The sequence below is a fragment of the Anser cygnoides genome, chromosome 10, assembly GCF_040182565.1.
Source record: "Anser cygnoides isolate HZ-2024a breed goose chromosome 10, Taihu_goose_T2T_genome, whole genome shotgun sequence".
In the NCBI taxonomy this organism is placed as follows: domain Eukaryota; kingdom Metazoa; phylum Chordata; class Aves; order Anseriformes; family Anatidae; genus Anser; species Anser cygnoides.
In genome coordinates this window covers 22,165,406-22,226,353 of record NC_089882.1, presented here as the reverse complement: position 1 = coordinate 22,226,353, position 60,948 = coordinate 22,165,406, and the positions used below count along the sequence as shown (strand labels likewise).

General features: G+C 43.5%; 1 protein-coding gene across 1 annotated transcript; it reads left to right on the top strand.

Moving 5' to 3' along the window:
• Positions 1-9,090: 9,090 nt before the first annotated feature.
• WNT7A (Wnt family member 7A) lies at positions 9,091-45,893 on the top strand. Its single transcript, XM_067003247.1, has 4 exons — positions 9,091-9,984; positions 10,855-11,081; positions 21,714-21,985; positions 41,953-45,893. The coding sequence occupies exons 1-4, from the start codon at positions 9,914-9,916 to the stop codon at positions 42,430-42,432; spliced, it is 1,050 nt and encodes a 349-aa protein (XP_066859348.1). The 5' UTR covers positions 9,091-9,913; the 3' UTR covers positions 42,433-45,893.
• Positions 45,894-60,948: the final 15,055 nt, after the last annotated feature.

The following is a 60,948-nucleotide window of genomic DNA, read 5'->3' as shown; positions in this document are numbered from 1 at the left end:
CTACTTGCCAGCAGCTGCCTACCATACTGACCAACATGGTTCCTTTTTTACTCCTTTATCTTCCACACTCATCTTCTACTCGATAATGTTTTTTTGGGATGAAATCCATGTTCCGCATTTGTAGATGACACTGCAGAATGCCATCCTATTGAATAGATAGGTATAAACCTATCAGGAAGTCCTGACTTGTGAAGTGTTGCAATCTCATCCTATCACATATCCTTTATCAAACACGTAAACCCTCCTAAGGTCATTTCAGTCTGCAACCCCTGCTTAGTGCAAGCACAATGCTGACACCTTGCAAATGGCCCTTACTCTCTGGTCCATGTGAAAGTCATTTCGCAAGAGCATATACTGCTGAGCTGCCTGTGGAGTTTATATGCACTTACACGCCCTGGCCATGTTTCCCAGAATGCTTCCCAGAAACATGTCAGTGAAAGTTGGTGCCCTTTCCAGGCCTTCACTTGATGAGCAGCACAGCAAACACCCTCACTGACAAGAGCACACACTTGAACCAGACCAACGAGAACACAGGTGGAAAGCTATTTTAACCTTAACTCGTGGATCAGGTTATGTCTGGAAGTCATTTCCAGCTCAGAGAGCAGACACCAAGTAGTTGGTTATTCTCTGTGACTATATGGAGGCATCAGATCGGCACATGAAGCTTATCAGAAAAGCTAACAATTTTGGTAGATTGACACTAGAACTACTAATTCAAGCTGATGAGTGTCCTCACCTGGCTGTTAGAGAGACAACCCCACCTCTGGCTCTGGTCTCAGACAGCAACATCTCTGTGGCAGCATAGGAGTACAAGGCAGCATTGCTATGCAACCCTCTAAGTGCACAAAGAAGCATTAGCTTCCTGTGCCATGGCTGTTCATCTGGCTTAAGGCAGCAAGCTTGGCTGAAACCAGTGAAGGCAGAACTACTAAAACCCAGCCAGACAGTTCCAATGAGTCCCTAAGTCTCATGGCCTAAGAACTGATTCATCTCTGTGTTACATCTTCTCAACTGTATCAAACACAAAGACTCAATCAGTTGTCTTTGCTATCATTAGACACTCAACAGTTTACAACTACATATTTTATACCTTTAATTTTTTTACTCCACAGTTACTGCTTGGGAACAACTGCAAGACTGAGTGGACCATTGTGAAAGCATTAGCAGGCCTCTGCTCCACAGATGTGCTTGAAGTGTCTGTGCAAGCAACATTTCCAGAGCATGACCTAGCCTATTCAAGCATCTTCCATGAACATGCTTTTAGACAGATCAGTTAATCTTGTTTACATAATTTAGAGTAAATGTTGAATGCAAACCTATTTTGCCTTGCAGTTTGACATAAACTTCTGTGCATAGGTAGATAGAAAGAAGTTCCTGACTTTGCAGGAAGACAGGAAATTATTAGTAAAAGCCCCAATAGCCACAATACAATTCCCTTTCTTAGGATCCACAGAATCCCCCTGAAGTTCTCCTATTAACAAAGACTGTTTGAACAAGTTGGCTGAAAATAAATAAGTAAATCTAGTTCAGTACTCTTCCTTTTTTTTTTTTAAAAAAAACCTGCAGTGCTATTTTAAGAACAGTTTTATGGTTACAGTCTAGGCAATGGCTAAAACGGAAGGGAGAAAAGTTACAATATATTTCATAAAGTTTATGTGCCTTGCTCATAACTGTCTCTCACACCATGATATCACCATGCCCTCCCACATTTCTAGTGACATCTTGACATCAGCCTTGTAAAAAACCATTTCAAACCTTTGAATGGAGGGGGAAAGGGAACTTCCTTTTGGAGGAGACAGGTTTTCAGTTCCATTATTTTAATTACAGCTATAATTTTAGTAATATTAGACTCATTGCTAGCAGTGATAGCTTCAAGATTTCTTCTTCTGATTGTCAAATTTACAGATGCATCCAAGGTCAGCCTTCATCAGAACAAAAAGTAGACCTGTGTCTTTCTGTGCCTTCCTCCCCATCATTCCATTTTCTCCACCCTTTCTCTCCTTCCTGCCATGAACATGAGTTTGCTTCCCCTGATCTCCACATGATTTCCTCATGCTATTTGTTACCCCTTCCCATACACAATTTTTGTGACTCCGCCCTGTGCACATTCAGGGAATAGACAACACCCTTGTTGTCCACGCTGCTGCTCTCCACCCAGCCACACGTGCTATCTGCTTTGCACATCACTGTGCACACAGGCACTCTGTCCAACAAAAAGCCTGCCTTACTTTTGCAGTGACTGGCATCAGGTACAGCTCCATCTCACCCGTCTCCTCAGCTCGTTGCCCCAGCACTATGAACAGTTGTCAGAGCTCAGCATATTCTGTTGCAAATCACTAGCATCCAGCAGGTTTTGGTACCTGAAGATATACTAGCAGGACTCACATATTCAGCACTGGCTGGCCACGGCTAACCAAGATACGTGTTTGACATCCAGTTTTAAAACACATCTCTTATCCCTCCATGTGTGCTATTGCTACTCCACCTCTCTGTAGACTTGGTATTTCCAAAGCTGTCAAGTTCTCCTCTTCCTTAGCATCATCTGTAGCTCTCTGGAGGACTGTCACATTTGCTGGATCAGATCCATGGTGCTTAAGACCTTCCTTTGGCAACAGATAATCTGCTCTGCCAGTTCATCATTTCACCTCAGTGTCCATTAATAAATATAGAAAGGAAATGTAATTTTTTCCTTAAAAAAAAGACAAAAGTAGTATCTGCTTAAGTGCACATTCTGACAAACAGGGAGTATTATTTTTTTCAAATACAACATATGCCCCACTACGTTTGATATGAGGGTAGAATCAGGAAAATCTCCTAGAGAAACTATGCAGGAAAGAAAAAAGTAACAACAAAGATGCCTGGATGAGTAGCATCCCTCTGAACAAGTAGCCATGTTTATACCTGTCAGGGGACAAGAGATCAAAAGAGAAAAAATGAGCTGTTGTAGAACTGGAGGTGCCCACGTGGTGGTGGTGCAACTGGCACCCAGTGGCACTTTCACATCACTTGACCACAGGACATACAGACCAGGGGGATTCATGTACTTAGCTCAAAGCAACTGGCAGGATATGTCTGCTTCTAACAATCCTGCTAATGCCATTAAGGATTACTGTCTGAGAGAGCAGCTTACTTCATGTGCATTAATCATTAGCTCCTTCTCTGGTATGTGCAACAACTGCAGGGTCCAAACTCCAAACTGTCAAGATGGTCCCAGGAAGCTGCAGCCCGTGGCCACGTGCAGCCTGAAGACAGATCTGTTGTGGGACGCAGCCCCCATCAGGACTGAGGTGTGCACACGCACCTGGAGGGGCAGAGGAAGCCCCTCAAGGTGCAGCAACAGAGTTACCCAGTCCTTGAGACAGCACAGTGAGAAAGCAAACAAACAAAAGAACAACTTTGAGAAAGTTTCAAAACAGTGGATAAACAGCCCCTGAATTCTACTTTTTATTTATTTATTTTTTATTAAACACTCAACAAGGTGAGGATCACATCTTTACCTAGGGAAACATCCTTGACTAAGACCCAAAACCTGAAGACAACTTTCTCCCCAAACATAGCCAGGTGCAAGTCAGCAGTTCAAGCTTAGAGCAGCTTCATCAAGGTATTAGTTTGCCTTTAATGTAAAGTATTCTTTTCTGCATACTTGTATTCAAGAGTTCAAGCAAACCTAAGCTCTGAGAAAACCTGGGCTTACAGACCTTAGTTTTAGAGCTCCTTCAGCCACATCCAGCTCTAAAAACCAGCAGACACCGCAGAGACTACAGCAATAAGTGCTTGCACACAGACACAGCTCTACACTGTCACCATAAAAAAAGTGCATCTTCCAAGCTGGCAGACACTTAAAACACAGAAACATAAACACTGCAATGTTTTCCTTACCCCTCAAAACTTCCAGCAGTTTTTAACAAACTAGCTCCTGCCAGCTCCAGCTCTTATAAAGCTCTGAGCCCGTCAGTTACTATCTGTGGAAGCTGCAGGTAATTAGCTCCCAGGTACACCTGCCCACCCGAACCACTTCTGCCTGCTGGCTCGCGTTAACCCCTGAGGCCACCACCAGCCTGGTTCCACCTGGAGCCCCCCGCCCATGGGTCTGGGGATTGGGGTTTCCCTCTCACAGGTTGCAAACCCCCTCCAGATTCCCCAGCGCCCGGTCCTGAGCTCGCCAGACCCAGCTTTGCATCACCAAGCCCATCACGGGGTGACCGATCGCAGGGCACGTGTTGCCCCTGTGTTGCCACGAGCGCTCGCAGCCAGCCGAGACCCATCCTGGAAACCCGGCCCGGCAGCGAGGGCGGCTCTCGCCCTTCCTGCGCCCTGACCTGCCGCAGCTCCTACGTCACTGGCTGCTCTTGGAGCAAAACTCTGCAGCAGGCTGTTTAGTGCTCGTCTGGCAGGCCTGCGGATGCATCTGTAAACCGAGAAGTTACCGTGGTTGCCAGTGATATGATATATTGGGGAGCAGGCGAGGAAGGACCCAGGAAATAAACTGGCTTTGTGAATGTTATTTATATTTATTGTGTATTTTTAAGCACCCTTTTAGGACTTAGGAGATTCGTAATACAGGGAGTGTTGGTATATTAAGCTCACATTTCTGCTACTGAAAGGACTCTCTGGTCTGACTTTTACAGGAGATGTTTTGACAACAAAACTGTGCAGCTATGATTAGCCTGATAAAAGGGAGCCAGAGTTGGAGTATTGATGGTATGTGCATCTAGGATCTAGTTACAAAATGGGCTTTTAACCACATTCTCCCTTGTGAATTCATGTTATCAGAGGCCATCTTAAAGAAAAAAAAAAAGACAACCTTTCTTTTTTGTTTTACGTGGATATTTTTCTTGTGTTTCTTTATGTTTATGAAAAATGAGACATTAATAACCTTGACCAGAGCCACACACTGAGCAGACAGGCACTGTGCAAACTTCCCCCCGTAGCTTCACTCACCTCGCTCGGTGCAGAGAGCAGGAGCAGCCGTGAATCCATTCAGCTGGAGGAAACCACAGGGTCCAGTTCTGGCCTCGTGAGCGGAGTCCAAAAGTCCAGAAGGATTGCATCGAGACCTACAGGCTTTTGGAGCTTCTTGTTCTTTCTAGAATATAATTTATTTTGAGAATATATTTTCAGAGCTGATTAGCTAGCCTCTAAATCATTGCACTGCCTAACCCCAAAAAGCAACCCTGACAAACAATTAACAATAGAAACACCATTGTGGCAACAAGTGATGGATGGTTCAAGGGTGTAACTTGGGCCTGGCCTTTGTTCAGAAGAAAGTTGCTGCTGCTAAATAAAGAATCGGGTAGTAAAAGGTGAGAGCGAACAGATCATATCTAGAATAAAACTATTTGCTCTCCTTCAGGGTATGTTTCCTCATAGCAGCGAGCATCTCATGAGAGGCAGGCAGGCCGCATCGCTCAGGGCAGGCTGGCCGCATCGCTCAGGGCAGGCTGGGAGACAGAAACTGCTGCACACCAGCCCTACTTCCGCACAGCCTGGGACAAAATGCTCTCCCAGTTTCCCCTCTTCTGGGTGGGTGTAGTGCGGCATCTGCTTGGCTGGGCAGTAAGCCGGGCTGGCCGGTCTCTGCACTGCGTGCATTCAGGACGTGGTGATTTCAGGCCTGCAGAGCCGCCCGCCTGGTTCTCACCTCCCTGAGTCTCTGCGAGAGCCGCCCCTAGCCCCCCAGGCTGCCCCTGGCTCCCCAGGCTGCCCCGTGCCCGCTGGGCTGCCCCGTACCTGCTCCAGAGGCTGCTGCGCCGGGAGGATCCCCGGGGGTGGTGGGTCTGAGTCTCCCAGATGCATTCAGCTCCCTCCCTTGTAGAGTCAAATGCATTTGGAACGGGTCTGCCACCGTCTGATGGTGTTGGCAGCTACGTTGGCTTTGTGGACTTGCAACAACTGTCTAGGTTTTGAGACCGCAGAGTCCTTTTAAGTGCTGGATAAAAGGACTGCATTATCAAAAGGAGAACATCTGGCACTGTAAGAAAGATCGTTTCTAAATCCCTACAAGAGCACCACACAGCCCTGGTTACGTTGGCTTAAAAAAACAGGGAAAACCCTCTGACTTCTACCCATTTGTCAGTGCACCAAATGACAAAACCCAGGGGATCCTCACAGCTAACAGAAATGCTGGTTATTGCTTCCTTACGTTACGAAAGGAGCAGGCTGGTTCTGACTGTCCAAGTTCAGTCCCAGACACAGTGCTGGTCGGTTACTGCTAAGAGCTGGATTTTCACCTGCAGACAGCTTCTTGTAAGTCAGGAGTGCTGGGATTTCTTTTTAACCCCTTGAAGACCATGGTTCCAAGTTCATTTTAATTTCCAAAGGCAATTTCCCAATTCCTACTTTTCTGTCATGAATTTCTAATTGTTGTGTTAATTTACCAAACGTCCTGTAACTCATTGCTATGCTGTTAAGAGAAATAGAATAATCTGTTTTAATGCCTCACTCTGATTTTGTTGTGCAGAAATTAAAAGGTAGTAAATAGAAGGTCAAAAAAGAAATCTGGGTACGTATGGACTGTAAAACAGGTGGTAGGTAAATATTAGTTACCATGGACCACCATGAAGACCACATGGTTGCAAGGACCATTTAAGGTCTACAAACACTTTAAATGGTAATCAAAATGTTTTAGAAACTTTGCCAAACAAGACAAACTACCTACCTGTAATCTGCACTGGAATGTTATTTTATGTATGCTGCACATGCGCATGTGCACACGCACACACACACTCACACATATCTAGGTCACAATTTTTTTTAGGAACAGAGTAAGAGAAAGTCATTGATTAGTTCAGTAAATTATTTATCTTCGTTTTTTGAGGAGGCTTTGCCATTTTCTGCTCTTACTGAACCTTAAGACAACAATCTACTTAGCCTTGACCTACCCTATGCTGTGTTAAACAGTCAACCTGTTGAAGTTGGGTCAGACAAAACAACCATAGCTACAGCACCAGAAATACAGAAAAAGCAAAACTGCAGCCTAGAGAGCTCACAAGCAATGCTTGGTGTGACAGATCACCATAGCAGGGAATGTGGGCTGAAATTCTGAGGCACATTTAAGATGATATCCCAGTATTTTTGGCGTTCAGAGGTTAACTTTGGGAGTGGATTTGTTCTTTGGAAAGCAGGTTTTGTTTCAGAATGGGACTCCTGAGCCTGTTTGTGCCCATTTCTGCTCAAGGGCTATTGAACCAATGTGACCAATTGCACTAAAAGCAAGAGAAAATGCAGCTCCCATGCCTATCGCCCCCCCCATCTGTCACTGATGCCTCTTCAGTAGCAGCTCCATGGCCCACTTGCAGCATTTTGCTTTGCTTTGCCCTAACACTTAGGAGCCTGAGTGGTGGATGAGGGCGTCATTGTACCGAGCAAAAAATGCAGACCTTCATTCACACATCTGCACGGGCAAAATACGTGCTTTTGTGACCGATGGGAGCGATAAGGCCACCTGGAAAACATCAGCTTGATGTGCAAGGTGGACAGTGCACGGAGCACGTCAATGTTCCCTCACAGAACTGAGAACAAATGTGTGTTATATTGCTGCCTCATGCTGGACGATCCCTCTGTGCCCGAACTGCTGGCCTGGATACCTCAAAGAGCTTGACGAACATCTCAGTGGGTATTTGCTGCTGGAGCATGCTGTGTGCACAGCACACCGTTCCCTGACAATCTCTGGTTATGACCCACCTGTTCTACTGCTTCCCCACACGCACAGCTGCCGCAATGCCTGTGCCGGTGCACAGCGCTGGGTGCCTGTCCCAGCACGATCTCAGGGCTGGGCTCACTTTTGGTCTCAACACAGCGTGTTCCTCGCTGATCTAAGAAGATGACAGATAGATAGATGCAACTTGGAATAACGCCTTTCTGCCTCCCTCTTACCTCCTTTTCGGGGGGTTCCCTCCCACCCCACGAGGCTGTGCCCTACGCCTGGGATTTATTTCCCATTCAGACATCCCCGCGGCTGCCTGAAACCCTCAGCAACCTGTGCGCCCGGGGCCGCCCCTCGCTCCCCGGAGGCTGCGGGGCCGGGGAGGCCGCGGAGCCCCGGAGGCCGCCCGCAGGTGCCGGGGCCGCGGCTGCCGCTCCGCGCCGTGCCCGCCAGGTGTCGCCGCGACAAAGTCTGTGCGGGTGTCGCCGGGCTGCCCGCCCCACCTGCCCGCGGCCGGGCGCCCTCCGCCGCCCCCGGGGGGGCTCTGCCTCCAGCCCCTCCCCCCCGCCCCACCGCGTTCCGCTTTCCGCAGGCGGCCCCGGGCCGGCCGCCCCCTCCCCAGGGAGGGCTGCGGGGCGTAAAGGTGATGGGAAGCCAGCCGGTGTGCCGGGAGGCACGGGGAGACAGGGGGAGAGGGGCACGGGGGGACGAGGAGGAGGAGGTAGTGGAGACCCCCCTCCCTGCCCCTATTGTCACCAGCGACAGGGTCGCCAGGACCCCCCTGCCCCTCTGCGCATCCCGGCGGCCGCCCCCGCTTTGTCCCCCCGGTTTGGGGCGCACCGGGGCCGCCCCTCGGCCCGGGGGGCTTCAGAGCAGCTCTCCGGCGCGGATCCCGGGCACGTTTTATTGTTTTCTTTTTGTTTTGTTTTCAGCAAAACACTATCAGCAGAACAATTCCAGCACCACACCCCTGTTATCATTTAGGTAACCTCCCTGTTTGAAATATTTCAAGTGGATAATAAAATAGTCATCGTATCCGCGCAAATTCCCGCAACGCGGAGCGGGGATACTCCTCTCGGCCGCCCCCGGTGCCCCCCCCGCCTGCGCATCCCGTGGGGCCGGAGCCGGCCGCGTCCCGCAGCCACCTGGTCCCGGCCCGTTCCCCGCTCCGCCCCTCGGGGCTCCACAGCCCCATCCCTGCCCGCGGCGGAACCGATGGCAAAATAAGTGGGAAAGGCGCTCCAGGGGCGCGCAGGCAACGCGGGGGATTTTCCGTGCCCCCGACGCCGCCGGGGATGCTGCGGGTGCCGGGGGCTCGCCCCGCACCGCCGGCTGCTCTCGGCTGGGCAAAGCCCGGGAGAGAAGCGGCACGTTGCATGCGGGGAGGCAGAGCCGGGGGAGGAGCGTCGGGGCCGGAGCGAACGCATAAAACCGGCCCCAGGTGCTGCGCGGCCCCGGGAGCAGGCGACAACCGCGCCGTTCAACTTCGGTCCCCTCCCGGTGCCGGCCGGCGCGCAGCAGCGGTGCTGGTCCCGGCCCCGGTGCTGGTCCCGGTGCCGGTCCCGGTCCCAGCACGGCGGCCCCATGCCGCCCGGCACCCCGGGGCCAGCCGGGCGCCCCGTCGGTGCAGCCCCGGGGGCGCCCCCCGCCGCCACCCCGCGGGGTCCCCGCCGCCTGCCCCCGGGCCGTGCCCGCAGGAGGAGCCGAGCTCTCCGCCCGGGGGGGATCGCTGTGAGCCTCCTCGCCGGCAGGTGATCCGTTTGCCATTTCTTGTTACCCTGCTTCCCACCTCCCCCGCCTTTCTTCCCCCCCGGCTGGACAACTCCCTCCTTTGGAGAACACGCCCAAGTAGCTGAAGAAGAGAGAAAGGGAGGAAAAAAAAAAAAAAAAAAAAGAGAGCGCGAGCGAGGGAGATAGTTAACATTGAACCTGGGGGGAGCGCCCGGAGCCGCCGGCGCTCGGGAGGATCCCGCGGCCCCATACATCGCCGGCAATAAAGCGCTACGTGTGACAGGCATACAAATCCGGGCTAGAGGGAAAAAGAGCAGGCGAGAGGGGCAGAGCCGGCGGACGGGCGGTGCGGAGAGCCCCGGCCGAGGGCCATGGTGAGCGCCCCCGGGGGGTCCCCAGCGCGCAGCGGCGGCGGCGGGCGGCGGGGGCTGCGGCGGGGGCTGCCCCGCTCGGCCGCGCTGCCTTGACCCGGCGGCACCCGGAGCGCACCCCGGGCATCATTTCGCATGTTGGGCTGAGCCACGGCAAGCTGGGAATATGAACAGGAAAACAAGGCGCTGGATTTTCCACATCTTCCTGAGCCTGGGGATTGTGTATATCAAGATCGGGTAAGTAACTTTTTTTTTTTTTTTTTTTTTTTTTCTCCTTTTATAACAATTGCGCTCTCTCTAGCCCTCAGCCCAACCTGCCCAGACGTGTTACTATTTAACTCGGGAAGTCTCAAAAAAAAAAAAAAACCACCCGATGCTGGTGATCACGATTATTTTTTAAGAGGCAGGTAGAGCCCCCGCGCCTTACCGACCCTTGGGGGCGCAGCCTCCGCGGGGCAAGGCGGCGGCCCCGGCGATGCGCGGCCCCGGCGGGGGGGACACCTGGGGGCAGGGGGACACCCGGAATTTGGGGGGACACCCGGTAACTGGGTGGGACACCCGGGGCTGTCCGCAGCCCCTTCTCCGTGCCCGGCTCGGGGTACCGCGGCCGCCCCCGTCCCGGCCGGCTCCCGCAGCCACCTGTCGCTGGCGACCTCCGCGCTCCCCCCCCCGCCCCCCGATGTCCCTGGGCCACCGAGGGGACACAGCGGGTCCCCTCCGGTCCCGCAGCATCTCCGGGCCGGGCCAGGTGCGCTCGGCTCCGGGGAAGCGGCGCGGCCGGGGGCAAGGGGCTCGGGCTCTCGTCCTCGTTCCGTCTGCTGGACGGGAGGCGAAGCCCCCCCTGCCCGCTGCCTGTGCCCGGGCACGCACCGCTGTTGCCTGCGCTTTCATTGACGAATGAGGAAGTTGAGTCCCGTTTTGGCAGGAGCCCACGTGCTCCTTATCTCTGCTCGGGCTGCGGAGGGAGAGACAGGGAGAGGGAAGAGGCAGGGGGAAAAGGCGGCTGCTTGCCGGGGGCACCTGCCGGAGCCGGCCCCACGGGGTGTTGCCGCATCTGCCTCCGTGCCGAGCCTCCCCCCGGCCACCTTTGGTCTCTTGTCGTTGCAGGGGATTTTCCTCGGTGGTGGCCCTGGGAGCCAGCATCATCTGTAACAAGATCCCGGGGCTTGCCCCCCGGCAGCGGGCGATCTGCCAGAGCAGGCCCGACGCGATTATCGTCATCGGGGAAGGGTCCCAGATGGGCATCAACGAGTGCCAGTTCCAGTTTCGCAACGGGCGCTGGAACTGCTCAGCCCTGGGAGAGAGGACCGTCTTCGGGAAGGAGCTGAAAGTGGGTACGTTGCCTTTCCGCTAGCTACTGCCGGCTCCCACCCGCATGACACTGAAAAGGGGCACACGGGGGGCCACGGGGCGCTGGGAAGGGGCATTTTGTGCACACCGCTTGTGTCTGTGTACTTAAGGATGTGAACAAGGTTAAAGGCAGTACTCAGAGACTGAATGCTGAGTGGCGTTTGAATTACATGTCTGGATGTAGAAACATCAACAGTGATACTGCCTGATCTTTGTACCTGTTAGGATGGAGGTCCAGCAGTCACACACCGCATAGAACAATTGCTCTGTAGTAACTACTGTAGTGACCCCTCTCCCACCAGGAAGAAGGGGTGTGCTGCAAATTGAGATGTCAGGGCATTTACAAACGGATTGTTCCAACTAACAGTCAGAAGATCCCATTTCCAGCTTCCATTTTTTGCAGTACAAAGTATATTGAAATTCTTAACTAAACTGGCATCAATAATGATGAACACATTTGAGGAAACGGAGCTGAGGTTGAAACTCTCATGCCCTTGGACTGCGGAACACACAGTAGCAGAGCTTACTCAATGTTTGTTGATTCCACGGCACTTAAAGAGAAAGGGAAAGAGTTTTCCAAAGAACGCTATAGCAATTTTTAGAGCTGTAGTTGAAAGCTGATCACTCACAGTATGCTGTTCCATGTCCAGAAGGTGAAGCTGGGACCTGTGGTTTCCAGCCTTCAGGTCTCTCTGCCTCCTCCCCACCTGGAAGGTAGATAGGAAAACCACAAAAACAGTCAAACAACCCTCAGTGTAATAGAAAACATGGGTGTTTCATGAGAACCCCAAACAACAGCTATGCCTGGCTTCCAGCTTATGGGGAAACCCTCTGAACTGGACTGGCTTCCAGGCACCATTTAGTTGTGTGTGGACAAATGGCAGGACCTGGCCCTAGTACCCCATTCCTCGCATTCTCATGGAGACAGACAGTGTTGCCACTCTGCTTGGGAAAGCCCAAGAATGCTTGGCATTAACTGAACGTCATTTTATCACGTGTGCATGTTGATATGCGTATTTTCCAATAACTTGAGGCATTTAAGGAGCAGAAAGAGAACAAACCAATTAAATTTTAATGTCCAGTGTGAGCAACAGGTCTTTCAACACCTTTGATAATCAAACACAGTGAGTCAAGTAGGGTATGTGAAAACCACACTGCGCGACATTGTGAAACATCTGAAAATGGACCATTTGCTCAGATTAGCTCATTGTTTCTATTCCTTGAGCTGGGCTGTTCCTGTCAGCAATCCATGCAAGTGTTTGCCACTTATGTCAGTGAAGAGTCCATTTGGATGGCTTACAGGTTTGGGCTAATTTAGCCTAAGAGTAACATTTCCTTAAGCACAAAATGTGAGAAGGATTTATTCTCCAACAAATCATGAAAGTGCAGAGTTATTGTGGTCTGTTGTATAAACATGCACTCAGTTCCTCTACCCCTCCCAAAATTGAATTATTTAGCTAGCGGGTTATATTTAGGTCCTTTTAAAGAAAGTCAATATTAAAGGAAGTAGACTTTGATCTGTCTTTGAGGTGATAACTCTTAATACGTTCTATCTACCCATTACGATGCTAAGACGGATAGCGCAAATTCATCGCTGGTTTCAGAGCAGAGTCGAGTGTTGAATATCATCCAAATTATAAAAGTTGTTCGAAGAATAAGCAAAAACTTCAAATTTAAACAGCTTCGGCATTTACATTTTAAAATAACCTTCAAAAAAATCATACAGGTTCTGAGATCAGCAATAGTATATCCTACATGCATGTAAGATATGCAATGGTGTCTCAAGGATAAAAATACTCGGGCCCTCAACTGTCATAAAATACTACAGTGTAACTGCTCGGTTCAGGTTGTCTCCTTGTTCCTCTCTTCTTGTCTATCGGCATGTACAGACACCTAGAATATCTGACACAGCTCGTCTTTCTGTGGCTGTTAGGAAAAAGCAGCTTTCCTTGATTTCCCTCTCCTCCCCTAAGATCTCTATGTCGGGGTGTGCTCTGGGTTACCATTCACAGAACAGGGACTAGTACTTGATTCTGGTTAAAAAGGTAACACCTGCATGCCACAAAGCTAGAATTCACATGTGGTGTCCAGAAACAGGAGATCAGGCCAATATCCCTTACCCCAAACAGGAGAGAGTGTGACAGAAAGAGCTGTATACCCTATCGGATGTATTTGATGCTTAGTGTGCAGAAGAACAAACCGGGTCACCATTAGGGTAAAGATACTGTACCCTTGCCATTTTTTTAAATTAATAGCAACAGCTTTAGCTTCTCAGTCCTCTGACACAGCGTGTATTGCAATATACTATTCAAACAGCAGCGCATTGGTACTTTTATAGCCTTCAGAGGCTGGTTATATTTCCCGCTCAGTCGCATCCTTACAGTGATCCCCTGGAAGCTTGCAGGGCACCTTTGTCTGGCCACAGGCGATGGAGTCGGGGGCTACATGACCTCATTCCTCTTTCCCTGTTAGGCAGCGGCGCTCGGACTCAAGCGGCACTGCTGCGCTTGCTCTATGATTAAGGGATGACTTCAGAATGACAGTAATGCGGCTTGCCTTGCCGCTGCGCTGCTGAGCGCGTGCAACCGGCAAATTCTAATATCAATTTGGGAGGATGTGCTTAAGTAACTCTTATGCTAATAGGATTTGCGTGTGTTAGCCCATACAAATAAGTTACCCTGGATACCACATATTCTTGGGAACTATTTCCCAGCCCATGATTTTGATGGCACACCAAGCTAAGTCTCTTTGAAAACAGGTTTCATTGCCTTTTTTACTGGGTGATCTAGTTTACGAATGTTGTGCAAATGCACCCAAATTATTTAAATTCTCTCATTGACACTGCGGGGTGATTCAGGAGGCCTAATTTCTCCCAGTGGCTCTGCTGATGTGGGGTTGAAGGACCCTGTCACTCTCCTTTCCTCCTCTCTTTTTCTCTTTTCCCTTTCTTCAAAATGGCAACAGGGCTACTAGCCTTGGGGAAACACTTTGAAGTCTGTAGAAGGAAAGCATCAAACAAAATTTTCCTTTTCTTCTCTGTAGCATGTGTGGGTATGTATTTTAACAAATTTACATTTAACCTGTCTCCCAGTGATAATGTAGTTGTAGAGCTTGCAATCATTTAAACTCATCCATGCTTTGTACAGCCGATTTGTGATCACCGACTGAGTGTCCCAACTCATTATAGCCTGCTTCCAACCAGTGCACAGCATATACACTCTGTTTCTTGTGTCATTTTATCTGGTTTGTCCTTCAAAAGAGAGATTCTTCCCTACTGATACGCTGTGGATATCTTATCGTGACAGCTGGTGACAGTAGTGCCGACAACATGAAGAGAAATAGCAGTAAAAATGACACCAGTTTGCTCTAGGTTTGGTCCAGTTACAGCAGGAAATTATAAAACTGCAAACAAGATTAACACAAGGATTTTTTTTTTCTAGACAATTCTGTAGAAACCTTATTAATAATGTAAAGTCACAAAGAGATTTTTTAAAATAACCATGGAGATGATGCAACATGGCAATTATGGACACTTTTAAAACCAAACACATTTGTTACGGTGGTCAGCACTTCTGTTCCCAAAGCCAGCTGCAATCAAAACCCCAGGTTTTGAAGCAAGATAGGCCAAAGAACCCCCACCCACCCCTTGTGCTTCAAGCCTGTACATCCGAGCAACCAGAGGAGCCTTTGACAGGATCAGACCATCAGATCTGGGCTCTGGTGGACCACAGAAAGAGCAGGTGCTATGGCAAAGCGCATCCTGCAGCGTGCAGCCAGGTGGTCAGCAGGAACTTCACAAGTTGTGGCAGTGTTAAGCCAAGGTACAAGCAGGGCGTAACTATCTCAAATAATTACTTCAGGATACCCATACGTTTCATGGCATCTAGAGGGCAAAAATACAAAATTGTCCTTTTGTCACAATGGAGCTTCACTGTCACTATTCAATGAGACTCAGAGGAAAAATTTCCAAGTAGAAATAATACAAACTATTTGACTGCATCTCTACAAAGCGATACAGTGAAGTGGAAGCTCATTTCAGTGCAGATCTCTGAGAAGAAAGGCAGTGCAGCCTTGCAGAAGCTGTCATGGACCCAGCATGGGAGAGGATGAAGGGGATCATCTGAGGGCTACAAAGATATGTAGTGGTCCCTGAAGAACATTACAGCAAAACTGGTTTCAGCCAAGTATTCAACCAGGTCTTACTAAAATCCATCACTTTTTGGTTTCTTTTACATTGACAGCTTTTCAGTATAACCCCCTTGATACCTCCACCCATCTGACATTACTCATGCCAGTAAAGCTGAAAGCAAAAGAAGAATCTACGTGAACAAACTGCCCTTAAAAATTCCGAGTGCAGCAGGCAGCCCAGCACTGTGCACTTGCCTGGACTCAGGGATCACTGCAGATGTAACCAGACGTACACCTTAGAACTGAAGAGGCTGTTAACTTTCCCTTATACACTCCAAATTTAGCTCTGCACTGCTCACTGGTCCAAATTCAGCAGTGATTTACTTTCCCTATATTAAAACAAGCTTTCCTGCTGTGCCTTCAACAGCGTGAAGGAAGAGGGGACATTTCCACTCTCACTGAAACAAATGACAACCATCCCACAAGTCAGTCTCTAACAGGCTTGCTCAGTAGCTACCAGTTGGGAAGCATCTCCTTTGCTCATGTGCAAAGAGAACGAGTTCTAGCTCGTTCTCCTATGTAGCCTGGTCTGGTCTAGCTAAAAGATACATAACACTGTAAAATCTAATTTTGTTATTGTTATAAAGACAAAAAACTTTTGAAAAGATCCTAGTACAGGTGTGTTCAAAACGGGTTTCCATGTTCAATCATTGTCTAGAGCTTTTTTGATTTTAAGTACTGGTGTAGTCTGTTGTGTCAGGTTTTAAACAGTCTGATTCTCTCTGAATTACAAAATAGCAGACCAGGGAAATAACCACAGGCAAAACAACATGAAAATGCTTGTCGTTTTCATATTGCACATGCTCTAAGTGGTGCTGCACTGTGCTGCGTGGCCAATATCTAGAAGAGAGAGTGATAAATTCTGATCAGCGGTGTTAAGAAAACCCTGAGATATACAGAAAAGAAATACTGCTGTAATTAACAGGAGTCTTGTTATCTACTCAAGTAGGGCCAGGATTTGCATTTCCGTGGTAAGCTTCCAACCCTTACAACCACTTTTCAATGTAAATATCTTGCACAAGAACAGTTATTTGCAGGCAAAATAGAGGCTAGGCTGAAATATGGCCTGAACATCCAAACCCAGCATGCTGCTCTATGCCAAAAAGTCAATCTTTCTAAGCAGGGACTGTCACAGTAAGATAAAACATTGCCCCAAGGTCACTGTAGTTGGAATTCCCATCAGAAGGTTTTCATACCTGCCTTCAGATGTGTCTTGTGAGTACATGTTTCAGAGAAAGAAAAAGATTACATTTCACTAGAAAGATAGAAGAGCTCTCTCCTACTGCAGGGTCAGTATGTGGGCTTTTCCGAAGCAACGCACTGGCGTGGAGGGATCAAAGCCATCTGAAAAGGGGAAACCATCATTTGAGCTCCAGAATACTTGCTGTGATTTTTTGCAGTGTATGTACATTGAGTAGTAACTTTACAAGCTTAAAGAGGGTATTAAAAAAAAAAAAAAGTCACTATATCTGGGCTGCTTTCTGTCTAAGAATTTCCTGTGGTGATGAAACAGTGACTAACCCCCCAAAGTCTCAAATGTTTTTTAGAGCAACTCTACTAATTTAATGTATGGGTGCTAATCTTTTCAGAGAAGGTACTGCCAATTTTTATAGGGAAGTCATTTTGTTTCAAGACGGTACAAACCCCTCAAAACTCTGAGCCAGTACAGGAGGGAGGAGAAAAATGGAAGGGGGATATTTCAATGATTTTTTAAGCGACTATTTTTATTAATCACACATGCTAGGTTAAAGAAAAATTACAAAACAAAACAAACGAAAAAAAACAACAACCAACCAACCAAAAAAAACAACCCCCAAATTAAAAACAACTCCAAGACCATACATAGTCTACCAAAAAAGGAGACGGCACACCCCAAAGCAGGCAGAGGAAGAGTTCTGTTCTTCGTTCTAACTAGGTATGAGTTATGACCTCTATAGAGGGATGTGAAGTAATGCTAGCTATGGCACATAATTGGCAAGGTACGTTGTATTTTCCATCTTTATATTTTCACAATCATATTTCAGCTCATGTCACTGCAGATAACTCCCTCTTTGACCCTTTGGCTTTAAATAGCAGAAAATATAACCCAGGTTTTCAGGTGAGATAAATAGAAATTTGTCTTTTTCATTTCACAGCTCAGTCAATTTATGAGAGGGGCCAAGCTGTTTAGCAACACGCTTAGATCCTGAGAGGTACCAAATGGCTGAGCACTTGCTGCCTTCCTGAAATCAAATCTGCTCTGTATCTTGCAGGCTTATGCCCTATTTCTGATGCTCCACCAAGTTATTTTGCTTCTTTTTAAATCCAAGTTCTCATTTGTAATCAACATGAACAAAGTTTTTAATAAATTGTTGACATTTTCAGATTAAACGTAAAAAATTTAAGCTGGCTGAATTAATACCAGGATGCAGAGCCCTCCTTGCAGCCAGTACACAGGCGCTTGCTGACCAGCCAAAGCCCAATCCTGCCAACACTTAAACACAAGAGCAAAGATGTTCATGTGAACGCTTGCAGGATTAATGCTCCAAGCTATGTATGAGTTCCATATAGTTATGTTCAGTGACAGGGGAGCCACCTGTGCTGGTAATATTTACATTTTCACTTGTGATAATCTTCACCCCTGCCTTCTGACACCCGGTGGTCGTGTCTGACAGTGCAGATCTCAGTGAGAGCGCTTGGGATTGTCTTGTGCCACCCAGTGCAGGGGCTAAAGACAGGACTCAGTGCTGTGAAGGACAATTTGCATGGGAAGAGTGGAGTTGCAGAGCTGCAGGAAGTCGGGGATGCCAAGCTACCCGCCATCAAAGCAAACAGAGCTGCAACACACTGCTCCGTGGGGGACTGGGAATTTTTTTTTGCCATGGACACAATGCATACATTATGTAAGTCCAGAAAAAATAGAAAGAGCAGGGAGATATTTGTGTCCAACCCGCCAAGAAAAGCCTCTGTGTTCGTCCAGCACTGAAGCACTTGTTTGGACTGGTCTGGATGGAGGAGCAGAGCCAGGCAGCCGTCAGCGCCCACACCCCACGGCCCAGCCAAGTGCTGAGGGGTGGCACTGGTGGCTTGGGAGCAGGGGTGCCACTGCCCTGCCAGCCCCAGCGCATCTGCACTGAGCTTGAACATCACTTCTGCTAACACAGTGCTTATACCTGGGCATGCTGCCGTGGTTGGAAAGCCCTGTCGGATCCCCAGCCTTGTAAATGACGGGAGCAGGCTCTGAGAGCCTGCCAGCCCCCGTTCCCATGTCCCTAACGCTTGGAGTTCAGCTCAGGGCTGTGCTCAGCCTCTGCTCAGTCCAGACTACGGAAAAGCTATGTCGTCTGGGAGCTGAAGGGACAGCTCTCACAGACGGGTTTGGGGATTCCCTTCTTCCCCTTTGCTTTCTCTGTCTTTTCATCAGCTGCTGCAAGGCTGACACTAGAGGTGTGATACTCCCCAGCACTTTGGGAGTATCAGCAGGGTTCGCCCTGCAGACAGTAGTGCAATGGGAGGGGCACCTGTAAATGAGTTGCACCTCCATCAAATACCAGGGGAAGTACACATCACAGTTCTCACACAGGTGTAGCCACCTCTCACCTTCCTCCACAGCTCCTTTACATCCCAGGCAGCCATCCTGCTTCATTTTGACAGTTTACCCATCACAAGTGGTTTTAGGTGCACCCTTGCATGGCGCTGGCTGGAAAAGCCTTCACAAAGCACTTACATTGAATCAGCATCTAGGATCATGGTTTGTACTGATCATCCACAAAGATAAACAGATCTGTTGTTATATGCATTTTGAAATTATTATTTACTTTTTAAAATTATTTTTTTAAATAATTCTTAATCCTTCAGGCACTTCAGCTGCCTGCTGAAATCAGAAGAACAGCAGTCGTATTTGTAATCTAAAAGTGGCAGGAAAACACACGTTCTCATGTTTTCCACATTTTGTTACAAAAATCTTATACTGTTTTGGTATGTAAAACGGCGCCACAAAAGATGTTCAGAATGAACTATGCCTACCCCTACCCTACGTGCTGACACTTGTGTGAGCTACAGAAGCTTAAAAAGGTGAATCATTTATGGAAAGCAGATAGCTTAATGCAGACGTGACAAGCCTGTGCCACTTTATCAATACCGCACAAGTGCCAAGGTGCTTCCCACCTGGCTCGACTCCTCCAGACTCTTGCTTTGTTTACCTTGTAATCTACTAACTTCTAGTTTGGAAAAGCTGCCGCACTTTTTCCTCAAGCAAGACCGATTTATGAAGTAACTTGTGAAAATGTTTTAAGATAAAGCTTGATAATGGATTCTGTTCCTGACTGTGCTGGTTTTATATCCTCTATATTGTATTTTGCTTCCCTCTAAGAAACAAAACAGCAGCTTCGACTTTACAATGTAGACTTAAAATAATTTCCCGGTGTTTTTTTTATTCTCTATCTTGAAAACAACTTGTACTAGATTAGAAATACTCCATCTGAAGGAAAAACAGAACCAAATGCAAATTTCTACTCAAAATATATTTATTTTTGGTGCTGTCCCACTCTTGCTACTCCGTGAAACAGAAACCTGGCATAAAACATTGCCTCTTCAGGGAGGAACCCTCTGAGTGGAGAAACTGGGACTATTTATTGTACCCTCTTCTGTTTATCAGGGCATTTTTCATAGTGCTGTACTTAAAATAGTGAGGATGTAGTTGAGGATAAGCTGGAGAAGAACGACTAAGATGCCCTAGCTGGTCCCTGTGGATTCACTCTGGGCTGCCTCTGGTCTCCCCATGCAGCTGGCACAGGGGCACGCAGAGTACTACTTGAATACACTTAAAGCCAGGGATTTCTATCCCACATTCAGATTTTCATATAACCCCCTAGTTCTAGAAAGCCTCATACGCAAAGTCCACAGTCACAACAATTCAACATTTTATGACTGATTTTTAATAAGGGAAAACAAGAAATCCTTTGAGAGCATCTAGTTCTGGACTACAAGTTCCATTATAAACACAGCGCATAGCAGTGTAAATGGGAATATTACCTCTGCCAATAAAAGGGCACGAAGTTGCCTCTTAACAGATCTTGAGTGTCATTTGTTTTCCATTTTACTTCCTTGCCATAAGGAAGTGAATATTTTTCATTAAAAGAACCTTAATGACAAGTACAGAAATTCAGAATTTCATATATATGAAAGGTATGTGGCCGATAATGAAGTGGTTGTAAGATTTCTTTTCTGAGTGATTATTTTTGGTGAATTCCAATAAACAGCAGAAATGTGCTTGTGCACGGATAGCACACTACTGCCAGCAGTTGAAGTCTGCCAGAACTCAACTGGCAGGTGTTTGGAGAAGGGAAATTGATCTTCCCTCTGCCCTATCGTAATAAGAGCCTGATCCTGACTGTATTGATAGCCATCGGAGAAATAAGAGTAGGGGTAGATGTCTGCGACATCTGGCAATTTTCAATGGGCTGTGAGATATCCATTAGCAACCTCTGGAAACCTTGGTGTGTTTTGGAGGGACCCTCTCTGAGCAGAACAGCTTCCAAAGGCCTCACAGATCCCATAGGCTCCACACATGGGAAGTCCACACACCAAAATGCATTGAAGCTTCAAGAAAATCAATTAAATTATAGATTTAAAGTGAGAATCCCTCCTCCCCCAAACAAACGCACACCTGCCTTTATAGCCATATTGCACAGAATAATACTGGCTTAATCACTTCCTCATGGCCCTCTGGTGAGGCTGTTACTTCACCTGGCTTTTGGCATGATACCTACAAAAGGTCAGGACTATTATTTTCCCATCCTTGGAAAAATTCTGAGATTAAAAAAAAGCTATTTCCTTGAGTCTGTGCAAATGTCAGTGTTGAAAACAGTGTCACCTATGACTTGAAAAACATGCTTCAGTTGAGCTAAAGTATTTTCAGAAAAATATTTCTAAAAGTATTTTCCTGTAAAAACAATTTTAGTGTAAAATTAAATTTCTAAACAAAGTCATATTTCTGAGCTGATTTTGAAAAAGGCTGAAACTGGTTGTTTTAGCAATTTCACCCCTCAGCTCCACCTATTTTCTTCTTAGTTTTTTCTTTTTCTTTCTTTTTTCTTTCTTTCTATTTTGTTTGTTTGTTTGTTTGTTCTCCTTGAGCTAGAGCATTTGCCACCTCTCCTTTGTTATGGATAGTTTAGTTTGACTACTTCTAATACCATTTGGAAATATATACATGAAGTTGTCTAAATAATACTTTATCTCCTGCTGCCTCACAGAGAGCTATCATTCCAGACAGTGAACATCCACAAAAATCAATACTTAGGAGAGTAGAGACCTGCTTATGCTTGCAGATTTACAGCACTTCTAATAATAGCCTTCTGATGTTTGCACTGCAGGAACTTGCCTGTCTTTTTCTGACTCATGTCACCATGTTGCACCATGCATTTACAGCACTGTTTTAATTTCAGGTAGCAGAGAAGCGGCGTTCACGTATGCCATCATTGCTGCTGGAGTAGCCCATGCGATCACAGCTGCCTGCACGCAGGGAAACCTGAGCGACTGCGGTTGTGACAAAGAAAAACAAGGACAGTACCACAAGGAGGAAGGATGGAAATGGGGAGGCTGCTCTGCTGACATCAGATATGGGATAGGGTTCGCCAAAGTCTTTGTGGATGCCCGGGAAATTAAGCAAAATGCGCGGACGCTCATGAACCTGCACAACAACGAGGCCGGGAGGAAGGTAAGTGCCCCGCTCCCCGCCGCGGCCACCTGCGGCCTGGCACCGGGTCGGACCCTTTGCCAGCACTGCTGTCCGCCGCGATGCCGGCGGCACGGTACCGTAGACAAGTAGGCACCTTTGGAAGTTATACAAGCTTGTTGGGCCATCTGTCCGTCAAATATTTGTCTAAATGTTACTCTTTGCAGTTGTAAAAAGAAAAAGCAAACAAACATTTTATCTGGAAAGTCAAATGGTTCTGACGATAAAACGCTCGCCTGCTACCTTGTGGGTGAGTGGGATTCCCGTCAGGTTCAGACATGAACTTCTCACTCATTTGAAAAGGGATCATTTTCAAACCAACTGTTTAAACCTTGCTCTTTGTGTGAGGACTACCTCTACAAGGAGAAAAATACTTTAGCAAGCCGACTGCAGACTGACTCAGTGTTAGGCACGGGGCTGATTGCTTTGCACAGAAGCACTCCCACCCCTTCCCCACGCCTGGGAGCGGGTAGCTGTGAGCAGCTACTGCTGGGGAAGACGGGTTCAGCAGCCTCCAGCACACACATTTCCTGGTGACTCTGGGAACCGACTGCACCAGCTCTCTGGTCAGCAGGCTTGCTGATGGTCGGTGGCAGCCGCAAGAGCCAGCCTGACCTGTGCTGCTCTGAGGCGTGCAGGCCGGGCTGTGCCGCACACCTCGCAGCAGTGCCAGGGCCGGGGGCTCTGCCTTAGCCCAGCCAGAGCAGCCAGGCGATGGCTGTGTCCCCATCCAGCACGGCCTCGAGCAGCGAGCATGGGAGTTACCCTTTGCTGATCTCATCTCCCCAGTGAGCGTGCTTCCTCCCGCTCTCCTAGCTCTCCGTTTTGCCTTCGCCACTGTTCGCAGCCCTGTGCATTAATCCTCATTGCAGCATTATGTTAGTGTGACTTAGAAGCAAATGGGAGAAGGAAGTTAGGAAGAGCCTTTAATTTGTGGATACTATTTTTGTTGTGGTAATTACCTGTAGGCTCTGAGACATCTCCACTTAGGTACATGTTCTGCAGCCAAGCAGATGGTATTGAAGAAAAGCCATTTCCAACCCAAACAAAAGCCTAACCTTTTCTTTTTTGTTTTGTGTCGCTGTAGGAGTTTTATAGGTCAGATTATGGGTTTTACACTGCCCAATATCCCAACTGCCCGGGTCTTGCTCTCTGGTGCAAACACGGTACTTCAAAACTCTAGCAGAATTAGCACAGAACTCTGAGCATAACTCAAGGACTGACCTTTAATATTTGTGAATCAAATTATCTCAGACTCACTGACTTTATTACTTGGCTTCTGGTAGCACAAAGGCGCATACTGAAGAGACTGGTAGGACATCAAGGCCCACAGTCTGCTCTGCTAGACAAGCACAAATCCACAGGAATGAATAACAGCACAGGAGTTTCACCTTTGTGGGAGAGCTACTTTCCTGAAAGGTCTGCTTTTATTTGGTAGGTGACGTCAGTAAAACATTCCCAAGAAATGACACACCAGCCTACGAGGACTGCAAATACAGATGGAAGTAGCTTCTGTCTTGGAAAATTATTTCAAATGTGATGCTCAAAGATATAGACAAAAAAATAAAGTTCCTTTTAGTATTTCATTGTATCTTTGGCTCCATTATCATCCAGATATGCAGTAGGGTGGAGGAGGCCCTGGAGGTGGCTGGTGGGAAGGCAGAGCATTCAGCAGCCTCCTCGGAGGACGTGAGCTCCTTGTGTTTCTCACCTAGATGTGCACAATTTGCTGTCCTAAAAGAATATGCCTGGAAGATTCAGCTCTGCGCATTATCTGGGAGAACAGTGGCTGTGCTATCTCTGGCGATCTGCCATTTCTCCAGCAGGCTCAGGAACTGTTCTGATATAGAGATATTTCTACGCTTCTTCTTGCATCCCTTACAGAGCAAAATTACTGATCTTTGTTTGAACAAATCTCTGTTGGAAATCTTCAGGGAAAAAAGAGTAACATGACTGAGAAGAGGCATGTTACTCCACCAACCTGCAGAGAATGAATAAATGTTGTTTTTGCTAGAGAGGTTCCTTTCAGGCTTTGCTCTCATGTGAAAGATCATACTATTTACAGACAATTGGCAGAGGGAGGCCATTACAGATATTTGGCAAGCTGGGTCTCACAACCTAACCCTTTCACAACAAAGACTGTCTTGTTTTGAGGTGGTACTCTCCCTTTTGGAGCAATATGGATCTTATCAGCCTCTGCACAATCTATTCTTGGTGGCTTTCCTCTGGGCTATAAATTCTTGTCTAGTTTTACTTGCCCATGGCTAGGTTTTTGATGATATTTATGCACCTAGGAGACAGACTGGCACCTACTGGGCTTCCAAAAATAAACTGGATGTTCAGTTCTCATTGATTTGTTATCTTCACCTGTAGGCACCGCTACTTTGTTCAGAAGTCAGCCCCTTCTGCTTCTTTGGTCTTGGAATGTGAAACAGCACTGTGTGCTGTGCTCCACTCCCCCAGGTGCTCACAGCTGACCTGTGAAAAGGTACTTTTTTAGGATGACACCAGATGCAGGTAATTCAGGATGCACCCTAGTGAATCAAACACATATTGGTATCTAGTTGTCACCAGTCAATTCATCTGTCCCATCTTGGTGAGCAAGAGATGACAGACTTTGCTCTGCAGGAGGCAGAGCAGCTGGGCTTGCCAGGGAAACTGGGCATGGGAAGGACTTCATGGTGTAAACCAACAAAGAGACACCAGGAAAAGTGATCCAGACTTTTTGGAGGTCTCAATTCAAGACTTTCCACTTTAATAGTCTTGTTTTACCTCTGCTGCCCGTGGTGTCAACAACAGTCTCTCCCAACCTACTGAATACCTGACCCTGCCAGAGCAATAGCACGAGCATCTGCCAGCTCCTAGAAGTTAAATGAAAATTGGCCATGTCAGGTGTGGAGGATTTTAGTGGCCATAGACAGAAAAAACAAACAAACAAAAACAAAAAAACAAACAAAAACAAACACACACACACAAAAACGTGCTGCTTTTCCCTTTCCTGAACAGCCTTCTAGTGCAATGCTGAAAACGTGCTGGTGCACACACTCAGGAGGCAGCGAGCTGGGCACCCACCTGGCTCAGCGTGAGCAGTGTCAGCACCCCCAGGAGCCAGACTAGGGCCAGAGGTGCCAAAGGCTCCTGCAGAATGAGCACCCGTGGTGCCTCTGCTGCTGGGGTGAGGCAGGTAACAGTTTTCCTTACTGTTATAAAGCAGACGGGGCTCTAGCTCTCCATTTCTCCCCGTCTAGGGCCAGCAGCTATCCCCAAGCTGCCCGGGCTCTGCTTTGTAGTACATACGCGTGACTTCAAACTTCCCCGGCCACTCGGAGGGGAAGGGGCAGAGTTCAAAGCAGGGGTTGCATACACCCTACAGAACTGGCCCCAAGCAGCCCAAGAAGCCTCACATCATTTGTCAAACCTATTGGAGAGCTGCTATTTCTGACCTCCAGAAATGGAGTCTAGGGTGTCTTTCCTCTTTAAATTAGTATTTCCTGAAATGCTGATTCACTGCAGGAAGAAGCAAGCAGTACAGGGAGAACAGGAGGAGAATTCGTAACAGCTGGGTCAGAAAAGAGAGATAAAGCTTGAATTAATTTAAAGGCATAATCCTGATTTGCCCTGCAAACTTCCATGTGAGGGGTTATAATTGCAAGACTGAGTTGTCTGTTAGCAAATTTGTCTTCTCAAGTACAAAGTTAATTAAATTACTGTAAGTAACACAATAACGTATGTCTGAGAGATATTTATGCTCCAGGAAATAAAAATGTTATTCTTCCAGTTATTCTGTTAAAATAGCAAAGCAGGTACTGAAAGGCTCTACCTATTTTGGCTGGATACTTTTCATTTTGACAGCACGGCAAGGTACATGACCAGATTGCTCTCTCCTCTCTTTTTCTCTGTGACATTGAAATTCCACGAATGGCATCTTGCATCAGCGTTACATCATATTAAGTATAATGCAATATTATGAGTCATTGTTATAAATCATGGGCACAGGCTGCATTAGAAGGCTTTTGCAATTCAAGAGCACATCAAGGTGGATTTTTATTCAGCATCTCTCTTTGGAGGCATACATAGGTGCACTAACTTTGCAATGCATCTTCACCCTCTGAATCTGTAGCATTTCAGCTTTCCCGTTCAGCTCGAGGGCTTGTAGGAGTTCCAAACATGCCTAACAGGGTTGCTGCAAATACCAAGCAAAACTACCAGAAACCAGGAGGTGTTTCTAAAGTGGAGCAAGCAATGATCATAACAAACCGAAGTGTTTACCATTTTATCCTTTAGGGAAGGCTGCAATAACGTTGAGGTGAAACACAGGCACTTGGAAAACACAGAGTTCAGGAGTTTTACCAAGCCATTCTGTAAAGCCTACTTTTCTGATACTCCTCCCTTTTCTTGCTAGCATCCCTGACCTCAGAAGGAGATTGCTGCCACAGAACTTCCCTGCTTGCATAGTGTGAGATCACCACGCCACTGCAAGAATTTAACTGTCCTCTAGACGAGACAGCTATTTCTGCTTCAGGATATGTTTTCCTTTAACTAACCTATTAGCCTGACGACAAGAAGCAGAGCAGAACACAAGCTCTTGCAGATGAAACTTTTGAAAGTCTGTAAGCACTAGCACACTAGAAAACAGGCTAATAAAAGAGGCTACACCAAGCATTTTAGCATTTTCCTGAATATAGGAGTGAAATTCTGGAGGTTTAATAGTTCTGCCTGAGTTAAGCCTCCATGTGCACGAAAACATGGCCCCGCTCCTGCTGGTGCCCAGGACTGGGTCCAGCAGCGAGGGAGGGCAGCCTGGGGCTCTGGGCTGTGCCCAGGGCTGGCTCCAGCCTCCTGGGGGCACCTTGGCAGCCCAGCGGCTCCAGGTGGGATTTCTGTTCCCAGAAGACGACCAGGGATGCTTAGTGCCTGGCTAGTGCAGTGCTAGCAGGGCACGGTTGGTTTGCCAGGAGGACATGGGTCCCACAGCAGGGCCAAACGTTTCCTACCCACATCCATACACCAGCCGAATTTGGCCCCAAGTGATTTCTGCACGCAGCACAACTGGCTGATAGTAACCAAAACCATGCACTTCTGTATTCAGCTGCCCCACAACTCCACCAGAAAGAATGTCTCTAATGGCACATACACACCAGAATAAAGCTCGCCTGTGTCTGGAGCTGCTGAAAATTACCATAGACTCCAGAGAGTCTAGGAGACCAGCTTTGAGCAGAACAGAACTGGGTGAGGCTGCCCTGATACTCCTGGCACCAGCAATCAAGTGATATTATAGCATCAGCAGCACAGCCACATGTTTCTTGACGCCCAGAACCTAACAGTGCCCTTGCAATCATGCTTATTATTTTCCAACTGTTTTTCGCTTTTTGTTTTGGCACAGCCACAGAAACGTTCCTGATTTTTGTATTCAGAAGCTTCTAGTTTTTAATGCGAGAGATGCTCTTTAAATGCAAAACTGATGAACGATTTTCCTCTTTATATTTGGATACTAACCTCTACTGAAATAATTGCAGCTGTGGTACATTCCTGATTTAGAGTGGCTAGAAGTTGGAAAGCATTTTTCAGGAATAACTTTCCCTGTCTAGTTACAAGTTCGGATCCTGGAGAGTGAAAGACACCCAGGGCTGGCTGTCATGCCCACGTAAGATCTTGTTCATTTACATCCAGCTCCCCTTACTGCTCTCTCAGTGGATCTCCAGCATCAACAGGTGTGTTGAGCACATAGCAGCAACAAACACAACGCTTAGCACGGTGCTGCACCTGCAACATGCAACTGCTTGAGCACTTTTCAAGGTTTCTTGCCTGAAGAAACGTCCAGAATTAGGCTCCCTTAGGCAAAGGGGGAGCTCAGACTGTCAGTGGGTAGATGCCCCCTGTTGTTACTGGCAGTAGCATGTCTGACAGACTTCAGCTACAGCTGCATTTAGACCTTTGATAGATGAGGCTGCTAGACACCTTAACACGGAGCTTGATGGAGGAGAATGGGGCACAGCAATGGCACAAGTGAAGAGAGCAGTCAGTAACAGAGATAATGCCAAAATCACCAGCAAAAATAATCTTCAGCCAATGCAACACACAGCACTACTACTCACAAAGCAATAGCAGTCTTAACAACAGCAACCACAAAATGCTGCTCCACTGCTAAAATGTTACACGACATCTAGAAAATCTGATGTTAGGTACACCAAAAGTGTCTGTTTAGAAGGTCCTAGTAGCTAGCTTGCTTAATTAAGCAATACAACATTTTGCCCAGATTAGACCAGAAGGAGAAGGCTTAGGAGAAGGTTTGCACATGTGGCCTGTACATGTGGCCGTGAATGGAAGCAGTAAGTAAAAAAGCCTTCAAAACATCGCAAACTAACATGGCTTTAAGGTACAGGCAAAGGGAAGGGCCGTCCACTTACAGAGCACGTTATCCGAGGTTGCCCAGTCCTGTCCGACCCTATGGCTCCTGTGTGTCACTGCCCTCTTGCTCAAAGGACCTTCCTACTCTGTGAGCACCCCAGCCCCAAGGCCTGGCACCGCAGCAGGGGTTTGGTGCAATTCGAAAAGGCGAGTAAGCTGCAGCAAAATCTTTCCTGGCAGCTTCTTCACCATGCCTTTGTTGGGGGGAGTGGGATTTCCAGAAAGGCCAAACACTGAATTTGGAGGAAGTCCAGCTCCCTGAATGGGAAAACTCCCATTGAGGTTGGTGGGAGCACAGGACAGAGTTGAATGATTACAAAAATTGAATCCCTACTGGGTGTTTGCAGGGCGCGACAAGATGCTGCTGGGCAATTTTGCTAGGTGTGAAAAAAAATACACATCTTTGCACTCTTACAGTATTTTGTTTGTATTTGAAAGGATCAAAGTTCTATTTTATGGCTTTCCTGTGTTTTTTAGATAATAGTCTTAAAACAAGACCAAACTTGAGAGACAAGCTCTGCATCTTCTCAACAACCCAGAGTAAAGATAAAGGGAACATTAATGTTAGTCTAAATTATGAGAGGGAATTGGACTGCACAAGAACTGTAATCCGCAAGAAGGAATTTTCATTCCACTTGTCCTCCACTTCGAGCTAATCAGAAATTGTGATACATGGTCCTACTTGTATTTTGGCTTTTAACTCCCTCTTATATCTTATGTGGTTGAAAACTGAATTCCTGATTTACGCTGAAGATTAGGGAATGATAAATGCTATCACTTACTCGCAGTTGCAATTTTAGAGGATTCTGGCATTATAAGCAAAACACGCATTTCATGTATATGATTACCAGAGCTGACAATCTTTCATGCTGCTGACAAAGATAGCTGGGACTGAGGGCCAGGGTCTATTAATAAATAACAAAGATCTCAAATTCCAAATTCAGTGTCATCCACCTTTTATAACTGAAATAATTAGATGTTTGCTCTAATGATTAATTTGCTCAGCAAAGCCACTGAATGGGGCCCACATTTTTGGACATTTTCTAAGGTAATTCAGTCTTTCACTTTGGACAGTTAGCAACATTTCCTACTGTGCATACACCTGTCATGCAGAACTCAGGAAGAAACATCATCTAGACAAAACAGTTGCTGTATAGGTTATTTGGGTCTCCCTGAAAGACTCGCACTGTTTGCAGCACCTTTCGTTGAGACCTTTGGTAGAGCCTTCAGTCTCTCACGTTGCAGAACAAAGCCCTCATTTCTTAACAAACGTACTAATTTGAAACAAATGCAGTTGTCAAAGCGTAATAACTTTAAAGCAAATACTTGCTGTGTTTGAGTATTGTAAACTTTACGTTGATCATGTAATAAAAGTCATGACAAAGAGAAAACACAGCATCTATTGACCTGAAGTCTGACCTGTGAACATGGCTTTTTTTCCTTGTATTATTTAACTTGTATTTTTCAATGTTTTACTGAGAAATTAAATCAGAATCCATTTTTTTTAAATTCATGACTAGATATAGGATTAAGTTGTTGACAAATTTTCAGAAATAGCTGATGAGCACAGTTCTGCCGCTCCTGTATTCACCAGATGACATCTGTCACACTTCAAATTTAATTTTCCAAACCTAAGACTGATTTACTTGCATAAAGCTAGACACTTCTGTCTGCATATTTTAGGCATTTAAAACTACAGAAAACAGTCACTGGCCAAGTTAGCGAGACACTAACGGCCCAGCAAGGCTATTCACTAAGAACAATCTTCATACACAAGCAAGCAGTGTTTCTGCTACGCAAAGTTTACACTGAATTATGTTGGAGAACTTGCACAATGCAGTCTCATTCATTACATCTCTGACAAAGCATACCCATTCACACTACACAGCTCTAGGTTTATGTGGTTGAATTTCTGTGACAGTGCTGTGTCAATGGGGACAGAAGCTGGAATCTTCTGTACTTAACAACCCAAATGACCCAAACCTCTAGAGTGTGCGCTGAAAGTATCTGCAGAAACATTTCCAAGAGCCTTGCAATGATGAGTCAGTAACATGAACTCACATAGGTAGGCTAAGTAGAGACACTTGGAGCAATGCATAGGACAGGTTTTGGTAAAGATGGAAGTTAAACCAAGGTTTGGTCCAAATGCTATATTAGACACTTGGTTACAGAATACTCTGAAGTTACAAAGCCCTGAAACACTCACCGAAAGCAATAATTGCTAGCGTTTGCTGTACAAATGGAACAGACTTTTGCTTTAATGGAAAGAACTTCCAGGTATTTTGAAGTAAACAATTAAATAATCGATTAAATAAAGAACAACCTTTTAGTCCAAGGACACAAACAAGGCCTGTTTTGGTACTGGAAGAGTGTAGCATGGATCTATTAAAGGATGAGGGTTTCAGGTAATTGCAGAGAGGATGTTTGGCTCTGCATGGTCAATTAGTGCCAAAAGGCACTAGTATTCATTTGCATTAGAACCGGTTATTGAAATGACCCCGATCCTTCTGGTACTTAAAAGTGAGCTGCACCTAATGGACTGCATTTGCTCCCCTGGGACAGACAGAAGGAAAGCGTCAGTATTTGCAAACTCAAAGTAACATCTAAGCCAACATTTATTGCTAGTGCTCCAGTTGTAGGTTCTCTTTGTAGTGTCAGCTGGTGGCCTACTAGGGAAACTAGCCTTGCCTTAAGCATACTAGATCTTATACTAAATATAAGACCACACACAGTTATGAGTACAACTATGTATGCTCTTACAAGACTACTCAAACGTGAGTTTTTAATTGAGTCATAACATACTGTTACCTTTGGGTATATAAGTCCTGCAGCCATAAAACTATTATCTATTGAGATGGTACAATAGTTAATGTATAAATAAAGAAGTTCAATAAGGAGTCAAAAATGTGTCCAAAAGGCTTTGATCAAGACCTCAGTTAAAAAAGGAAATGATTAAACAAACAAACAAAAAACATAAACAATGCAACAGTGGAGATGCCCTCCTGCAAAAGCATGTGTTATTGCTGATGGCAAACTCTTTGTGAACTGCCTGAGGTCTAACAACATGAGCATTCACACTGCCACGTGGAGCATTTATAGGATCTGTCTTCTCCCTGTGATCTTTTATTTTCACAGAAGTTACTTCACAATCTCTACCCTTTGTCATATTTGGTTGAAATTACTAAAAAGGTTCAGCTGTTACCAATGGGACATGAGAAGCAGGTGGGAGACAGACACCAACTGAGCACTTAAGCTTCATTTTCTCTGGAAATTGGTCTGAGAAGTTTGCCTTGCTGTAGTTGCAGCAAATTTAGGCTAGAAGGTGTAATCTTAAAATGTTTTCCAGAACATTACAGATCCAAATAACTCTACTAAAGAATAGCATAGCATTAAGATTTCTTGAATTCTCTTTAATGGAGTTATACTTTATATTAAGGTTCCCCTTAAAGAGAGCGATAAAATTAATATCTGATTAACACACACATGCATGGTTTGTTATTGATGGGTTTACAAACAAGTGAAGCTGGTGTTTACAAGCTGTTATTACAGGCATCCTATGACCTTCTGAACTAAAGACCTACAGCAACAGATTAACCTTTTGTAAAAACATCAGTCTTGATATTCAGGCTCAATGAATATAACATAAGTGGCTTATTAAGAGGAACTATTAATGTAATTGTTGGATATTTCTCCTTAACTCATCTATAAATAGTAAACAGACAGATTTCTTAACAAAGAGCAACAGCTATGCCTGGTCTGGAGAGTGAGCTGGCTGAGGGGAATTACTTCCATCAATATGACACACCTTAAAAGTGAATTTCTTTTAATATGTGATTGCTCACTTGTAAAATGAAAGCTTTGGCTATTGCTAAAATACCTGTTAGAATGAAAAGAAGAAAATCTAATATGCCAGGTAAGCAAGACACAAAGCCAAAGAGGTTTGCTTAGACTGCACTGGGCGTTGTATGTAAAATTAGGAAATTTCACGTTCTTCTGTATTGGAGGAAATGTTCATTGACAACAGGCCAGAAGCTCTGTGTTAAAATTCTTGGCCTGTTCTTGGGGCATGTTAATCTTGGCAGCTGCTAGGCTACAGAGATAGGCTCTGCTGGTAGGATCTTATCTCTGATAAGTGGAAGCTATTTGAAAACATGGAACCGCGGATCTATTGTCCCAACTGCAACTGGAGGGGGAAAACTCTTATGTATATAACTTAATTTGAAAGCCGTCTTTATGGAAAAATGACTTCCACAAGAATATCCTAATTCTTGTTATAACCAAAAGCATGTTATTTTATTATCCTGTGAATATTTTGACACAGAGATGTCTTCCTGTGAATCAAACATGAAGGTAACTGGTGCTTCTTTTTGAGGGAGTCTGAAGGAGTTCCTGAAGAAGTTAAGCTAGGAAATACTTTTTTATAAAGACGGTACTGAGACATTACTGTAGAAGTACTTTGAAATCACCTGAAAAGCTTGAGGGAGAGTAAAAACATCTACTGTTTACTAAAAATGCTGGCTTAGAGAACTGAAATTTATGTTTTGAAGCATGAGAAATATGCCTTGCATAGTATTATTTGCTGAGTACCTAAGGGTTAACTCTCATGGTGTGGTATGTAACTAAATGAACCTATAATTAACTGTGTGTGGCTATTGGTTAAAATGTTTGGAAGCGATATGAAGTGATATTATTTTGCAACTAGTGTTCTTGCCAGCACCTGGCTTTATTAGTTTAGGACAAGAGGTGTTTTCTGATGAGTTGTCTGGAACAAGTAAGGCTGTTCTTTTGGTTTCTATCACACTCTGGAAACTTTTCTCTAGACAGCTCAAGCATTTGTCAAAATGCTCTACCTGGTTGCTCCCAATTCTTTACTATACAATGCCAGCACCACTTCATTTGAGCGTTTCACTACCAGTGGGGAGAGTTACATAGAAGATGAAGTTTAGTGGGAATGACTCAACTCTGTACCATCCTTCACTGTGTACATTAACTATGACAAGGATGGATTTAAGTTGTGTCATTTCCTGTTTTCCCTACATTTTTTACCACAGCAGTGAAGTATGACTCAGGCTCCATGAGACAGCCCAAAGCAAAAGACAGCATTGACATCCCTGCCTAGCAGAGCAAGGCTGTAACAGAACTTGAATAACCCCCAAGACTTTAACCCATTGTGTCCTCAAACTGAGGAGTGCAAATAAGTTTTAGTTCACCTTACCTGGGAGTACCTCCAAATTACTTCAGAACTAGCATGCTAAAATATAAACTCTATGTGCAATGTATTTTTTTTAAAAGCAGCTCATCCTACATTTTAACGACAGCTTGATTCATTGAAGCACAGAATATGGATGAAGATCACCATCCCAAGATCAAAACTAAAAACAGATTCATAGGATATAGGATGCTAGGAGAACTATAATTACTTTGAAGAGGTCCAGGCCTGCATGTATCGCTGTCAAGCTTTCATTCACTTCATTAGTCTCTGATCCATACACTGAGATCCTAGACTGAAGTAGAATTAGGCAAAATGGTATTTTTAACAATGGACATTCATCATCTTTATAATACATGATACAATACTGCACAGATCACTGCTTTAGAGAAGCCTGTTTCAGAAGCAACAGTATTTTTTGGAGTGATTTTTAGTTTGTGACCAGAATGTAAGGAAGGTAGATATGATATAAGAATAAATTTTATGTTGATAACATGCCCAAATCCAGAAAAATTGCTGTCTCATTTTCTTTGTAAATCATCTTGGTGTCAGTGAACATCATGCTGTTGCTTCATTTTCAAAACGCCTTGATCATCCTTTTTATTCACTTTTGGCATGAACATACTGCCCAATATCTTTTTGGAGAGGAAGATACGTACTATAGACAACTCATGTAGTGATAAGAAGGTGAATTAGATAACACAACCAACAACTCTATCTGTAATTCTGTAACACCATCATCCCCTTTTCCAGTCTATTTTAGCTTCATTGTACAAAGTACCCAGGTAGACTAGACATGACTATTCAGTATTTCACAAGCTATAATCCATCGTATCCACAGTGTCAGTTTTGCTTGGACAGCAGCAAATACTGATCCTAGATAAGTTTTCCCTTAATCTCACAATCCTATTTCAGTCTGGAACTAGGAAGTCATGCTTTCACTTATACAAATAGGAAATATAAATTAACTTGTTGAATGACCCTAAGACAATTCAACTATATTCCAATAATTGTAGGTGAAAGCATATTAAAAAAATATATATTTTTTTCAGAACTGTTTTTTATGACTGATTTTTAAACTTCGTACATGATGACACCTACTTGGCCCTACACCGATCCAGTCTAATCTAGGTGATAATGGGTCTTCCAAGAGTTATTTTTTAAAAAAGCAAGTATTTTATCAAACACTTTGACAGTTATGTTTTCAAATTATTTCCATTTTTTTTCTGTTAAAATATTTGCCTTGCTTTTAAATAGAAAAATCTACAGAAACAAAACGCAAGTCAGACCAGTCTTGCAGACAGACGTACCAAGAAGGCACCAGAGCAGTAACCACTCAGTAAACTCTCAAGCCAGCTTTCAAGTACAGAGTGTTTGTCATTAGCAACTCAGAAAACAAAAAGTCCCACGCTATGAACCCCCAATCTCACAACTTATTTTCCAATAGTGCAGGAGGAACATAATATTTTAAGTCCACTTCCTCGTATAAAATCTTATCAAAGCATTAGTTTGGTAATTCATAGTTGAGAAAAACTTTTATAACAGTATTTCCTGCTAACAGAAGGAAAGGTGGGGAAGACGGTTTTGTGTTTGTTAGTACACAGAAAACTTTGTCACAAACCATATCCCTTAAGAGCATGTGAAACTCAACCTGAAGCTCACGGTTCCAGCTCATGAATTAATGGTTTCGTTTTACATTTTGGTGACCATAGAGAGAGACAAGGGTGCAGGTACTTTCTCTCTGGGGAAAACAGGAATCTGTTCGTGAGAGACGTAAAAAGGCAAGGAATCCCACAGACTACAAGCTTGTAGCTGTTATCAGATACGACGCGAAAGGGAGGGGGTGAGAGAGAAGAGAATACCTGGCATGAGACCTGCTCCGAGGAGGGACTGTCTGACGTGGCAGTGTAGATTTCTTTGTGTATCATTCTTTTCAAGTCCATATCAGATTTTGCTGAGCTATTAACATCAGGTGTTGCCACATGGTGCCTGCTACCTCTGCAAGGTATTATTGATGAAGATAAATAAAAACTGAAGAACCTTATTTGACTTTCAGGTGGCCATGATTAGATTTGCAGACGTGTCTGAGAAAAATACTGAGGAATGAGCAAGCAAGATACTCTGAGCTGCATACATGGAATCCCCTTTCCTAGTTACATTTGCAAAGATGAGATGGTTTTGGCAGAAGTTTATCCTGGGAGCAGCTACAATAGGATATAAGGTTTTCTCCTAGAACCCCTCAGTGGCAGAAAGCTGAAGGACTATGACACCTTGTTTTATTACACATAGAAGTTCCTACAATTTGAAAAAAGGCAAGAGCCATGCCTTGTGGTTTAACTTGAGCATTATTATATAGTATGAGAATCTGTCTCATTAAATCTTTTTGTTAAAAAACTGTGGTCCCCTTCCTATCCTATGTCCAAATGTTCTTCAGACTAACAATTCTGAAAACATCTTGTAAGATTTGTTCTTCTACTGCTGCTTGTTTTTTGGTCCCTGAAGGGTATTCGGTCTTCTGCCCTCTAAATTGAGTAATGTGACTTACCAAGGGAAAGAGAAGAAAATCAGTTTACATGTGCTGAGAATAGTACATGAACAGTGTGACTATACTGAACAACTAACTATTTTTTCTTTACTCATTTGATATATTGTGAAAATAGAAGCTGCACTTGGAGAATAGTTGCTGCATATGGTCAGGTTCTTTATAAAGCTGAAGTAAAGGACAACTAATATTCCAAGGTAGAAATACTATTACTAATAATTATGAAACTTATAAAGAATGGTAAGGAACCTCCTGCTTTGTGGCAGCATAAAGAAAAGTCAGAAATACTGCACAAAAGTTAAACTAATGAGAGAGCAAAGTTCATGAACTCTTCATTTTTTAGGGAATTACAATCAGAATTCCAATTAGTTAAAATTTGGATATCTATTATTGAAGGTAGATGTTTGTACTCTGTACAACCTGGCATGTTTCTAGCATTCTGTCATTTATCAGCATTCTCTTGTCTATCTTCGTAATTAGTCCTCAGACCAATATCTTGCATGATCTTCTTTAGACATCTGTTTGTAGGAAAACACAATTGTGATTTAATTGGTATAGGTCATATGCTATGGTGATTTCCCAGCCATTTTTTATTTGGAACAGAAAAATTTTTGTAATGGGAAAAATGGTTTAACCTGCCAGTAGTAGTAGTATTTTTGAGATAGTCAGGACTCGCACTGCTCAGCATAACAAATTTGTTTGATGTTGACTTCAACTTCAGACATTGCTTTTTGCACAGTTTAACTAATGAAAAAATGCGAGGAAGAAACATCATTTAACTGTGCTTAATAAGGCCTTCATAATACATTCAACTGAAATATGAAAGATTAGCTGGAGTGAGTCACGCTTAATATGGGACACAAGCAGTTCCAGACTCATCCACAATTAGTTTGCCATAGGATATCAATGCAAAATATATCATATTTATGCAAAACACTTTTTACAACAGCTCTATTAATATCGCTAGTGGACTTCCACTGATGGGAAATAAACTTTTCTGTTTAGATATGTCTTTCCTAATTTCAGATTTGCATTTTGGTACTTTTTCAATATGCTGTTTCTTACATTACAAGGTTTCACAGGGTTTGTCATTAAATGGCATCATTTCCTCTTTTATGCTCTCTCATGTTAATTTTTGTTTTCAAGTCAAAAGGCACCAAGTGTTATTGCTATTTTCTTATTTAGTTTCAGAGTTTTGGTGTTAAGACAGTCCCACAAATTATTTAAAAGGTAGTATCATTTTGAGATTACTGTCACACTTGAATAAAACAAGTGGCAGTGTAATTTTCTATTTATTTTAGATAGAAGTAGTCTTTATTACATTAGCTTAAAACAATATTTTTACTAAGTGAATCCTTTTGCAAAAGAAAACCAAGCAGCCCTCTAACATTTTTCCTGAAGTTTGAGGAGCTTTGTTTTATAGTTACAATTGCCTTCTTGAAAATGATATAAATCATAAATCCTCGTCTGCCGCAAGTTGAATGGGGCAGGCTTGCCTCTCCTCAATGGCCTCTGCAGCCCACAGAAATGTTGTGACCACTCTCCAAGTCCTGCCTTGTTCTCTGTAATGAAAAATTCACAGCTTTTAGCCAATGGTTGTGTTTTCCCTGACCAATAGTAGAGGACTTTGTGACCATGCGAACAACCTCTGCATTTGGCACCTGAGCCTGTGCAGCTCGCAGGCTGCTCAAAGGGCTCTTCAGGGCTGCAGCTTGCCACCCTCACGTGATACACCCTTTACATTTTCTGCAAAACTAAAGGCAAAGAAAAAACATGTTATGTTCCTTATGGCACTGCCCAAAGGTACTATATCTGAAGATAACATCAACAGAGAGAGCCAGAGCAAGTTCTCTTCACACAAACTATTTCCCAGAGGCTAATGGCAAAGGAGACACAGAGAAACAAGTACTGACAGTTTACTATAGGAACTCAAAGAAAAAGTGGACAAAGTTAAACGAACTCCAGTTCTTTGTTAGCATCTAATCCAGTTCAGAGCATTCAATGGTGCATATAGATTTACCCTCTATGGCTAATGGAGCAGGATATGGTCTTTTGGTAAGAAACAGAGGTTCTAGATTTTACATTTTGTGCTCTTCAAGCTCTTACATTTTAGGAAGATCAGTCTATAACATATATAAAGCTTTAATCTAATGTAAAAAGTATGAGCTGCTTGCTAAAACCTTTGAAGAAACAAATACTCAAAAGGTTCGGGGTGTTTCCTGTTTTTAACACAGACCACGTGTTGAAGTGAAGGGGTAGAGCACTTCTTTTGGCTCATGGAAACCAAGGGGAAGGCCCAGGCCCCCAGTCCTTACCCAGAGAATACTCTGCAAGCACCTGATATCACCGTGCAATAAAACTATCAAATCAGCATTGCAGCCTTTTGCTGAGGATAGATGGTTCAGATTACATGCAGTCTATTTTCTAAAGGCCACAGGATTCAATTCATCTCTGGCTAAATTTGTAAAACACTACATGGAAAGAGAGCAACTGCAAAGAGGACGTATGTACAAGAACAGAGGCAACAAAAGGGTTTGTGAGCTAACAGTAGGGAGGCTGGGCTGGAAAAGGCAGAAATGGAAGGGAAAGTCTGATAGCAGAGTGCAGTGGGCCCAAACTAGGCAGATGTGTTGGAGTGATTTCAGCACAGTGCAATAGAAATGCAACCCCAGTAGGGCAAGAGAAAACAGAAAGTTAGTCAGAACATCTTAGAAAGTGCTAGAGAGAGAGAGAGAGAGAGAGAGAAAGAGAACAATAAATGTGGCACAGCATTTAAAGAAAAATCTTTCTCATCCATCTGTCCATCCTCTGCTCACACTTTCAAATGTTTCTGGTCATCTAAAAAGTACCCCTAATACTTGGACTCAACTAATATTGGTCAAATGTCTCATCTTCAGGCAAAGCCAGATGTTTTTACCCTAACTACTCATGCCTGGCCATAGCTGAGGGAGGCCAGAAATCCAGATGCTTGTCCGGGTTGGCATCACGTCACCCAGAGCAAGAGGCAAGTACGTGACACGTGGCTGCCCCATTGCTGAACTGCTCCAGCCGCTTGCTCAGCTCTTTCTGGGGGAAAATATTCCTTCTCTTAGAGATCGCTGTCTGTAAATGGGATGTTAATGAAATAAACCAAAAGGCAATTTAGGCTATTTACACTTCAGAGAAAAGCCCTACCTGGATAGATGACACTAAGTCATGATGTATTTTGTATTAATGTTTCAAGTCAATCTGGCAGATCCTGATGTTAGAAATATTTTGTTGCAAGTTTGAACATCGTACCAGATATAAGGCCAGCCACTTGAATGAGAGCAGTGATTGAATTAGGGCTGAGAAATGTATCCCCAGCTAGTTTCAAATTAAAAAAAGAGGGCTTTAAAAAAAGTACAAATGAGGCTAAAAGAATTTATGTTATTTTTCCGGTTTCTGTGCTATAACTCCTTTTCTGTCTCCTCATTTATCTTCTAAGAGTACTACCTTATGAATGAGTGAGCAATAAAAGAAGTATGCAGTGGCTGAGAGAGAAACTCAAGATAACAAGATAATGCAAAATGTAAGCCAAAATTTGAGCAGAACTGCAAGTTAAGATGTAGATCTGAATATCAAAGTTTCTCACATCTCGGTTTTTGGAAAGTCACTGGATGGATAGTTTGCTTGAAAATTTAATTTTAAAACAGTAGCACAAACTGTGACATAATATAGGCTAAGTTCACACCTGTCAAAACCTTGGACCTATACTTTCTAGGGGTTTTAATCTCGTCTTCAGACCACATGTACTGACACATCAGCAATGGACTAAAATAAAACCAAAGCCATTTAAATGCCTTTGAAATCCAGTTTTTCATTTAAAAATGGCAGAGAAGGAACAGTGAATAAAAAAAACAGGTGTGAACTACCCTAAAGTTAAGCAATACCGATTACTGTGCCTAGATGACATGGGAACAGGCTCATGACCAAAAGGTGCGAGAGTAATAAGCTACTACATGCAGCCTCTACATTGCCTATTTTAAGGCTTCCACAAGTAGGATGGAGTTGCATTCACCAGTGTTAGTGTGCTGCATACGATCTGCTGGCCGCACAACCTCAGAGGTACTCTTACTCCTAGCCACTCAGTCTCTTATGCTGAGATTTTAGACCTGAAGTCCCAGCGCATGTCTAGCCTTTTGAGCTGGACCTGGCTCCTTCAGGGCAGACTGTCCTGTTCAGCAACAGCTGGTGTCTGCACGGTAAGCTTTCCTAATGTCCAAAAAACAAAAGTGGGGGGTTACAGAAAAGGGTTAATCCAAATTTCCACATTGCTGACCTCCCTCCAGCCTTCCAGGCTGCCCAGGTTTGGGGTTGCACAGATCAGCTGAGGATTCTCAGGGGAAAAATGATGTGGGCACTCCCTGAACCCAGATAATCCCCCGGCTGGTCTTCCCACTGCTGCTATCTGCCAGGCTAGGCAGACTGTAATCAGAAGAATTATTATTATCTTTTCAAGCCAACACCAGTGAGAAATTAATTGCTGGAATTATTCTATCAATTAGTATTTTTTCTAGCATTAACACTGTAGCTGCTAAGTGAGGTCAGCTCTAGTGCTTGGGTCAGACAGCAGGGACTAAGCTGGTCTCCAGGGTTAGCTGGCAAGGACTGGGGCTGGTAAAGAAACAGCAGGAGAGAGAAGATACAGGGCTGAAGTTTCAAGGGATGTGAAGGCTGAAGGGAATATGAAGCTTGTTATCATCAAAAGGAAAGCAGTGACAACTCAGCCTTAAACATGAGAAGACCCTACAAAGAAGAGAACGTGATACAGGGTGGAGCCAAGATGATGTGATTGAGAAGCTTTTATGGTACTAAGGAGGTGGAAAATTCTTAACCAGAATTGATGACAAAACATGAAAGCAATTCCTCCTCTTTACTCTTACACCTTATGCTTTAAGACAAAGCCAGTTTTTTGGCAGAGTAGCCCAGGTATTTTGTATGCTCCATTACCCATGTGAGAGAGGAGAGCAAAATGCTTTAGGAAAAAATGGAAAGACTGGGGTATACTGTATACATATGGCAAAGAATGTAAGGCTGTGGTATACTGAAATAATACTTAGATTTCAAACTGCAGCATTAACTTGCAACATTTAGAACAGACGATGATTGCATAACTAAATAATAGTCTGCTCTACGCTGTTGATTAACGTGACACCAACAGGAGGATGAGCATTGATAGAGTTTATCTGCTTGTTCATATCTTACACCAGCTTATGCCATTTTCAGGCCAAAGAACAGAAATGCAGTTTAATTTGGCATCTCTATTTACAAAAATCAAGTTCTAGTATCTATTATTGAACTTTCAAAGCATTCTGCATGTGGCATTTTGTGTAAGGCTGCCATAGTAAAGGTGTGATTTTCTGCAAGGTCCTCATTTCACTGCCAAATGCAAAAATTGGAAGACAGAAGAATCTGAAGCGCTGTACAAGGCAAGGTGAAGAAAAGCTGTAATGAGGATCCCAATTTACACTTGGTCTACAGTCTGTGAAATTAGGCACTCACGTTCCCTGTTTAACTCAAAGTGCAAACTTTGGAGGCAGAACTTAGCTGATACCCGTAAGCATTTGCTACCTGGGACAACTGCATCACCAGGCAAGCAAAGCCCATAGCTCTGGTGGGAACCTGGCCCGTGCCTGGTGACAGCTAATACTGGAGAGCAAACCCCTCTGTGACTGTTATTCAATATGCATCAGATAAACCTCTTTTTTTTTTTTTTTTTGAAGTGTTTAGTTTTTATTAATGCATCATTCTTTGTTCTTCCAAATCCAGATTCTGGAAGAAAACATGAAGTTAGAGTGCAAGTGCCATGGGGTCTCGGGATCCTGTACCACTAAGACATGCTGGACAACCCTGCCTAAGTTCCGGGAGCTGGGCTACATCCTTAAGGACAAATACAACGAAGCAGTTCAGGTCGAACCAGTGAGGGCAAGTCGCAACAAGCGTCCGACCTTCCTCAAAATAAAGAAGCCACTTTCTTATCGCAAACCCATGGATACAGATTTAGTGTACATAGAAAAATCTCCCAATTATTGTGAAGAAGACCCCGTCACTGGCAGCGTGGGAACACAGGGGAGGATGTGCAACAAGACAGCCCAGCAGTCCAACGGCTGCGACCTGATGTGTTGTGGGCGAGGTTACAACACGCACCAGTACTCGAGAGTGTGGCAGTGCAACTGCAAATTTCATTGGTGCTGCTATGTTAAATGCAACACATGCAGTGAAAGAACAGAAGTATATACCTGTAAATGAGTACGTGGCTGGGCAGGCTGGCTGTGTCCCTGGCCGCGAGTACATTTGCACATGCGCTCAACACGAGACTGTAGCAAAGATCTGCTCTCCCAGAAGAAACTCTGATGAATGGATCCCTGTCTTTTCTTCTCATGTTTCATTGCTTATGTGGATACACATTTCAGACTCTTAAGAAAGTCAGCCAAGAAACAAAAAACAAACACCCCCCCCCCCCCCCCCCAACCCCCTGACACACAAATCAGAGAGATGAGATCATTCAGTTAATCTGTACCTCTGGAGCAAGAAGCATTGACTGCCTTGGGAAGAGACACCAGAGAAAAATCTCTGAGCATGGCAATGAACTTGGTTTGGAAAAAAAAAAATGAAAAAAAAAAAAGATGGTCAAAAACTTGTGTGTATAAGGAGCAGGATGGGGTAGGGGAAAAATCCTCAGCCATGGGCTTTGCACAGGATGGGATGGACAGTGCCCTATCGTGAAGTGCCCGTGTGAGTGTGCGGATGACACACATTTAGGCTTCTACACTTGTGAAAAGCTTCTGCCGGTCTTGCCCATCTTTTCACTTCATACCACTTGCTACAGCGAGTAGAACTGTTGACATGTTCTGTAGACACTGCTTTATCTGCATTTTGTGTGTGTGTGTGCTGCAGATTTAGCACAGGGATTTGGGACACTTGGGCATAATAATAGCAATATTTAACAATTTATTCAGATAAAACTAATATTAATTTATTTAATTAAAAAGAACTCTACCAACATTTTTGGAACTATTCTGCAATTAAAGTAGATAGCTTGCTTTCTTTGTGGAATAATTTTGTAGAAACAGCAAGGAAAAACTGGAGCTGTATATATTATTCTTAACTAGGATATTTCTACTAGTTGGACTTGCAGGATGTGTTCTACAGTACTAGATGTTTAAGTGCAAAAGCTGGCATCTTTATATATATGTACATACACAAACACACTGGTTTTTTTCTTGTTTTTATTTTTTATTTTTTCCTGTTTGCTGCTAGTTGTCTGGAACAAAAGTCAAGTGGTAGGGGATGCAAATCTTTACCATTTTTTTTCTTTAATTAAAGAAAGAAGCATTAATAAAATCCTGTTTGAAATATGTCTAAAAATAAGAAACTCCAGACAAACTTCCATCTTTTGGAAAATCAACCATAGGATAAGAGAGTATATTTTGTAAGAGACTATTTTTATATAAATATTTTATTTATACTTCGTCTGCTTGTTCAACCTGTACTTTTTCTCAAAACAGGCATACAATTTGTAATTCTTAGGCTATTTAACAGAGAAAGGGTAATTAGTTTGTGGACATAGCAGCAAGCTGGATACATTCAGCTGCAGTTGGTGGATGTGTCAGAAAGCAGATTGAACTTTGTCTCCGGATGTGTGTACAAACTGGCTCTTTTCCTGCAGTTCATTTTGCAGAATATGCAAAACAAGAACAGGGTATGTAGCATCAATCTTGTCACATGGCTTGAATTCATGATTGGCATTAACTGGATGCTCATTTATCCCATTCAGGAAAAAAAATCCAAATTAGCTTCCCACATGCATCAGTCATTAAACTCTGGCATTATGACTAGCAAATGTGCTGTGTGTGCTGTCAGTTAAGCCTCTATATTGTGTTACTGTCAAATTTGATTTTAATCAGTGAAGACTGTAGACTGTGACTGTAACAACTAGCATGATACACGTCGTCTGATTCTCATAGATAGGATACAACGCTTACTTTTTGTCCAGCTCTTTTTGGCATTTACATTATTCCCAAAAGGCCAGAGCTCAAAAAAACCCAAACAAAACAAACAAACAAACAAAAAACCAACAACAACCCACAATCAAAAAACAAAAACAAAAAAAATAGACAAATTTAAAGACTGCTCATTTGTTTTTCAGAGCTCAGTTAAACCTTCTTGTGTTCCCTTTACAGTATTTCCTTTTTCATCACTGCTAATTTCTCTGGATATTTGAGGGGCAAATGTTTTTCTGTTTTTGGATTCATTCTGTTCTTCCTGCTGGATTCTTTTGTGGCTGATAAAAAAATAATCCAAGTTTAATGTTGTTTTTCATTGGGTAAGAAAGATGGCGCAGAGCTACAGATGATACTGTATGCTCTAACAGGGACAGACCAGATTCTTCCCTGTTTCCCCATGACAGGACCTCATGCCTTTACAGAGGCATCAGTAAAGGAAGCAAACCAGTAGCCAGCACACAGTGCATTCACTGACTCCTCTAGATAAGAGCAAGCATTACAAGAAATAGGCGATACAGATATATCTTGGGTCCAATCATCTTGCTGAGGCAAAATCCCACTTAGGACTGCGAAAGTGGAGAAAACTGTTAGCAAACTTTCTGAGAAAAAGACAACCAGAAGTACTACAGAGATGCTGCAAAGTTTCAGCCTAATAGCCTGACCTTTTGGAAGCTGCCTGAATGCGACGGCATTTTTTCAGACTCACTTCTTGCATATGTTCATGTAAGAACACAAGCCCAAGCAGTACCTGATCCTGCATAATTGGGATTAAATATAGAGTTTCTTTGCAGACCTGCCACTTAACACATCATATAATTTTTATGTAATTCAGACACCAGCATGAGATATCCAAAAAAATTATTAACATAACGTACATTCGAACATATGACTTGTCAATATAAAGGAATATAAAAGCATTTTTTTCTTGGAATTGAGTCACTGCTTTTAGTTCTTCTAAATACCATGCATCGAGAAATGACAGGAAATAAAATGCAATGAAGTACATACAGTATGGATGTTAATTACAACACTATGTTGTGGTTAAATAGCTCAGTTCTAACGTTTGACTTTGGAATCCCTCCCCCTCAGTTTGTAATTTTTTAAAAAAAATAGTGGATATAATACCATCAACAAAAGTGTGTTTTCTTCACTGATTATAGCTATTTTACAAATTATTACTTTCACAGCATGTTTTACTATAGGAAAACCATCTGTACAATTTCTGCTTCCCATGTATTTCAATACGCAATGATGTGCAATGGCCAGTGATCAGATTAATTCTTGAAAGACAAATATCTTTAAACAGTTTTACTCATGTAATAAAGAACTGGATGTGTGGTAAAATTAATTTGGTACACACTTGCCCAATATTTTACAATACTGCTGGTGATCTGTGCATTGCTTAGAGAAAATTTCAATTTTATTGATAATTGAGATATCAATTTATGATAACTATAAATTATCTATTATTTACTTATAAATTAAAGGGCAAGGAAAAACAAATGCTGCATTCAACTAGAAAATATTTGGAAATTTGGTTGCATCCTCTTAGATAAGAGGAATCTGGCCCATAAGAACCTGCCATGAGTCTGGAGTTAATTGGCCATTCCCTAAAAGTGCTTGGATAGCATGAAGAATAAACAGGAGAGGGAGAAAGATTTATGATTTTGTAGATATTCTGCCCCCCAACAACAGTTTGTTCTTTGTCCTCAGGGATAGAAGAGCTCTGTTTTGACTCGGTGAAGAACCACACAATGGGACTGAAATGCACACAACTGCAGAACAATACAGCTCTCAAAAGAAAATATATCTTTTCATCTCCGCTAACCAAGGGAAGTGCTGGATTGCTGGCCACATTAATAACCTAGCAGAGGCTTTTAAATGAAACATGCATTCAAGAAGCAGGAAGAGTGAGAGGAGTAGGAAGAGTAAGAGAACAAACACAATTACAAGTTGGGAAACTATCATTTACGAAATCTCACTTCCTTATTCAGACCCTGATTCATGGAAATGATACAGCTCCACATTGGGATTTCTAAGTAAGTTTTAAGGATTTTACCTTTTGGCCTTTTTTTAAAGGAGAACCAACTTGAATACAATTAGCTTGAATATTTGAAGTATCTACCCAAAACATGAATCAGTCAATGATTAAGTTTTCTTTGCCATGTATGCACAAACCCAGTGGAGATATGTCTTTCAAAAGTGATAATTAAATGAAAATCATCCTTAAAATGTATTCTTAAGTGACTCATTTGGTAAAGTTATTGTAAGGGTACATAGTTACTCAGAAAAGGAAAATAATGGACACTCATCATTTTATGCAAAGCTGTTAATGAATTACCTTGTGGATTACACAACTGACCACACTTTAACAGCAATTTGTTGAATACAGAACCATCAGAGATGTCAATCAGGGTGAACATATTCACATGAAGATTCTACATAAGTATTTTTTTACACCATTTTTACATTTATCATTATTATAGATATCAGGAAGAATGCACTGTGAATATCCACAATAAGAATATTTACTAATACAGTCCCTTGCCCCCAGCTTGTAACCCCAAGAAGCCCAGCTGGACAACAAGCCCTCCAGCTCTTGTTGGTGGGACTAAACTGCGGACTCAGTGGTTTACCTGCAGAGTCAGGGGTAGCTAAAAGTGATGTACTGCTGCTGTCAACCAGCTGGGGTACCACCTGGGTCAGTGCTTTAATGTCCCAGATGGAACCAGGTACAGTAATTTTATCACACAGCACGGCAGACAATGAAGCTCATCTTACTCCAAAATGGTTATTCATGGTTATTAACCAATTCATGGTTACCTTGAATAGCTCTTACCATGAAAACTGACCTAGCTGGCTAACCTAATTTATGTTCTTTTAGTCAAAATTGTACCAAGAATTCCTCAAAGGCAGGCATTTTACTCTTGAACAAAAATTAAGAGAATCATTTGTCTGGAAACAAACAATAATATGATTAAGTTAAAATGTGTACTTGGATCTCAAAGACTCCAGGAGTATGAAGAGGGATACCAGAACTTTGTGATTCTCTTACCTTGTTCTGAGATGATGCTGTAAAACCTTAAAGGCTTCTTTTGGTGCTTTGGAGTTTTAGGGAAGAACTGATTTTTCCCTTTTGTTTTTACATATTCATAGATTCATCAATAGCATATACTGTCATTTGCAACCGGGGGGCCAGAAACAACTTCCAGAGAAATCACACTTTTAAGCGCAGCCAATATATTTACTACTGGTTCTCTCAGGTTCACATAATTCCTGACCTTGATCTTGTATTTTTGTCAAAGAAATCGCTGTATCAAACTCTTGTTAGGGAATATTCCTGCCTTGTAATTGGATTTCAGATCTCTGGGACAAGATGAGATTATATTTACTTTAGGGAAATGTTTCCAGGATTGCATGCACAAAAAAACAAAAATGAGATGAAGAGAATGGTATCAAAATTGTACCAGTTACCTGTGATTATTAGCACATAGCCAAATTCTCTTAGCTCTAGTAACCTTAGTTTTTGTATTTCCAGTGCTAGCTCGTATCCTTTCCCTGTACCAAAAAATAAGTTGTATATATCATACCAGATCTACAGTTAGTTTTGTGGCTGTTGATACAAACAATTCACTAGCAGTATGTCACTAGCCCCAAGCTAGCAGCGTATAAAACCTTGCCCACCTCTAGTTTTCAAGAATGCACAGCAGTTTTTCCTCAGGAACACTGCATTACGCACAACTTTGGTACTGCAGTGCTTCACTTTTTGCTTTTCACTAGCATGTCTGACTGCAGCACTTACATGCCTGTTATTTTATTCTCTCCCAGTACTTGGACTTTTAGCTCTCTGTAGTGTTTATAATCTCTCTGATCCACCCCCAGTCACTGGTGGCTTGTGTATCATGATTTTCTGTCCATACATGAGCTACAATACCATAGAGAAGCAGTATGCTCAGCACCAAAATCATTCATCCTCTCACAACACATCTCTAATTTTTCAGACTGATAAAAGAAATCTGGAATTATTCCACATCCAATACACCACACCTCCCTAATACACCGTGTAAGAATTATTGATAAACCTACACCGGTAGTTATTTAAAACAAAGAGTGGACCAGAACAAGTGTTCTGTAATTGGCTAAAGTTTTATAACGAATTGTAGCAAAACGTGTGAAGGGAGTGCTAAGTTTTGTTCTCTGTCAGGCAAACCCATCAATTTAAAAGTGACTGCACAGGAATTGCACCAGAGATGATGCTTAATCTGGGCCCTGTAGTACCTACAGAATAAATGAAATCAACTTGAATGATAAAGAAACCAATGGCCTGTTACAGATAGGGTGCAGCCCAGAAAAACTTTGGAAAACAGAAGCACATAGGAAGGAAAATCCCAGAAAATGTCAGTGCATGGAAGGCTTCTTACTGAGTCTACCAGGGAAGGCCGGCTTAGCTGAATGGACAGATTTTAGCACAAGCTTGGGCTGCCTAGTTGTCACACAGCTCATCGTGCAATTGCATTTGGCTCAGGCAAAAACCAAACATCTATTCCATTGAGTCAGCAAAGGGAACTTTTTGTGAGTTGCTTCTTGTGCTCAATTTATTTCCCAGAAACTTTTCTTTTATAAGTGGGTTCACAGAAATATATACTATGGGCTACACAACTGTCCATATATAGCTGCATTTGGAAATTGTTTCAATTTGATCAGAACTGTTTTAAACTACAGAGGCTATTAACTAGAAGTCAACAGACAGGGATGGAGAAGATGCAGTACAGGCAGTAGAGTTTGACCATAATGCCATCACACACAACTGAAAGTGTATAATTTATCACCACAAAAGTTGGTTTTGCATATCTTCAAAAAAAAAAAATAAAATCAGGATAATTCCTTTTGGCCTTCAATAATGCTGTGGTGTGAGGTTGTGCAAATGTTCTGCACTGAGCCTGGCCTTAGTCAGCTGCTATTATCCTCATAAACAGACAGGAAGTCAGGACACAAAGCACAAGAGGGTGGACTGGTGGGCACAAAGGAAGTCTGTGAAAGAATTAGGACTACGGCCCAGATTTCTCAGCTTTTGCCATGCTGTTTTGGGGAACTCAAGCAGTGTCTGATTTGCCTCCATTTATAAAATATGTATGCAGATTTTAGTGTTTTAGAAAAGTATTCACTGCATGTAGTAGGCTCACTGCACGTTGTATATAGCTGAAGTGAGGAGACTCCTTCCTCTTAGACTCATTAAATGTTAAGCACACAGTAATTAATATAGCCTCCACAATAAGTATGAGTCATACACCAGGGAAATCATAGAAACCTGGTCTTATGTTTTGTCTCCTTAAGTCAAATGATTAACAAAGATGTGTGGCAAAGCAGGTAGCGGAGAGCAGGCTTTTTAAGTCAGAAGATGCGGAGAGCAGTGCCACGGCTGGTACAAATAGCTTCTGGCAAGCTGAAACTCACTGCAACAGCTGCGGGTCTCCATAAAGCAGGGACAAGTTTCTGTGATGCTTCATCACTGAAAACAAAAAAAGTGAACAAATATTCCAATGGAAAACATTTAACAGGGAAGTGCTACTGCATGGTGTTTTCCATCACCAAAGAAGGGGGACGTGAGGTGACTCACTCGGGTCAATGAGTTGTGCTTGCTAAGTACAAATTGTGAGACTGAGTATAGAAGCTAAAAAATAAATAAATGGATTAAAGCCTTTCTGAGAAGTTAGAACAGCAATTTATCTGTTTCTGTCTCTCCTTTTGTACTCAGCTTGGGTACCGGTCAGAATATTTTGACGCTTGCCCATCTTTAGTTGCAAGCCACATGAACTGAATTCAGATTAAGCAGTAAAGAGAAAAACTTCCCAGAATATATATTGTGTTTATTTAGGCCAGACCAGCTTGGACGAAAATGCAAAATCAATCAAAGCCTAAAAGGAAGCTGGCAAACCATCAGTGCCTCAGAACATCCTCGCTGAGCCTTCTTCATGGGAAAGGCAACGGTGAGGGGCTGAGAAATTCCCAACATTTATAACATAACGATGGTTTATATTGCAAGAAGATGAGTTAAGGTGATACGCAGACGTGAACTGATGACTACACATCAGAGTTGTCATTTTGATGACTTGTTTGGGCAGGAGTGGTAGTGGTTGGGTGATAGATTATTCGGTCTTTATCCTGCCACAATGACATCTGCTTTATTCACAGATCAGCCACCAGTTGCTACAACAACGCCAGCGTGCTTTAGAAAATGTTGTTGAGCTGCTGAGAGAATCTTGGCTACCCATTAGCAAAATGTTAACTATGCAAAACCAAATAGCGTTTGGTTTTGTTGTAGGAAAGAAGTCAATGCTCTGCAATAAGTAAGAACGTCAAGAAGAATTTACATTCAAAAAGTAGAGAGGGGTTTAACCCATGATATCACCATGATTCAAAAATCCCCCTGGAATTCATTAGTGAGACATTAAGCCTGAAGAAAAGAGAAAATAAATAATGAGTTTTAAAAAGAAAGAACAAATACACTTTCCTCTGAGCAACTTGTTGTCCACAGCATTTTAACGTGTCCGTTACCCCTTCACTTTTCCTGTTCATTGTCTTGGATTTTTACACAGTAATCCTTTGCTAATAGGGTTTTATTTATTCTTATTTATTGCTTTTCTTCCCACTGAGCATTTTAGGAGATGCTAGGTGCTGCTAAACCATGCTAGGAAGCCGGCTGGGCTGCCAGTAAAGTCCCTAGCTCCCGATTCGGAAGGAGGTGAGAGCAGCTTACGCTCCAACGTATTCCTTAGAAAGCCAATTACAGGAAAGCATTTGCTGGCATTTCTGGGAGGAATAGCTTTGTCCTCTAGCCAAAGGATGCAGCAGCGTGCTTGAGAGCCAAGCAGTGAAGGCCGTGCCTGAGGAAATGGGAGCAACACCGGGAGCAGGTGAAGGTCCCCGTGAGAAGTTACCGATGGACGCTGTAGTGAAGATGTATCGCCAAAAGCACTGCAATCTCCAGCTGCTAAAGTAGCTGCTTTGTGAAAGATGAATCCGAGCTGCAATATTGAGAGCGAAATTCCTCTGATTTCTAGGAAAGCACCGCTTGTCATCTCCCAAGTGATTCATGTCAGGCTGCCTGCCGCTGACAGTGCTGTTAATATATGTAGTATGGCAGCTAACACAGCGAGAGGCTTCCTCTGGTCCCAGTCCCGGCTTTCTTTAGAAATAGAAGGGGTCTATCTGTCTTGATCATAATTTTTCATCCACCTCAAAGTTAAGTGAATATAATTCTTAATTTGTTTTCCAAATGACTCAATTTTCTTCCCTTTGTCTCCCCAGCAAGATCAGATCGATTTTACAATGTGTTGTACTTCAAATTTAACTTCATTAAATGTTTATAACATTAAGAGACTAATGACATAAGCAATGTCTGTTGTATTTATAGGCTGTATGAAGAGAACGAAGATCTGAAAGGACTGAAATTCAGATTAATTCCATGAGAACTAAATTAAACATCTATTCTCATCTGTAGAGCACCAAATACTACTATTATTTCAGGGATATCAGGTTAATTTAACTGCAAGTTTATCAACCACACTTTCTGTTGGAGTTAGAAATCTAAAACCACCTCATGGTAGATCATAGGGGTATTGTTTTTCTGTCACAGTAAATAGGTCCCGAACATTAATCTAATGATCTAGTTACATAACCGAGCTCAAGAAATTTTAAGCTACTGATTACTGGAAGAATGTATGTGGAAAACCCTCAGTAGACATTTTTGCTATATTCTAAGCAGCTACAGTCTCCCACCCTGTAGTGACTTACTGGGTCTTGTGGGCCCCAGTTTGGTTACGTTTTAAAAGGCATTTTCATATTATGAATGCAAAATCACATTTTTAAAGGAAGAATGCACCTGTATTTTGTTGCTTACCCCCCCTTATCCAACTACCATATATCTGTTTCTCCTCAATCCTGAGCTTTCTGCTTCTTCCAGAGGTATTTGTGCTACAGCTGATAGCCTTCATTGCATGGAAACTAAAGGGAGAACACAAACACTAGCACTGATGCTGAATTAGCACTAGCTGAATTATATTCCAAAGCATTTTTTTAAAAAAAGAATTTTCTTCAAATTTTTTTGAAGAAAATTTTTAAGTTTTTCCGATGCATTTTTTTTTTTTAAGTTTGCAATGCAGTCAGAGCTTCAGAAGCGGCAGCTGAAAACTGCGTTCAGAAACTGGGAGCTGGGGGAAGCCCCACCTGATGCCCATGTCTGAGCCTGCTTCTCTGAGCTGGGAGGAGGCATGCCCTAGCACTGCTGCTGCAAGTGCCCAGGAAACCAAGTATATGAAAGGGAAGCAGGGGTACAACAGGGGATTAATGGGTAGCTCAAAGATTTTCAGCATGGTCTCACCATACTTTCCCAATACTTTCCCAACTTCGCACAGGAATGCAGGCAGACTTCCTAATGTAGCTGAGCAGCAGGTTAAGTTCAGGTTTCACCTGGTCTCGCATCCATCTGGAAGGAGCATGGGGCTCAGGGCTGATTCTTTTAGGCCTGCTGAAGTTCAACACCAACTTCAGCAGCACATCTACCCAAAGTGACTCATTCAGGGTTTCATCATTTCAAAGGCTAAAGTTCACTCTCAACTTATAGACAGAACACAGCACAAAAGGTAATTTTAAAAGGTCCCTCTGTATCACAGGTACGGCAAGCAAAGAGGAAGGCAATATTCGCCAGCATCGTTGTCATGACTACAAATTGAAATCCCCGTCTTCCACACGTACTGTATGCAATCTGGGAAAAGTCCAAAGAGCATCCTTAAAAAGCCACCAGTGTCTGATGGCAGCCCGGAGCGAGAGGCGGAGGAGGCTGCGCCAGCTCGACCTGGCGCCGCTGTGCTCGGCGGGTGGCACACGCACCCAGCCGCCTCTTCAGCTGTCCCCCATGGCCATGTGCCAGACTGGCAGAGAGGGCAGGTTCCTTCACAGCTACCCAGCTAAAACACAGCACGTATCCCTACGACCCCGTGGACTGCCATTTGGAGCTAATTACACCCTAGGAGCTTTATTTCCTGAAAATGCGTATTGCCTTACCAAGAGGTATGGATAACATCTTCATCTGCCAGAAACAGGATTAGTTTTGACAGAGTTATGTTTACAAACATAAAATTTATCACTTTTTTTTTTTTTTTTTAAATAGCACCTGTGTACACCTGGAATGAGACAGTAGCTAATGATTTATGTAGGACAGTAACAACGGCTGCTTTTGCTGGAACTGTGCCATAAGTTAGTGTCTGCTACTCTGCCCTATTGGGTCAAGACAACACATCAGTCAAGTAAATCACTTAAGTAAATTATTGAGAACTTAAATTGACTTTTTCTACATAATATGTAATTACTTCCTTGAACCAACATTCCCTTACATCACCGATCTAAAAAGCTTTCTATTTATTTTTTAACTGAATATTGATTGAATTTAAATTACAGCCAGCATGTACTATTTGCCTGAAGTTCGGATTCTAGCGAACAAACTTTCCAACAACTTTGTTGGCCATTGCCTGCGCTTCCTCGCCACCCACCTCACCCGGCACAGACTAAGAGCAGCACTTCTGCCCTTCAGGTTCGCAGCACAAAAATGAGCCTGATGCATCTGCTGAAAGCTACGGTGCCAAGACAGTTGAAATTAAACTGCTGGGAGACTTAGAGATGCTGAAGCTACATCAGCAGTACAGGGAAAGATGTAAGACAGTGTTACAACACAGATTTTTCAGCATGATGTTGCAAAGTAATGAGGATTTTTGCTGGAGCGAGCAAGCCAGTTAAATCCCAGAACAGAGAACTGGAAGTGTAAAATCTCCATGGGGACTACAGAGATCGAGACTCCTAAAAGGCTGCATCTGATGCTGACTGTACCTGCACCCTATTACATGTCTAGAAGTAAAACCAAACATGCAGACATTTCTCATGTCACTACAGAAAGATGTTCTGGCAGATGACGTTCTGCTCTTCAAGCTCTTGCCCTTACTTGAAATACCATGTCCAAGAACATAACACTGCAATAGTGTCAGGGCTCAGCAGCCCTGAGTCACAGAAACATGGCCAAATCAGTTGCTCTACCCAGGTGTTTGACCCAGGATCTACAATGTAAAAACAATTTGTTTAATAGGATGTGAGTCTGTATCACTGGAATCACTTCAAATATAAGGAGGAAAATCCTAAGTGCAAATACCCTTCCTGTCAGGTAGTTGCTGTGTCCCATCTCAATCATCCCCTCCAAAAACCTATAAAATCACTCAGTAAAGTATTTTTCCTCCTTCAGGAGACGATGAAATGGAAACAAATACCAAACATTTTCAGAAGTGCTTACATGCAAGTCCAGGGGAGGGCAGGAACAGACTCAGGGCTCGAAGAAGGAAGCTTTATAGCTGGGGGAGTCTCACAATAAAACCGAGCCACATACAGGGTCTTGTTCTCTGGGCTGCCTTGGGTGTGACTAGAAAGTCCCTTAAATTTAAGTTTGGAACTGTGGCCAAATGACCTTGGACTGTAAGGTACGTTTGGCTTTAAGATGGGACTGAGGAGGTGGCTGCCAGTCCTAGCAGGAGACCCAACCTGTCAACGTGCAGCATTTCATACTCCTGAGTCAGAATCGTTTCCGGTTAAATTTGGCAGAAGTGGTGAATATAATTCTCTTAGTATTTTATTAGTGAGATGGGAAGTTAATGGGAAAGGGCAGCTAAAAGTACTTCTGCTAAGGCTAGAAAATACATTAAAGTCAGCACTGTCGTGGATCACACCCAAGGTCAGAGGATTCAGTCACAGGAATTGATCAGTGATATTTACAACTCAACAAATTGCTTCAAGCAAGCGTGACATCATGCCCCCCACTATTTACCAGACGAACTACATACAGGGAGGCTATAAAACAGCTTATCAGCCCGCGAGTAGGTTAACATGGTTGGTGAGACTTCCAACAGAGTGAATACAGCCCAAATCTCCCAGCCCAGCACGCTGCACAAAGCTGTGGCTGCCCGAACCTACAAAAGCAAGAAGGGTGGTGGTGGTTGAGCGTACACATTCCTGAGCACTCTGCTGGCTGACATTTCTAGCAAACCTTTTTATTGAAACATGAGATTACAGAAAACTGCTTTCTATTTAATGCATTTAATTGTGTTTTAATTAAAAATAATTTTAAGAAGCAAGGTCCTACTTGTATCTGTTGCAACAGCAGAAAGCGAAATCTCTCAGCATGCCAGCTGCTGCCAAGTCAGCTCATACCTGTATCCAGAGCACTTCTCATGCGCAGACACTTGTGGGTACTTGGACAGAGTTTTTGTTTCTCTCTTCACCCCACATACCCCTTCAAATTTTATGACACAGAAGGAGTTTTATGCTAAGTTAGCTGAATGTGTCAGTTCAGACAGACTCCAGGGAATCCCAAACCAGAAGTCATTCCACAGGTTGTCTAAGACACAAAAACATGTAGCTGGAGGACCAAGCTCCCCCTGCTCTGATGGGGCATGCACTGGGAGTTGTCCTCCATGCACGGCCCAGGAGAAATCCAGAGACAGAAGCACTCGCCCACCCACAGACAGCAGGGAGACGGAGCTGCCTTTGGCTCAGGGTGCCAGCCTGGCCTGGCGGCTGAGGGCACTGCTCTTGCTGTGCCGTGCTCCTTCTCACACTCCCAATCCAGCCCCAGCACTGTGCAGCTCCTCTGGAGCCGTGGTTGAGCCCCAAGCCCCCACCGAGCTGGGCACAGTTTTTCCCTATAAAGAGGGCGTTTTTTTTCAGTTGCCAAAGGAGGCAAATCCCCTCCCATGGAACTGCATGTGCTTGGAGCTGCCGGGGGACTTTGTGCTAGTTGGTTTGGACAAATGGACTTTTCCTCCTTTCTGTTGGAATCTGTCATTTTGTAATGCATCACATTACACAGTAAATTGAATGAATTGGATTATTTTTTTTTGCTAACCTTTATGAATCCTCGAGTGATCCGTGAATGGGATCAGCAAACAAATTTTGGCCTAGCTCTCCAAATCCTGACACACGAATTGATTTCAGCAGGACACATTAAGTGAATGATGGATATCTGCCAAAAGGGCATGTAGGATTTTGCAAAGGGGAGGGGAAGAAGAGGGAGACATTGCCTTCTCCCTTTTTGCTCCTTCTTAGCCAGTCTTGTTAAGAAAGGGCAAAAGCACTTTAATTCATTACTCTCAAAGCAAATTGGTTTTCTTTGCTACCCTCTCGGAAGCCCTTCTGCTTCTGGGCTTGCCCCACTGCTGCCCTCCTGCAAGCCCGCACAGCGCAGAGCAGCACTGAGATGCCTGCTGGCTCCCGGAGCCCAGCCCCAGTGCTCCTCCACCCAGGTGTGCACCGTGTGGGGTTTGCTTTCCCACTGCCGGCTCGGCAGTGCCATCTCTGCCGCTGGCTTCCTAAGGCTCGGCTGACAGCTTCTCAGTACATTAAGGCTGGCAACAAGAGCTGGGCTGTTGTAACTACTGACAGTAAGATCACAAGCTCGAGGGAGCTTGTTCCTCTCTGTTCGCAGCTCTCCTGAGAAGTTTTTGGAGGCTGCAGTTATTGCCCTGCTCTGTATGCCAAGCCAGAGCTTCTGATGCTAATTTGTTGGCACCGCAAACTCCCGCTGCAAACGACAGATCCCATGACCTTCTTCAGTTACAGATAACACAAACTACAGTTATATTTAAGTGGCATATTGGTTAACCTCGGTGGCTCGCAATACTTTCCTTTGACTCAGTTTCTGTCATTAATAAGGTTACATTACAAAGGCACCTTGGAGTTTCTCTCAGGGAACTCTAGCCAACAAGCTCGCTCTTGTGAGCAGCTTTCTGCACCGAGCTTGTGTTTTAGCCAGGCTGTGCATTACAAGTGCTCTGAAATACCAGCAGCGATGGAGAGATTAACACTGACAAAATACCCAATGAACAGGTACTTTGGCAAAATGCTTTCACAATTAGATATACCGCTGTACCAATGATTGCTGCTGTCACTTTCAAATTCTCTGAAAGGATTTGTGGGCAGAATCACCAAATAAATTTTGGTCTCACCCAGTGGGACTATTGCATAAAAAAAGGCCACAACCAATAGCATAGGACTGGGGTCACAATTTTTGTCTTCAAGAGCAAAAGACACAGCTCTGTCACAAAGAAAATCCCTGAAACCCAGCTCCTTTTGTATCAGTATAAAGACCTGTATTTTGGGGGCATTAGGCAGTGTTGCACTGTGTAGTGAGAATTCAGCTTTTTCACACATACAAATGCATTTCTAAGTTCATGCCTGACATTGAGAAACCCTTGAAAACTCATTCCTATTGATCATTTAGCATGGCCACGCTAGCTGCTCCTTGCTGCAGTAGCGGAGCATGCAGCAGCTCTCTGCAATAACGCCATTAGGAACCTGCCTCAAGGAGCTGTAAACAGTGATGTGTCAGGAGAGCACCACGCATGTGCTACTTCTGTGTTGGCTGGGAAGAATGAATGCCTGGTGGTGGGGAAGCCTCCCTGAGACCTTTCACAGGGTGGTGATGGTTGGCATTTTAGCTGCGCATCAGACGGCCCGAGAATCGAGAAGCAGTGAGAGAGCCAACAAGGAGCAAGAATTCCTAACCTTACTGGAATGACTTGGGGAGGTCCTTTGGTAGCTCTTCCACTCCTAAAGCCAATATACATCCCTCTATTGAGGAATATCATTTTCATTCTTGCTGAATAAGAGAATGATTTATATTCATCTAATCAAATAAAATAAGAAACAAATGAAGATGCAGAGTTTGGGTTGCTGGAAAGAGAGACAGGTCCCACTAATGGATGCTAACAAGTTGCAGAACCAAATGTGCCCCAAGCACACTTACAGACACACTGTTCTTCTGTTCTACGCCCCAAAGCCTATTTCCTATTATCCCAGCAGACCTACCTTAATCAGCAAAACCTTGTTTCACAAGAAAATCAAATAATAGTTTCTCCATCTCCCCTCCGTCCCAGCAAAAGAGTAGTGACTAATGGAGCAAGGCAGCCACCGCAGGCAACACTCCTCCTGCTTCAGCCCTAGATGTGAATCTGGATAAAGAGGTAAATCCCTGAGAATTCTTGTTGTCGTTGACATTCCAGTCACCTTTTCTATGGATATTTGCTTAAAAATGAAACTCTGATGAGCAAAACCAGTAGTGTCCACAAAGCGTATTTCTGACCACAACATGTTCTTTTCTTGGGCTTTTAGTCACCTGACAGAGAGGATTGATTTCAATCAAAAGCAGAAGTTAAAAGAACCATACAGATTTTTCTGCTCTCCCGAAGACATTCAATACCAGAACAAGATATTCAGTAGCTCTTAAATTTGACTTCATATGGTTATATCATATCTATAGCGAGTATCACCTATAACAATCTAAAATCTACACAGAAATTTCAGTGGACAATAAAATTTTTGTTTTACCACTGGTGGTGGTGTGCACCCATAGTAAATTTAGTCCTGAATGTTGTATGGCTATTAGCTTGTATGCTAAGAGTGGTATCATCTTCATTACAGAAAGGTTATTTGACATCAGAGTCCAATCCATGGCACTAGATCTCAGAAAGTTAGCATTCTTCTGAGATATAGCACAGCAGGACCTGCAGTAAGTAGGGATAAACGCAGCACTTACATCAAATGCATGCACAGTTGTCGGATTACAACAATGTTTCAGGACACCAGCAATTTGTTTAAGCACATACTATAGAATGAGAGAAATCCCGAAATGGAAGAGTATGGAGAAACAACTGGGTCCCAAACTTTATTTATTTATTTATTTATTATTTTTAACAAGGTTGTTCTTTTACTGTTCAGTTAACATAGCATAGAGCTGCTTTTCACTCTGGTGAGCTGCTGCTGAAAGAAAAGAAGGTGCAGGCAGCTTCTCACTCCTCAGATAACCAAGTTCTAGATTGTTTATTTTGTTTATATATACACACACAAAAGAATCTAACAAGCAAATAAGCCACAGAGAATAAATTTCTCCCTTTGAAAAGCTGAGAACAAAATTAACAGGTAGCAGCAATCCATGCAAACAGATTGCATTTACAACTGGGATTCTCATCCATTCCTTTCTCTTCTCCTCTCCATTACTTTTGTATTTCTTATACCACTTCCTCTCCCCTTATTTCTTCATTCTCCCTTGTACCATCTCACCATTCACTGCCTGATCATACTGAACCAGGTAAATTCAATCCAGTAAAGATTCTGGATAAACAGATAACTGATAAAATCTGTTCTTTGTTTCCAATATGCTTATCTATGAGTCAATGACACGCCAATACTGTATTAGACCTTCTAAAAGGTGATATAGTTACTTAAACAAAAAGTCATTATTGACTCAGCTACACATCTGCTTACTCATCTAATTCCTTGCTAGTTTGTTCAAGAACGTTAATTATTAGAAGGTTGTTCTTAACTGTCTTGGTTTTGTTACCAAGATTTGTCTTTGGTTTTCCAGAGACAAGACTGCTGAAATCCTGCTCTGTTGTCTGACTTGCATCTTGTTGAAGGTTATGAGCTGGATTTATGCAGTTTGAAGTGATGAATGGGGATTGGGTCATTTCACAGATTAGCATTTCATATGTGTTCAAATGAGACAATCAACTACTAAGATAATTTCTGCAACATGTGTAATCGTTCCCGGATGTCTCAAGCAAAGAAATACTACAACTTCACTATTTCACAGTAAGGCTGAGCACCCAAATACCTCTTGATCCTTCCACTGAGATTTATGGTCATGCAAATGATATGTCTTATTATTACTAAAATAGCCAGCACCTTACCTACATAAAACAATATTTAAACCCACATGGCAACACACCTACATCGCAACATGAGTGATCTTAAACATGTCATTCTCTTGGGAAAGATTTTTTTTCCTTTTTGAGCTTCCTGGAAACATTTATCAACACCAATATAAAGGAAAGCATTCTGCTTTCAAACATGCCAGGTCAGATCATGCTGCCAGTAAACAGGGTACTTGGGTGCAGTAAGACCCAGGAGGGGTTAAGGCTACCTTCAGGCTACGTTACACCAGGGAAGTGCAGAGCTATGACAGTTAGAGGAATGCAGGAACAAATACAGGAACCCTCCCCAGTGGCTGAGTTACCCAGCTCGCTTCCTTTTTTCTTCCAAACGCTAAAGGTGACCGGCAGGACATCAGAAGGTCCTCCGAACTGCTCACTGCCCAGAGTCACTCAAGTTTCAGACCACAACAAAGAGAGGGAGTGCACGCTGCTGGCTGCTCAGTTGTGTGCTGTAGGAAATACCACTGACCTTTGTATTTTAAGCACCTGCAAGCAATATCGCCACCACGTACTGCTCTGAAGCTATCCCTGAGTCACAGGCCCCTCGCCTTGGCATTTATCATTCCTGGCAGACCCCAACAGCTCCTTCTCCCCTGCACGCTGCTTCCCTTCTCCACCTTCCTGAAGGCCCAGACATCCTGAGCTGTTTCTAGGCTAGCCCCATTCCCTTTCCATAGTAGTCTTAGCATGGCAGGTACCTTCTTGGATTGCCTGAGGTATTAGTAGGATAATACTTTGAGGTAATTAAGTTAAATTGATTCCCTCCTTTTTCAGCTATTGCTTTGGCAATTAAATACATTAACTAAAAAAGTCAAAGACAGGTAGGATTACTGAATGACTGAACGTTAACAAGTGCATTGTACCTTAAATTATTCCTCAGTAATTATTATAATTTACATTAATGTATTACATTGAGGACTTCCTCCTAGTAGATTTGTATGTTATGAGATAAT

Coding starts and splice junctions, on each gene's coding strand:
- WNT7A (XM_067003247.1), top strand. CDS start 9,914: ATGAACAGGAAAACAAGGCGCTGGATTTTCCACATCTTCCTGAGCCTG. Junction 9,985..10,854: donor ATTGTGTATATCAAGATCGG/GTAAGTAACTTT, acceptor TTGTCGTTGCAG/GGGATTTTCCTCGGTGGTGG. Junction 21,986..41,952: donor ACAACGAGGCCGGGAGGAAG/GTAAGTGCCCCG, acceptor TTCCAAATCCAG/ATTCTGGAAGAAAACATGAA.